The sequence below is a fragment of the Thamnophis sirtalis genome, unplaced genomic scaffold (genome assembly GCF_051295495.1).
Source record: "Thamnophis sirtalis isolate CommonGarterSnake01/CBP01778 unplaced genomic scaffold, rThaSir2_p1.2 scaffold_2, whole genome shotgun sequence".
Taxonomy (NCBI): Eukaryota; Metazoa; Chordata; class Lepidosauria; order Squamata; family Natricidae; genus Thamnophis; species Thamnophis sirtalis.
Genome location: NW_028261382.1, coordinates 29,339,316 through 29,409,521, shown reverse-complemented (window position 1 = coordinate 29,409,521; position 70,206 = coordinate 29,339,316). Strand labels below are relative to the sequence as shown.

Below are 70,206 nucleotides of genomic sequence, written 5' to 3'. Positions count from 1 at the left end.
ATGCCCAGCATTCAGAAGAAAAAGGAGGGCAGGGTTTTGCCAAGGCAAGCGAAAAGAGGCTGGGTGGCTTGGATGCCAGTCTGGGATGGGGAAGGGAGATGGTTCCCCATGATTGGGGTGCAGTGCTCCCTGTCTCCCCATTTTCCCCAGATTGTGAGAGAATTCTTTTGGCATTTTTTTTTTTTTGGATGGCCTCTAATGAGAGCTGCCTGGGCATTTCCTGGCAGGCTTAAGAGCCGGGCATTCTCCCCGCTTCAGAGAGCCAGCGGCTTGGCTTAAGATGGATGCAGCAAGAAAAGGGGGGATGGGGGATGTTGGGAAGCTTAGCCAAATGAAGTCTTTTTGGCTTCAAGTGGTTGATTGATCTTCCCCCAGAAAATGTGGGTCTTGTTCAGATCAACTGAGGAGGGAGAAGAGATTGTAATATTTCTATTTCTGTATCTCTATTTCTGTATCTCTATTTCTGTATCTCTATTTCTACTATTTCAATTTCTATTATTTCGATTTCTATTATTCCTATTTCTATTTATTTCCTTGTTTCCTTCCTTCCACCTACTCACCCACCTTCCTTCCTTTGACTCTCTCTCTTTCTTTTTCTTTCTTTTTCTTTCTTTCCTTCCTTCCTTTCTCTTTTTTTCTTTCTCTTTTTCTCTTTCTTTCTTGTCTTGAATAGTAGCATCTCCTGTTTGAGTATGAAGTTGGACTAGAAGACCTCCAACGTCCCTTTCAATTCTGTTATATGATTTCTGTTACTGTTATTTCCTTCCTTCCCTCCTCCCTCCCTCCCTCTTTCTTTCTTTCTTTCTTTCTTTCTTTCTTTCTTTCTTTCTTTCTTTCTTTCTTTCTTTCTTTCTTTCTTTTTCTTGTCCTGAATAGTAGGGTCTCCTGTTTGAGCATGAAGTTGGATTAGAAGACCTCCAAGGTCCCTTTCAACTCTGTTATATGATTTCTGTTACTGTTATTTCCTTCCTTCCCTCCTCCTCTCCCTCTTTCTTTTTCTTTTTTCTTTCTTTCTTTCTTTTTCTTGTCCTGAATAGTAGGGTCTCCTGTTTGAGCATGAAGTTGGATTAGAAGACCTCCAAGGTCCCATTCAACTCTATGATTTCTGTTACTGTTATTTCCTACCCTCCCTCCTCCTCTCCCTCCTCCTCTCCCTCTTTCTTTCTTTTTCTTTTTTTTCTTCTTTCTTTCTTTCTTTCTTTCTTTTTATTTTTTTCTTTCTTTCTTGTCCTGAATAGTAGCATCTCCTGTTTGAGAATGAAGTTGGACTAGAAGACCTCCCAAGTCCCTTTCAACTCTGTTATATGACTTCTTACTGTTATTTCCTTCCTCCCTTTCTCCCTTCCCTCCCTCCCTCCCTCCCTCCCTCCCTCCCACCCTCCCTCTTCCTTCCTTCCTTTCTTTCTTTTCCTTCCCTCCTTTCTTTCTTTTCCTTCCCTCTCTACCTCTTTCTTTCCTTCTTTTCCTCTTTTTTTCTTTCTTTCTTTCTTTTCTTCCTTCCTTCCTTCCTTCCTTCCTTCCTTCCTTCCTTCCTTCTTTCTTTCTTTCTTTCTTTCCTTTTGCTTGATCATAAACCCATCACTCTTTTTACGTTCATTCTGACATGCATCCTGGTTATTCCACAGCTCTGCTTGCCCATCCTCATTTTGGACCCCCCCAACCGTGATGTGAGGCTAAGAGAGAGAGAAAATCCAGACGCATGGAAGACCAATCCGGAAGTCAGAAATGGCGCCCCCAAGACGAAGGAAAAGACCCAGCCAGATGTGCTCCTGCTTTCACTCTAAGGAAACCTCCTGCCATGGTAAATGGGGGTGGGTGGGGTTATTTTGGTCCTTTTAAATATATAGAATATATTCCAAAGCTCTTGCAATGAATGCCCAGCTTGGCCTGTGCAGAAAAATGCGGAAATATCATTCACTTCTCCCCCTTTGGGATTTAAATCCAAAGAGAAAGATCGCTTCCTTGGTTTATTCATCCACAATACGCTTTTATTTCTTCCTTTTTTTCTCAGAATTTTTTTTTATTTTTTAGTCTCCTACATACCATTTTAAGTCTACATTCACATGATTGTTCTCCTTCTTTACATTTATTGTTCTTATACATTTATTATTTCATTTAATAGGTTATATAATATACAGTTTGGGTTGCTTTATTTGCCATCTCTTCCTCCTTTTGTAACACCACCTTATTTTCCCTTTCTTTCTCCTTCCCTCCCTTCTCTACTTTCTTCCTTCCTTCTCTCCTTCCCCTTCCTTCTTCCCTTCCCTTTCTCCTACTCCTACTTCTACTCTTCCTCTTCCTACCCTGTCTCCTTCTCTTCCTCTCCCTTACACCCTCTTCTCCTTACCTCTTTCTTCTTTCCCTGCTCTCCTTCCTTCTTCCTTCTTCCCTTACCTCTTCCCTACTGCTCTCTTTCTCTTTCCTCTCTTCTTCTCTTTATCTCCCTTCCACCCTCCTCTCCTTCCCCTTCCTTCTCCCCTTCCCTTCCCTTTCTCCTACTCTTCCTCTTCCTACCCTCTCCTTCTCTTTCTCTCCCTTCCACCCTCTTCTCCTTACCTCTTTCTTCTTTCCCTGCTCTCCTTCTCCTTCCTTCTTCCCTTACCTCTCCCCTACTGCTCTCTTTCTCTTTCCTCTCTCCTTCTCTTTCTCTCCCGTCCACCCTCCTCTCCTTACCTCTTTCTTCTTTCCCTCCTCTCCTTCCCCTTCCTTCTCCCCTTCCCTTTCTCCTACTCTTCCCCTTCCTACCCTCTCTCCTTCTCTCCCTTCCATCCTCCTCTCCTTACCTCTTTCTTCTTTCCCCCCGTCTTCCTCTCATTCTCTCCTCCTCTCTCCCTTTCCTTTTCTATTGTTGTAGGTGTCTCTTTCAGATCTCAGTTTATGTTTCCTTGGGATGGTATTTCCGCAAACCCAGATATTAGTTTAATATCATTTCTTATTCCTTTACCTTCGCTCATCTATCCTAACTATATCCTCCCCTTTATGTCTCGCTCTTGGATATATACTTGTATATTTAATATTTTCTTTTCTATTTCCCCCCTCCCCTTTTCCATTTAACAGTGCATTGTCTGGGTTCTTTTTGTTTTATAAACATTTTTTTTTATTTTTACTAAACAAACAACACACAAAACAAATAACACACATTACACATTTGTAGAAAGTGTGTCAATTGGTTACAATTAGCTTTTGTGCACCTCTTCCAGAATCATTACTTACATTCATATCAAATATCAAAGTTTTTAATGAGTCTTAACCTTCAAAGTTCTCATAATTCTCACTGAACTGAAATTGTTTTAATGTCCTTTTGCCTAGAATAATCCATAGTTAAAAAACACATCCACCTAATGGCATTTCATTAATTATTACAAAGTCATCCAATAGCCTCAAACCTTTATAACACATTCTAAACAAAAATTAGTTGACAAAATATCTAAACCAGTGTTTCTCAACCTTGGCGACTTTAAGTCGCGTGGACTTCAACTCCCAGAATCCCCCAGCCAGCACAGCTGGCTGGGGGATTCTGGGAGTTGAAGTCCACGCGACTTAAAGTCGCCAAGGTTGAGAAACACTGATCTAAACCCTTTTCTCCCCTCAAATCACTGCTTACAATTAGTTTCCACGTTCCTTTTGTTTTGATAGTAACATCGCCTGGGTTCTATATCTTCTCCCTTCTTTCTTTTCCTTTCTCTAGCCAATCATAAAATCTTCCCCGTCTCTTGAAGCACTCCAATAAAAGACGCTTTTATTTCTTGTTTGACAGAGGATGCACAGAGGAGGCACAAGAGTTTACCCAGGGAAATGAGACAACAACTTTAATCTAAGCCAGTGGTAGTCGACCTGCTCCCTACCGCCCACTAGTGGGCGTTCCAGCTTTCCTGGTGGGCGGTAGGGGGTTTGCTGTAACTCTGCTTTATAAGTTTTATAAAGCAAAGTTACTTCCCTACTTTATAAATCACCGTTTATAACCAGTGGGCGGTTAGAAAATTTTACTACTAACAGAGATACAAAAGGGGACGGTAGGCATAGAAAGGTTGACAACCCCTGAATGCTAAGCAGATACGATTATTCTCGTCCCTTGGACTTTCTCCTCCCTCCCTCCCTCCCTCCTTCTCTTCTTTTATGGAAAATTAGTCAATTTTTCCAGTCGCTGTCAAGGAGGAGTCCTCAAACGGAAGGTATTTGCCTCCATTTGGATCTTAGAAAACGAGAAGGTGGGGGGAGGCCAGTTTCTGGATGGAGGGGCCAATCTTTGGGGTACTTTTGAATAAAAGGATTGGAGTTTTTCCAGAGTTTTAAATCATAATGTGCTTCGAAGCGATGCTTCCGTAGACCCACTGAATTCTTTTCTTCTGCTGTTTTTCCCAGCGGAGACTCCCGTGGCCCAAGAAATAATATTTGCTGGAAAGGTGGATGAAGAGGGGGGGTGTTAATTTAGGACCAAGAGACAAATTTGAAGCCTTGCGGCTGCCTGATTTAAGAACTTCCAGGAGTTGTTTAGAAGATGGGACGGCTGTAGATAGATAGATAGATAGATAGATAGATAGATAGATAGATAGATAGATAGATAGATAGATAGATAGATAGATAGATGATGGAGATAGACAGACAGACATAGAGATGGATGGATGGATGGATGGATGGATGGATGATAGAGATACATAGAAGATAGACATAGCTGATAGGTGTATGTGTGTGTGTGTGAGAGAGAGAGAGAGAGAGAAAGAGAAAGTGAGAAAAGGAGAGAGGGAAAGAGAGAAGGGGAGGGAGGGGAAAAAAGGAGAGAGAGAGAGAGAGAGAGAGAGAGAGAGAGAGGGAAGGAGTGGGAGAGGGAGGGAGGGGGAGAGAGAGAGAGAGAGAGAGAGGTAGAATGGTCAGAGTGATAGAATGAATGAGGAATCTAAGATTTGGAGACAACTCTGGAGCTCCTGAGGTGACTTTCTCCCTTTGACTTCAACACAGGTGCCCAGGTTAGAGTGACTGAATTTCCAACCTAAACTTCGGAGACCACAATGAAAAACCACCAGGTATGAATTTTGGGGGAGAACGTGGTCAGATCCTCCCACCCTCTTCCTGGATGTGCGGTTTAAATGGGAACGATGGTGCAAACTAAGGGGGGGCAAATCCTTTCCCCCCCCCCCCTTCCATTGCCATTGTTTGCAAAATGCATCTCGTCCTTGACATGACTTGGAGTCCAGCTCCTTTGGGTGGGGGGGGGAGAGAGAAAGACAGAAAGGGGAGGGACAGAGAAGTGTGGTGGGGCAGGACGAGTGGAGAGCGAAATGCAGAAGGAGAGAAGTGAGCCATGAACTTGAATTGCATTGGTGGCCGGGCCAAAATGGGGCAAAGGACTCTCCCTCCCATCATCCTTTCTTGGAAGGTGAGATTTTTAGCAAGGGGGGGGTGGAGCTCCCCAGAAGAGAGGACCGGGGGGGGGGGTAGATTTCCATCTGCCCAGAGTAAAACAGGGTCCATTTTCCTGCAAAAATTTAACACCCCCGCGTGTAAATTTTTAAGCTTTAAACCTTTGCAAGATTTTGAGGCCTGATCCTAAAAACCAGGGCAGCGAAGGAAGTTCTGCCCTTTGTATGGGTTTTGTAGTCCAGGAAAATGGACAGGCTGCAGGGGGGGGAGGGTTAGAAAGCCCCTCCATGTAGTTGAGGGGCCTGGTCAATTTCATGCGGATTTCAGCCTCCTCTTTTTGTTTTGTTTAACCTGTTCTGGAAAGAAAATACAGGACGAGGATGAAAGTTTTGTTCTGTTGTTGTTGTTGTTTTTAAAAATGCAAACCTTCCATCGATTTGGCATCAAGGAATGGCTGTATCGCCACAGGGAAAATGTTTTATTTATACGCCAAGCAGCGTATTTGCAAAAGTCAGGCTAAGAGAAAGGAAAGCAAAGCAGAATTGCAAAATTCCAATTTAAAAAATGGCAAAGAGGAAGGGAATTCAAATAAAATTCAAATTTAAAAAATGGCAAAGAGGAAAGGGAGGGAATTTTTTTTGGCAAAATTCATATTAAAAAATGGCAAAGAGGAAGGAGAGGGAATTTTTTTTTTTTGCAAAATTCAAATTAAAAAATGGCAAAGAGGAAGGGAAGGGATTTTTTTTGCAAAATTCAAATTTAAAAAATGGCAAAGAGGAAGGGAAGGGATTTTTTTTGCAAAATTCAAATTAACAAATGGCAAAGAGGAAGGGAATTCAAATAAAATTTGAATTAAAAAATGGCAAAGAGGAAGGGAAGGGATTTTTTGGCAAAATTCAAATTAACAAATGGCAAAGAGGAAGGGAATTCAAATAAAATTAAAATTAAAAATGGCAAAGAGGAAGGGAATTCAAATAAAATTCAAATTAAAAAATGTCAAAGAGGAAGGGGAGGGATTTTTTTGGCAAAATTCAAATTAAAAAATGGCAAAGAGGAAGGGAAGGGAATTTTTTTGCAAAATTCAAATTAAAAAATGGCAAAGAGGAAGGGAAGGGATTTTTTTTGCAAAATTCAAATTAAAAAAAATGGCAAAGAGGAAGGGGAGGGAAATGCGACAGCTCTTCTCAGGGGCTCGGTGATTCCTGGCTGACCTCGTGATCCCCTGGTGGTCCCCTTTTCCGCTTCTTGTGTCTGTACCTGCAGAGCCCCCACACCGTCGTGCTGGTGATTCTCTTCGCCTTGTTCATGCTGCTGATCATTTACAATTCCAACAGCCACAACGAGGCCCTCCTCCGTTACACCGTGTCGCAGGCCAAGACGTCGTTGCCCTCCAGCCTCAAGAAGTGGGGGGTGAAGGGTGAATACCTGCCTGTGCCCGGAGGGAAGGTAAGGGGGAGGGAGGTGGTGGGTAGGTGGGGATAGGGGTCTCTGTGCCTGGTTGGCTTAGGATGGGGCTCCCAGGTTCTAGCAAAAGACCGCAGGGTTTCCTGGCCAAGGGGTCTCCAGTTGCGCAGCGCGATGAATTTGCCCAAGTTCTGAGTTTCTTTGCGCAAGGATGGTGGATTTTTCCCCCCTATTACGGGGAGTTTTCCGAAGGGGCTTCCAAAAATCTGGATTTTGAAAGTGTCAAAGGACCAAATTACCTCTCCACCCTCTCGTTCTCTTCCTCCTCCTCCTCCTCCTCCTCCTCCTCCTCCTCCTCCTCCTCCTCCTCCTTTCTCTCCATCTTCTCCTTCTTTCTCCTCCCTCTCTTCCTTATCCTTCTTTGCATTGTTTATATTGCACTAAATCAGGGGGTCCTCAAACTACGGCCCCTGGGACGGATACGTGCAATGGATATCCTTGTGTTGCTGCAGAGAGTCTCCCCCTTCGGGGTCTTTTTGTGTGGGTCGGAGGGGGGCAGAAATTCCGACTTGGGGTCTGCTTCAGCCTCCTGGAGGGGGGGCTTTGGGCAAAGGCTGGAGGGAAGAGCTGCTGGTGGGGAAGAGCCAGAGGGCCTCGTTCCAGTGGGACGGCATCATGGACTAGAACTGGCCAACCATCTCAGCCCACTGAGCCTCCAGGCGCCAGTACCTGGCCTTGCACTCCCGCAGGTCTTCCCTCTGCTTGGAAAGCCCATGCTCCTAGTCCTCAGTGAGGTGCATCTGCTGAGCCTCCTTCTCGGCCAGATCCCATTTGAACTGAGCTGTTTTGCCAACTCTTTCTCCTGAGGGCTGCTCAGCTCCAGCAACGGCTTCCTGTTGGGGCCCTAAGGAGCCCGGGTGGGCAGGCTGGGAGGGGCGGGGCAAGTAGAGGCTGTCGAGGCGCCCCTCAATGTGAGTGGCATCGAGTTGGCCACGCCCACCCAGTCACATGACCACCTAGCCACGCCCACCCTGCCGGTCATTAGGCAGATTGTATTAGTGGTCCGCGGGATTTAAAAGAATGATTTAGTGGTCTAAGCCCAGCTAGTTGCTCCAACTGAGTTGCTTTCTACCCCAGCCCTTGGTTCAGCACTGCAATGAATGTGCCCTCATCACCAGTTCCAGTCACCTCCTGGGCAGCAAACTGGGCCGAGCCATCGACGAGTCCGAATGCACCATCCGCATGAACGACGCGCCCACCACGGGCTTCTCGGACGACGTGGGGAACAAGACTACCTTCCGGGTTGTGGCTCACTCCAGCGCCTTCCGGGTGCTGAAGAGGCCGCAGGAATTCATCAACAAGACCCCCGAGAACATCTTGATTTTCTGGGGTCCCCCCCTCAAGATGCAGAAGAGCATCATCAAGCTCATCGAAAGGGTCAGCCTCAGTTTCCCCAACATGTCGGCCTTCGCGGTTTCTCCCAAGCGCATGCAACAGTTTGACGAATTGTTCCGAAAAGAGACCGGCAAGGACAGGTGAGTCTTCCCTGAGGAACGCAGGGGGGGTCAGGTGGGATGGTTTGCATCCTGAACCGAGAGCCTGTGGAACTCCTTGCCACAAGACAGCGAGAGAGAGGGGGGGGAGGGAGGGGGGAGAGAGAGAGAGAAGCTTTTTAGGGGTTCAAAACATATCAGCTGCAATCAGACAAAAACCTAATTCAAGAACGATGTTTGTTCTTTTGCAATCTTTCTGCTTTGGTGAAAAGAGCTCCCAGAAATATTAGCGAGCTAAAACTTAGTGAGCATCCTTTAAAATCAATTAGCCAAATTAGAACTATGTTTAATTTGTATATTTCTGAATGTTTGTAAGTTGGATTTAGAATAGAATAGAATAGAATAGAATAGAATAGAATATAGAGTGGAGTGGAGTGGAGTGGAGTGGAGTGGAGTGGAGTGGAATGGAATGGAAATGAAGGGAATATAGAAAGGGTAGGATAGAATAGAATATAGAGTAGAGTAGAATAGAATAGAATATGGAATAGAATATAAGTAGAATAGAATAGAATATAGAATAGAATAGTATATGGAATAGAATAGAGTAGAATAGAATAGAATAGAATAGAATAGAATAGAATATGGAATAGAATATAAATAGAATAGAATAGAATATGGAATAGAATATAAATAGAATAGAATAGAATATAGAGTAGAGTAGAGTAGAATAAAATAGAATAGAATATAGAGTAGAATAGAATAGAATATAGAGTAGAGTAGAGTAGAATAGAATGGAATATGGAATAAAATATAGAGTAGAATAAAATAGAATAGAATAGAATAACTATAGAGTAGAGTAGAATAGAATATGGAATAGAATATAGAGTAGAGTAGAGTAGAATAGAATAGAATATAGAGTAGAGTAGAGTAGAATAGAATAGAATATGGAATAAAATATAGAGTACAGTAGAATAAAATAGAATAGAATAGAATAACTATAGAGTAGAATAGAATAGAATAAAATAGAATAGAATAGAATAGAATAGCCTTATTGGCCAAGTGTGATTGGACACACAAGGAATTTGTCTTTGGTGCAGAAGCTCTCAGTATACATAAGGAGAATAAAAATGCATTCATCAAAAGTAAAAAGACGCAACACTTAGTCAAGGTTACTAATAAGCTTTCAAATTGTACTAGTAAACAAATACAACAATATAATTTGAAAGATACAAGCAACATGGTTAGAATCATAAGTGGGGAGAGATAAGATACTAGGAAGAGAAGAATAATAGTAAATCATTCTTAGTAAATTATTGACAGTCTTGTGGGAATTATTTGTTTAGCAGAGTGATAGCATTTGAGTAGAAAACATCCCTGTGTCTAGTTGTTCTGGGGTGAAGTTCCCTATAGCATATAAAGAGCTAATTTGCCCTAATATTATCCTTTGGGGGAGGGGGGAATTGTGTGCTGCTCTGGCGAAAGTTTGTGGACACATGGCCTAGGAAATTTTGAAATACACTTATGTCCACAATTGAGCCCAAAAATTATGTTGCTAAGTGAGATATTTGCTAAGTGAGTTTTGCCCCCATTTAATAACCTCTCTTTCTGCAGTTATTAAGTGAATCACTGCAGGAAGCTTCCCTATTTAAGTCAGAAGGTTGCAAAAGGGCTCGTCTGAACTTTATCCCATGGAGAGATACTGCGTCGTAAATGTGAAAAACGGCCATCCGTCTCCTTTTTCAGTGCGGTTGTAGGGAATGATGGGAGGTGTAGTTCACACATCCTTAAACTGCCAACTAGCCACATCGCGCCTTGGTGAAAGCCAACGAAATCCTCTGCATTTTATCCTTCCCCAAAAGGAAATCTCAAAAACATTTTCTTGCTTTTCCTGCTGGAAATTTCAGAAACATTTTTTTCTTTTTTTCAAAAAAAAAAAACTTTTTTAATGTTTAAATCTGAAAAGAAATGAATACAGTGCAATTGTCAAGTGGTATTCCACTTGAAACCATGAAACAAAGGTAAAAAAAATCTTAACATATATACTATTTTAAACAGTGCTAATGCTGTACGATTATTTCTGACCAACTTATTCTAGAGGATCAAATTTATCTTTCATTCTAATTTTGTTGTTAGTTGTAAAATGGGGGCAAAACTCACCGAACCAATGTCTCGCTTAATGACAGAAGATTTTGGACTCCACTGTGATCGTAAGAGGAGGACGAGCTATATATAACTTCCCCACCAAGTCTGACACATTTAAAAATACGGATACACAATTAAAGATTTTCTGGTGTGCCACAGAACTATTACTACATTCCATCTTGCCCTTTGAATCCAGGATGGTTGAGATCCATTGTACTATTTGGCGACTCAAATTTAGACTGGGTTTTTGTTGTTGTTAGTTGTGAAGTTGTGTCTGACCCATTGTGACTCCATGGACAACATTCCTCCAGGCCTTCCTGTCCTCTACCATCCTCTGGTGCCCACTTAAGCTCACGCCAACTACTTCGGTGACTTCATCCAACCACCTCCTTCTCTGCCGTCCCCTTCTTCTTCTTTTGCCCTCCATCGTTCCCAGCATGAGGCTCTTCTCCAGGGAGTCCTTCCTTCTCATCAGATGGCCAAAGTCTTTCAGTTTCCTCTTCAGGATCTGGCCTTCTAAAGAGCAGCCAGGGTTGATCTCCTCTAGGACTGACCGGTTGGATGGCCTTGCCGTCCAAGGGACTCAATGCAGGAGTCTTCTCCAGCACCAGAGTTCAAAGGCCTCCATTCTTTGGCGCTCAGCCTTCCTTATGGCCCAACCTTCCATTGCAACTGGGAAAACCATTCCAATACCTACATTTTAATACATACCTATATAGCATCCCTTTCCATTTCCACCTAACCTCATTCTATGGCATTCTTAACTTCCACCCCGTGATTCCAAATTGATAGAATCTATTCAACATATTATTCTCCATCCCCTTCATTTATTCATTTTGTCAAGCATGTATTAGTTAACATAAGTATAAACGTGATTATGAATACATGAAATGGGGACGAATAAATGGGGACGATAGGACAGGGATGGTGGGCACGCTGGTGCGCTTATGCACGCCCCCTTTACGGACCTCTTAGGAATGGGGTGAGGTTGACAGTAGACAGTTTAAGGTTAAAGTTTTGGGGGGTTTGAGGATGTAACAATGGAGTCAGGTAGAGCATTCCAGCCGTTGACCACTCTGTGGCTGAAGTCGTATTTTCCGCAATGGAGTTTGGAGCAGTTTATCTTGAGTTTCTATCGATTGTTTGCCTGTGTATTATTGAGGTTGAAGCTGAAGAAGTCGTTAACAGATAGGACCTTGTAGCAGATAATTTTATGTACTATGCTTAGGTCAGACTGAAGGTAGCATAGTTCTAAGTTGTCTAAGCCCAAAATTTTGAGCCTGGTGGCGTAAGGGATTCTGTTACGAGCAGAGGAGTGGAGGACTCTTCTTGTGAAATATCTCTGGACTCGCTCGATTGTATTAATGTCCGATGTGTAGTGCGGGTTCCAGACAGGTTTGCTGTATTCAAGGATTGGTCTAGCAAAGGTTTTGTGTGCTCTGGTTAGCAGTACAATATTACCAGAGAAGAAGCTACGCAAGATTAGGTTGTATGCAAAGTTTATCCTTTAATGTTACTCTGTCCATTTTCTCATGGACCAGGATCTTCCTTGTTATCTCCACTCTTCTATTACTACGCACACGCCATTCTTGCCGTGGTCAAGATGTGCAATATTAGGGATATTGTCCCTTTATCATAATCGTCTGATATAATTGAGCCGAGGTGGCGCAGTGGTTAAATGCAGCACTGCAGGCTACTTCAGCTGACTGCAGTTCTGCAGTTCGGCTGTTCAAATCTCACCGGCTCAGGGTTGACTCAGCCTTCCATCCTTCCGAGGTGGGTAAAATGAGGACCCGGATTGTTGTTGGGGGCGATATGCTGACACTGTAAACCGCTTAGAGAGGGCTGAAAGCCCTATGAAGCGGTATATAAGTCTAACTGCTATTGCTATTGCTATAATGCCTAATAAGAATAACTCTGGCTTAAACCCTATATATTGTCCAGTCCATTTTTTTTCTAACCACATACAGGCATTTGTATCCAAAATGTCCTTGCCTTTATACAGTTCCACCACATGTGATAATATGTGCCAGGTATTTGTTAATATTTCCAACATGTTTGGGGACATATTGTTAAACATTTTGGCCAATCTTGGTGGTGGTGGGGGGGAAGATGCCACCTATTGAACATTTTATGGAGATGTTCCTTATGTGATGTGGCCGTTTTCTTTCTCTTTTGGTTGGAAGCTTCCAAAACATTTCCTCTTTTTCTCTGTTGTTCTCTGTCCTACCCAGGCAGACTTCCCAGTCCTGGCTGAGCACCGGATGGTTTACCATGGTGATCGCGGTGGAATTGTGCGACAAACTCCACGTTTATGGCATGGTGCCCCCCAGTTACTGCAAGTAAGTAGCCGTCCGCCTGACTTTCAAGGCTTGAGGTGGGTGGGTGGGTAAATCCCCTTTCTCGACCTCACCTGTCTTTTCTCCTAACAGTAAGACCCCTCCCCACCGGCTGCCCTACCACTATTACGAACCCAAAGGGCCAGACGAATGCACCACTTACATCCACAACGAACGCAGCCACAAAGGAAATCATCACCGTTTCATCACCGAGAAACGAGTCTTCGGCCGATGGGCTAATCTCTACAACATCACTTTCTCGCACCCCGAATGGGAATAGTGGCAACAAGGAGACAACCCCCCCTCCTCCCACAAGTGCCAAAACTGGGATCCTGCAGACTTCCCCACCCCTGGACTGCTGAGTTCTAAATTTCCCATCTTGTCCTAGAGGAGTGCCTTGGGGCATTAGAATTAGAAGTCCGATGAGAATCACAGTTGGATGGAAGGCCAAGGTTGCTTTTAAGTTGAGCTTGTTGGTAAGCTCTCCAAGAGAATTTTCTCTCTCTCTTTCTCTGGTTCTTGTTATTTCTCATCATGCCCTAAAGGAGTTGGGGGCATTGTGGGAAATTAGAAGTCTGGTCAGCTCACAGTTGGATGGAAGTCCATCAAGGTTGCTTCTAGTTGGATGGTTGGTGGTTGGTAAGTTCTCCAAGAGAGATTTGTTTCCCCTTTCTCTGGTTCCTGGACTGCTGTGTTACGTTTCCCATCATGCCATAGAGAAGCATCTTGGGGGCCTTGTGGGAAATTAGTAGTCCGATGAGTTCACAGGTGGATGGAAGTCCATCAAGGTTGCTTCTAGTTGGATGGTTGGTGGTTGGTAAATTCTCCAAGAAAATTTTATTTTCCTTCTCTCTCTGGTTCCTGGAACTGCTGTGTTATTTCCCAACGTGCTCTAGAGGAGTGCCTTGGGGCATTGTGGGAAATTAGAAGTCCGATGAGAATCACAGTTGGGTGGAAGTCCATCTCAACCCCTTGCAAGGTTGCTCCTAGGTGGAGCTTGTTGGTAAGCTTTCCAAGAGAATCCCCCCCCCACTTCTCTGTTCTTGTTATTTCTCGTCATGCCATAGAGAAGCACCTTGGGGCATTGTGGGAAATCAAAAGTCCGATGAGCTCACAGTTGGATGGAAGTCCATCAAGGTTGCTTCTAGTTGGATGGTTGATGGTTGGTAAGTTCTCCAAGAGATATTTGCTTCCCCTTTCTCTGGTTCCTGGACTGCTGTGTTACGTTTCCCATCATGCCATAGAGGTGTGCCTTGAGACATTGTGGGAAATTAGAAGTCTAGTGAACTCACAGTTGGTTGGAAGCCCATCAAGCTTGCTTCTAGTTGGAAGTTTAATGGTTGATAAGTTCTCCAAGATAGATTCCCCCGCCCCCCAATCTCTTTCTGGTTTTTCTTCACTGCCTTGTTCAACTTTAGAGACTTGATCCTGGCAGGGGAGCCCTCCTGAACTACGGATTCCTACTCCCATTATTCCTAGCCAACTTGCTCATGATCAGAGAAAATGATAGTTTGGAAGGTGGACACCATCTGTTTAACCCCCCCTCTTCCCCCGTCTTGCTCCATCTCTTTAATCCTTTCAAAGGTTGGTGTTTTTTTAAGAGAGGTCAATTGGGCTAAACTTCTCTTGGTGCTTGCCCCTCCCCAGTTGTGGAGGATGGGAGTTGTAATCTTGGGCTATCAAGGGGAGACAAGATGAAGGTGCTATTTTGTTCCTGTCCTTATTACGAAAAGATTTTAAAAATTAAAATACTTTTTTAAAAAACAGAACAGGGAAGGGAGAAGGGAGAGCCCTCCAGTGGTCATCTAATCTGCCCCCAAAGTTTCTGAAGGCATTTCATACCTGCTGCTGGCCAAGTGATGAAACCCCTTATCTGTCCTATCCGGGAAAGGGGGTCCCCAAATCTATTGATCTTATTTTTTTTTCCTGTTCCGTGGTGGGTACCCAGGCCCGAGCACCGAGGTAGCTGGCCTCCGATTTGCCAACTCTGCAAATACCATCACCATTCCTACAACCTCAGTTGGCAAAATTCAAATAAGAGAATTGAGCTTTGCGACTCTTGAGTTCTCTCCTGCAAAACCCAGACCTCCATCCATCCATCTTTCTCAGTTCAGTTCATTTCCATCTGTTGGGTTGCAGTGCCCATTAACCCCAGCTGCGACAGCCAGGTTAAACGATGACTCCACCCCCCCCCTCCTCCTCCTCTTCCTCCTTCTTTCTGGAGCCCCTTCCTCAAAGATTTGGTACCAAAGCAATGGCGGTGAGGAAGTTGGGTCTTTTGGATTTTGCACTGTTGTCTTTTCAATGGTTCTCAGACTGGTTGAACCTTTAGCAGCTGGGGTGATATTCTTTACTGTTAAGGTTACAATTGGACGTGTTGGACGAATCTTAAAAGATGAAACTTTTATTAAAACGTTTGACTTAACTAAAAATGTCTTCCTTTTTCTTCTTCTTCTTAAATATGGATTATTTATTTATTTTTACTTCAGAAGTTTGATGACCGTCGTACAAACTAATCCAACCTAAATGTAGAGGAGGAGAAGAAGGGGGGGGTTTAAAAAGAGCAGAGGAAAAAGAAAAGAAAGCATGAAGAAAACATAAAGAAAGGGATGGGAGGGAGGGAGGGAGGGAAGGAAGGAAGGAAGGAAGGAAGGCACTTTATGTTGAAACAGAAAATATTATATAAGGAAGAAAATGGAAATAACTTAGGAAGGAAGGAAGGAAGGAAGGAAGGAAGGAAGGAAGGAAGGAAGGAAGGAAGGAAGGAAGGAAGGAAGGATTGCACTTAATATTGAAGGAAAAGAGAATGAAGGAAAAAGTATTGGAAAGATTGAAAGAAGGAAGGAGGAACAAAGAATTACACTTAATATTGAAATGGAAAAGAAAATATAATGAATGAAAGAAGAAGTATAGGAAGGAAGGGAAAGAAAGGGAAAGGGAAAGAAAGGGAAAGAAACAAAGACTGTTGAAACAGAAAAGAGGAAGAAAATGGAAAGACGTATAGGAAGGAAGGAAGAATTGTACTTAATATTGAAACAGACAAGGGAATGAAGGAAAAAATATTGGAAGGATTGAAAGAAGGAAGGAAGGATGGAAGGAACAAAGACAATGTTGAAATGGAAAAGAATATAAGGAAGAAAATGGAAAAATATTAGGAAGGAAGAATTACACTTAATATTGAAACAATTGAATATAATGAAGGAAAAGGAAACAGGAATAAGGGAGGGACAGAGGACTTCAGCTCCCAGAATTTCCCTGGCTGAAGAATTCTGGGAACTGAAGTCTACCCCTCGTAAAGTGACCAAGGCTGGGAAAAGAATCCGCACTAGGGACAATGCCAAGCTATGCTTCACCCCGTCAGTCCATCTTAGTGTGCAAGAAAGACATCAGACAACGCCATAGTTGCTATGGTAGCATTTGGCTATGCGCAGCGATGCTCTCCTGGTCTTTATGGGTGGGAGGGGTGGCAGTTGAGCTGTGATGCTAATCCCCTCGTGGGAACACAGAGGGTGGGAGAAGAGAACCAAAGAACTTCAAACTCCAAGGTTCTGGAGTGGAGAATAAGGGGATCAACTTTGTCTAAATGATATTGACATATAAAGAACGGTTGCAGGAACTGGGTATGTCCAGTTTGGTGAAAAGAAGGATTAGGGGAGACATGATAGCTCAGGGGCTGCCCCAAAGAAGGGGGAGTCAAGCTATTCTCCAAAGCACCTGAGGGCAAGATAAGAAGCAATGGGTGGAAACTAATCAAGGAAAGAAGCAACCTAGAACTAAGGAGAAATTTCCTGACAGGGAGAACAATTAATCAGTGGAACAACTTGCCTCCAGAAGTTGTAAATGCTCCAACACTGGAAGTTTGAAAGATGTTGGATAACCCTTTGTCTTAAGTGGTGTAGGGTTTCCTGCCTAAGCAGGGAGTTGGACTAGAAGACCTCCAAGGTCCCTTCCAATTCTATTTCTATTGTATTCTCTATATTCTATTCTTTCTCTATTCTATTCTAATCTCTTCTGTTATGTTCTAATCTCGTGAACAAAACAGACGCAAGACAAGGGAGAATTTGGATGCCAGGCGCTTTGGAGGGATTTCAATAATTCTTGGCTCAGAGTGGGAGAAATTATTAAGCTGGCACTTAGACATTGACATCTGATGCCATTATGATCATCCATGCTGTCTCCTTCCCCCAAAGCTGGCACAACCTCGAATGGTAGGGAGACGGTATGTGCTTTGGGGGCAACATCACTGGAATGTAGCATTACATCGCCCATTTTTTTTTGTAAACTCTAAGGAGGGCAAGAAAAGTCAGAGCTTCCCTAGCTGGCAAAAGATTCAGGCTTTTTTTTTTGTGGTGCTGGCAGCAGATTCGGACAGCGAGGAGGTTGGGGAGGAACCAGGCCAGTCCTGGAGTCTGGGGAAGGCTCGGATGTGGGCTCTGTGTCGGAGGCAGAGAGGGGGCCAGAGCCATCCGACAGTTATCAGCTGCCTTCAGAGTCAGACATCAGTGAGGCAGAAGAACAGCTGGAGCCTGTTCCCAGTTTGTGCATGCACAGAGTTTCCTGACGAAGCTAAAGAACGGGTCGACTTGGAAGTAAGGCCACAAGTGGAGGATGAATGGCCACTCCCAGAAGAAATAAAAGAGGAGCGAAAGGGGAGTGGAGTTTGCAGGAGGCAATTAGTTTACTTAATTGGTTGGTGACTCTCCGAGACTCCTTGCCAAGTTTTGCAGATATCGGCCTGGTAGACTACCGTTATTCCAGTTTAGTTTCCCGATATGGCGAGAATACCAGTTGCAGAGATGGGGCTGTGGGTTGCTGCTGGCATTACTGCTGGTTCGGTGTGCAAAACGTTTTGCGCGCTGCTCGCATTTGCATTTAAAAACTTCTCCACATGCACAAAACATTAGAAAAGGCACAAAACGTTAGAAAATACAAACTCGAAATCCTTCTGCTGGGAATAATCAAAGGGAAATATACAAAGAAAATTAAGTACATATTAACACATCTGCTAACTACAGCTAGAATAGCATTTGCCCCATGCTGGAAACAAAATAATACCCCCTCGGATGAATTAGTGATAAAAAAAAACTTTGGATTGTGCAGAGATGGACAAATTAACCCTGAAATTAAAAGATAAAGAAGAGTCGGAATATTATGAAATTTGGAACAATTGGTACAAATGGCTGCAAAACAGGAATAAAATTAATTAAGACAAAAAACAATATATATATAAATATATATATATATATAGAACTGTGTATAAAGGTGTGTGAATATAGAAGCGAAATATTATATACATGTACAGGTATGACATAACAATGTTGATGTAATGACTGTAAGGTGTTGTAGAAGGGAAAAAATAATTTTAAAAAATCTGCAAAGAAAAAAAAAGAAAAGGCAGAAAAAACGACATTTCTGCCGTGAAGGTTATCTGCCCAGGCGCAGAAATGAAAATCAAGATGCCGCGGATAGACCCGGTTCGGGGGCATGGGGCAGCCGCGTTACTACCTACTCAGCCGAACTGGTAGGAACCCACCTCTGGGAAGGAAAGAGAGGATTGCTCATTTTCACCCCTTTTTTCCGAAGTCTTCCGAAGTCTGTTATTTCCTCTGTGGATCACCTGATTTTTTCCGAACCGTTTTGGACCGAGGTCAAACTCGCACCCACGTCCGGAGGCTGTGTTGTGTTTTCCCATAAATGCCGTTGGAAACTACTCCGGCTGCCCTGGCATTGCACAACCCGGAGGCCGTTTCCAGCAACACGGCCTGGAAAAACATTCAAAGCGGGAGGAAGAGGAGGAAGGGAGGAGAGCAGGCAGGGCAGGAGTTGGGGGTCTCTTGGCTCCTTTTCCAGCAGCACAAGGACCCTCCATGCAGGAGGAAGCAGGGACCAAGGCTGGCGCAGGGCTCTTTCTATAACAAAAGAGAAAAGAAAAAAGAACATCGATGTGATTTTTTTCCTGCTGTTTTTGAAGGAAAAGGTGGATGTGGGAGGCTTTTTGCAGAATTTTGGGAGAGTGTAGCAGTTGGAAGAAAGAGCCTCAGGCTGGGGACGATGGGAGGTGTTATCAGAGGAGACTGAGGTGGTGAGTGGTGGCAGGCTGTAGCTCATACATGTGGGAAAGAGGGAGAGAGGAGGGAGGGAGAGACGCAGAGAGAGAAACTGGGAGAGAAAGATGAAAGGAAGAAAAAGAGAAAAAAGATACAGAGAGAGAGGGAGAGACGCAGAGAGAAACAGAGAGAGGAGAGAGAAATGGAAAGATGAAAGGAAGAAAAAGAAAAAAAATAGAGAGAAAGGCAAGGTGGGAGGGAAGGAAGGAAGGAAAAGGGAAAGAAGAGAGACGGAAGGAAGCAGATAGAGAAAGGGAGAAAGAAAAAGGGAAAGAGTTGGAGGCAGCTTTAAAGAGACAGAGAGAAGGAGGGAGAGAAGGAAGGAAAAGGGAAGGAGAAAGGGAAAGAAGAGGAAGGAGAGAGAGAGAAAGGGAGAAAGAAAGGAAAAGGAAAAGAGGGAGAGAGAGAAAGAAAGAAAAAAGGAAAGAGTTGGAAGCAGTTTTAAAGAGAGAGGGAAGGAGGGAGGGAGGGAAGGAAAAGGGAAAGAAGAGAGACAGAAGGAAGAAAGCAGATAGAGAAAGGGAGAAAGAAAGGAAAAGGGAAAGAGTTGGAGGCAGCTTTAAAGACAGAGAGACAGAGAGAAGGAGGGAGAGAAGGAAGGAAAAGGGAAGGAGAAAGGGAAAGAAAGAAGAGAGAAGGGAGGAAGGAGAGAGAGAGAAAGGGAGAAAAAGGAAAAGAGGGAGAGAGAAAGGAGAGAAAGAAAGAAAAAAGGAAAGAGTTGGAAGCAGTTTTAAAGACAGAGGGAAGGAGGGAGGGAGGGAAGGAAAAGGGAAAGAAGAAACGAAAGGAAGGAAGGAGAGAGAGAAAGGGAGAAAGAAAGAAAAAGGGAAAGGGGGGAGAGAGTTGGAAGCAATTTTAAAGACAGAGATACGGAGAGAGAGAGAGAAGAAAGGAAGGAAGGAGAAGGGAAAGAGAAAGAAGAAAGAGACAGAAGGGAGGAAGGAGAGAAAAGGAGAAAGAAAGGAAAAAGAAAAGAGAGAATTGGAGGCAGTTTTAAAGACAGAGATACAGAGAAAGAGAGAAGAAAGGAGGAAGGGAGGGAAGGAGAAGAGAAAGGGAAAGAGAGAAGAGAGAGAAGGAAAGAAAGAGAGAAAGGGAGAAAGAAAGGAAAAAGAAAAGGGGGAGAGAGAAAGGGAGGAGAGAGAAAGAAAGAAAAAAGGAAAGAGTTGGAAGCAGTTTTAAAGAGAGAGGGAAGGAGGTAGGGAGGGAAGGAAAAAGGAAAGAAGAGAGACGGAAGGAAGGAAGGAGAGAGAGAAAGGGAGAAAGAAAGAAAAAGGGAAAGGGGGAGAGAGTTGGAAGCAATTTTAAAGACAAAGAGAGATACAGAGAGAGGGGGGAAGGAAAGAAAGAAGGGAAAGAAAGAAGAGAGAGAGACAGAAGGGAGGAAGGAGAGAGAGAAGGAAAAAGGAAAAAGAAAAGAGGGAGAGAAAATTGGAGGTAGTTTTAAAGACAGACACAGAAAGAGAAAGAAGAAGGGAGGGAGGGAAGGAGAAGAGAAAGGGAAAGAGAAAGAAGAGAGAGAAGGAAGGAAGGAGAGAGAGAAAGGAAGGAGAGAAAGAAAAAAAAGGTTAAAGGGAGAGAGAGAGTTGGCGGCAATTTTAAAGAGCCTTCGGAACAACTCGGCCAGCTTTGCCTAGCCCTCTGCACAGGCTCAGAGACGCTCTTTCCACCCAGCCACACGTGGTGGGCAGTCTTCGGCTCGACCTCCCGCCCCCGTTCCCCGCCCCGAGCCGAAGAACGGCCGCCAGAACCGGGCTGGACAAGGAAGGGAAGGGAAGGGAAGGGAAGGGAAAGGCGAGCGTCCAAGAAGGGCGATGAGCGACTCAGCCGAGGCTGGAGAATACATCTCCCGTCGGGAGATCCCGCGGCTCTTCGAGGTAGGTCCTGCGGGCGGGGCGGGCGGGGGTCTCCTCCACCGGTGCAAGCGAGCCCCCTCCTCCCGGACGCCTGGGCTCGCCTCTGAGCATGCACAAAGCGCCCGGCGCGCGGTCTGCATCGCTCCGGGGCGCTTTGGGGAGTATCCAAAGTTTCCAAACTTTGCACAGGACGCCAGGAGGGACGCGGGGGGGGGGGGAGCCAGTCTGGCCAGAATACCCAGGATGGGAGGCAGAGGGTTTCTGAGCATAAGCAGAGCGCTCTCAGGGCTGGCAATTCGGGCAAAGGTGGTGGTGGGAGCTTTTTCGGGATGGGCAAGACTGCCCCTTAATTCGTCTGGAGCCCGGGTGCCAACGCTCCTTAATAAATGAAGTGGAGACGGGAACGCTGCTACAACGGGAGGGGAGATTGTGCACAATCACACACACACACACACACACACACACATTCACGTGGGACTACCTGGAAAGATGCCCAGACGGCTCCGGACACGTTGAGCTGCCAATCCAAGCAGAGCCAAGGACGTTTTTGCCCGGGCGCGGGGCTTCCTCTGGCGCGACCCCAAACCTGGCTGGCGAAAGACTGGACTTTCCTTTCCCCCCCCTCCTCCCCATTGCATTAATGCCACTCTGGGGTCCTATTTGGGCTGGTGCTGCCCTGCCCCCACCTGTTCTGCAAACCAGGCTGAGTGGCTGATGCCACGGATGAAATGAATGTCCTGGGTGAGTCAAACCATCAGCTGGCATGGAACAATTGGGACATAATTTTGCAACCAGAACTGAGGAGGTTTGAGTCCCTGTTCCTCATGCCTTCCACTTTGCTTTTCCCCTTCCCCTCCCCCGCCCCCTGTAGAACCTCCAGCTGCTGTGAGGTGCTATCTTAAGCTTTCCTTGGCCCTGATTTTTTTAACCTTGCTGAATACCACCCAAGAGTGAGGCTGGGGGGGTGGGGGTCTTAACAGCATTATGGACCCCCCAGGACAATGATTCGCAGGAATAAGAATGTAAATGGTCGATAAATAAAATTAAACATATATTTATCAGTGCTATCAGTGCTAAAGTCTATTAATGCATGTTAGTTATTAACTTTTAAAAATGCAGTGAAATGTAATAAATATGTTGTATTTATATGATAGGGACATGGTGGCTCAGTGGCTAAGGAGCTGAGCTTGTCGATCAGAAAGGTCGGCAGTTTGGTGGTTCGAATCCCTAGCGCCGCATAACGGAGTGAGCTCCCGTGACTCGTCCCAGCTTCTGCCAACCTAGCAGTTTGAAAGCATGTAAATAAATGCAAGTAGAAAAATAGGAGCCACCTTTGGTGGGAAGGTAACAGTTTTCCGTGCGCCTTCGGCATTGAATCATGCTGGCCACATGACCATGGAGACGTCTTCGGACAGCGCTGGCTCTTCGGCTTTGAAACAGAGATGAGCACTGCCCCCTAGAGTCGGGAATGACTGGCATGTATATGCAAGGGGAACCTTTCCCTTTCCCTTTTTAGTATTAATTTAAAATGCAGTAAAATGTAATAATTATGTTAGGGGCCTCGGGGACGATCTCTGCCCCCCCACCAACACCGACTGCGACCTGTCCGAGAGGTAGGAGGAGAACCACTGCAGAACAGTGCCGCCCACCCCCACCTCCCGCAGTCGTCGCAGAAGGATACCATGGTCGATGGTATCGAAAGCCGCTGAGAGGTCAAGGAGAACCAGGATGGACGCATGGCCTCCATCTCTGGCTCTCCAGAGATCATCGGTCAATGCGACCAAAGCGGTTTCTGTGCTGTAACCGGGCCTGAAGCCGGACTGGAAGGGGTCAAGGTAGTTAGCTTCCTCCAAGGTACGCTGAAGCTGGAAGGCCACCACCTTCTCAACAACCTTCCCCACGAAGGGGAGGTTGGAGACTGGACGGTAGTTATTAAGAACGGCTGGATCCAAGGATGGTTTCTTCAGGAGGGGTCTCACCACTGCCGCCTTGAGCGCGGCGGGGAAGTGCCCCTCCCGAAGAGAGGCGGTAACAACCGCCTGGATCCAGCCTCGTGTCACCTCGCTGCTGTTGGCAACCAGCCAGGAGGGACACGGGTCCAGTATACAGGTGGAGGCACTCACAGCTCGCATAGCCTTGTCCACATCCCCGGAGGCAACATCCTGAAACTCAACCCAGAGATGGTCTGCCAAGTCATTCCCTTGTGTCTCGGCTGGATCTGCGGGAGTGGAGTCCAGGTCCGACCGAAACCGAGCAACTTTGTCCGCCAAGAACTGAACATACTCCTCAGCCCTACCCTGTAAGGGGTCCCCCGTCTCCCTCCTATTTAGGAGGGAGCGGGTTATCCTAAACAGGGCGGCTGGGCGGGACTTGGCGGACGCTACCAAGGTGGCAATGTGTGTTCTTTTAGCTGTTCTTAATGCCCGGATGTATTCCTTGGTGCATGCTGTCAAAAGTGCCCAGTTCGGTTCAGACCTATCGGATCTCCACTGGTGCTCTAGGCGTCTCCTCCAGCGCTTTATCTCCCGGAGCTCCTCGGTGAACCAAGGAGGCCTCCGGGAGCCGCTGACCCGGAGGGGCCGTAGTGGCGTAATCCGGTCCAGAGACTCTGACGCTGCTGAGTGCCAGGCAGCAGCAAGAGTCTCCGCCAAACTGTGAGCGAGAGTATCAGGAATAACCCCAAGCTCCGTCTGGAACCTTACAGGGTCCATAAGTCGCCTGGGGCGGAACCACCTGGTCGGTTCCTCCTCCCTACGGTGGGGGTTTGGCCTCTGGAAGTCTAGCCTCAGTAGGCAGTGGTCTGACCACGACAGGGGTATGATCTCATTACCCCTCAGACCAAGATCATAACTCCACTGCTCCGAGAGGAATACGAGGTCGAGTGTGTGACCCGCTGAGTGGGTTGGGCCTCGAATTACCTGGGTCAAGCCCATGGCTGCCATGGAAGCTATGAACTCCTGCGCTCCGTCAGAGCGCTCACCGAGCGAAAGCAAGTTGAAGTCCCCCAGAACTATAAGCCTAGGGAACTCAACTGCTAGCTCGGCTACTGATTTGAGAAGCGAGGGGAGGGCTGCTGCAACGCAGTTGGGAGGCAGGTACGTTAGCAGCAGACCCACTTGACCCTTGAGGTCCAGCTTCAACAGCAGGGACTCACACCCGACAAGCTCCGGAGCAGGGATCCTACGAGGTGCTAAAGACTCCCGGACTACAATAGCCACACCGCCACCCCTTCCCTGGGCTCTCGGCTGATGAAGCACCTGAAATCCGTCTGGGCACAGCTCTACGAGGGGGACTCCTCCCTCCGTGCCCAGCCATGTCTCAGTAATACATGCCAGGTCTGCCCCCTCGTCTAAAATCAAGTCCCGGACGAGGGGAGCCTTATGAACAACAGACCTGGCATTTAGCGACAGCAGCCTGAGACCAGGGCCCTGATTACTCGCACCATCTGACCTTGGAGTGGGACTCCTAGGGCCGGAAGGAGGGATCTCTGTGATGTAGCGAACCCTCCTTGCCCGGTAATGGCCTGCCCTAAAGTCCCCGCCGTATCTGCCCCTCCCTGTTATGACCGCAATGCCCCGACCCTCTCCCGTGGATGTAGTTCCCCCAACCATATGTTGCTGTATTTACAAGGTGCATTGAAGGGTTAACATACACAGATTAGTATGGGGCCCCCTGTGCTCGTGGGCGCCCACAGGGCCCCTGAGTGAGGCAGGTAGCCGTGATTTTCAGTAAAAGGCATAACTGGTTCGCCATTCCCTGATTCCAAAATGTGAGATTAGATTGCCCGAAGTCGCTCTTGAGACATCCTATGGACAGATAGACTGCCTCTCCCTCAGGAGGCTCTACTTAAAAGGGACCAAGAAAAGAATAAGGCAGATGGTATCTCAGGCCAAAGTCGAATGTTTTGCTCAAGCTTCTTGATTTTGTTTCTTTATAGCTTTTATTGTCCCGCCTTTCAAGACCAGCTGAGTTTATAAACAATTCCAAGAACAAGAAAAACAAAACAAGGAGAAAAAGTTTACACAGCAGAGAAATGCCTTAAAATGGGCCCATCACAATTTATAATCTGGGTTGGAAGGCCACAGCCTTCTGCTCTGTTAAAATATATATTCCATTTACAGCTAATATTTGCTGATATAACATTCCTATAAAGGCGTGCTCTCTATTCAGCTATCCCAGCTTACAGCTTTTCATTTCTTTTCATGCTTGTCTTTGCTTTTATTATTTTTACAAATAATTCCAGGCGGCAAACATAATGAGGATTTTTTGCATCCTCGCAGGATTGTTGTTGAGTTAAAGTGGGGGGGGGGAAACTCCCAGGTAAATGTAAAGGCTCCCCTTGCACATATGTGCTAGTCGTTCCTGACTCTAGGGGGCGGTGCTGATCTCCGTTTCAAAGCCGAAGAGCCAGCGCTGTCCGAAGACGTCTCCGTGGTCATGTGGCCGGCATGACTCAACGCCGAAGGCGCACGGAACGCTGTTCCCTTCCCACCAAAGGTGGTTCCTATTTTTCTACTTGCATTTTTATGTGCTTTCGAACTGCTAGGTTGGCAGAAGCTGGGACAAGTAGAGGGAGCTCACTCCATTATGCGGCGCTAGGGATTCGAACCGCCAAACTTGCCGACTTTTCTGATCAACAAGCTCAGTGTCTTAGATGCACTGCATTAAACTCCCAGATAGGAAGAAACAATAGAATTAAATGCAAGAGATAACAGTGGCAACCAGCGAAGGGTGTATGAAGGCCAGAGACCTTCCCCACTGGATTTTCCCACAATGCTTCAGAGGGATGCTACACCCCGAGGCATTCTGGGGTATTAAAAAAAGTGCTGGCTAAATTCAGTTGCGCATTGTCTTATTTAGCTCAGCGAGTCCCTTTTCTCTTCGGACAATTCTGCAGAGCAGTCTAAACCAGTGTTTCTCAACCTTGGCAACTTGAAGATGTCCGGACTTCAACTCCCAGAATTCCCCAGCCAGCGAATGCTGGCTGGGGAATTCTGGGAGTTGAAGTCCGGACATCTTCAAGTTGCCAAGGTTGAGAAACACTGGTCTAAACAACAAGGGTGTGTTTGTACATAGCAGCATCACAGTGCAGCAAACGTCTCCATGGCTAATCCTGAAAGCTGGTTTTGCAATGTGTTTCTTCTGGGAACTTTTAACAAAAGGGCGTGAGAGTCGTGGTTTTCAATCCGGTGACTTTCAGAGCAGTGGACTTCAACTGCCTAGAATTCCCCTTTTGTCCACTGGTTTTAAAATAACTGAGACTGCAAAACACTAGGCTAAAATTTGCATTTTATACCTCCAATTAACACATCTCTCCTTACAGACATTAAGAGAAGAGATTGGACTGCCAAGAGATTGGGCAGGGGGTTGGACTAGATGGCCTACAAGGTCCCTTCCAACTCTGTTAATCTATATCTATATAGATACATAGATCTAAATCTAGATTTAGATCTATCTATCTATCTATCTATCTATCTATCTATCTATCTATCTATCTATATCTGTCTATCTTATCTCTGTCTCTGTCTCTCTCTCTCTCTCTATCTATATCTATCTCTATATCTATCTATGTATCTATCTATCTATCTATCTATCTATCTCTCTATATCTCTATATCTCTATATCTATCTATCTATCATCTGTCTATCTTATCTCTCTCTCTCTCTCTCTCTCTCTCTCTAATCTATCTATCTATCTATCTATCTATATCTATCTATCTATCTATCTATCTATCTATATCTATATCTATCTATCATCTATCTATCATCTGTCTATCTTATCTATCTATCTATCTATCGATATCTATCTATCTATCTATCTATCTATCTATCTATCTATCTATCTATCATCTGTCTATCATATCTCTCTCTCTCTCTCTATCTATATCTATCTATCTATCTATCTATCTATCTATCTATCTATCATCTGTCTATCTTATCTCTCTCTCTCTCTATCTAATCTATCTATCTATATCTATCTATCTATCTATCTATCTATCTATCTATCTATCTATCTATCTATCTATCTATATCTATATCTATCTATCATCTATCATCTGTCTATCTTATCTATCTATCTATCTATCTATCTATCTATCTATCTATCGATATCATCTATCTATCTATCTATCTATCTATCTATCTATCTATCTATCTATCTTATCTATCTATCTATCTTATCTATCTATCTCTGTCTGTCTGTCTGTCTGTCTGTCTGTCTGTCTATCTATCTATCTATCTATCTATCTATCTATCTATCTATCTATCTATCTGGCAATAATGTTACTCTAAGTCTAATAGTGTTAAATTGGTGGTCCTGTTTTATTCTGAAGTATATCCAGTGCAGTCAGAATGGTTTTCTTGTCCCCATTTGGGGAATATAGCCGATAACCCCTATAGTTATAGGGGGAAAATGTCCGGATCAAACATAATTTCTAATGTTGGATTTTCTCCCTTACCAGAGGGAGCCCCCTTGTGGAGTACTGTGAAGCCATTATCATGGCAACTCCACTGCCCTGTACAGTAGAATCCATTTTACGGCAGTACAGTAGAATCCATTTGAAGGCACAACCGGCTGTATCTTAACAGCCTCACAGGAAATGGAATGGAATAGAATAGAATAGAACAGAAAATATAATGGAATGGAATGGAATGGAATGAGCTGGAGAGGACCTTGGAGGTCTTCTAGTCCAGCACCCTGCTCAAGCAGGAGAACCTATAAAGTATTTCAGACAACCGACTGTCCAGTCTCTTCTTAAAAACCTCCAGTAATGAAGTGCCCACGATTTCTGGAGGCAGAAATCCTCCTCTTCATCCCCTCTCTTCCCCTTCCCCCTCCTTCTCTTTCTTCTTCCATTCTTCTTCCTCCTGTCTTCCTCCATTCTTCATTTTTTCCTCCATTCCTCCTCCTTCTCATCTCCCTTTCCTCCCCTCCTCTCCTCTCTCCTTCCCTTCCTCCTCCTCCTCTTTCTTTTTCCATTCTTCCTCCTCCTTTCTTCCTTCTTTTTTTCTCCATTCATTCTTCAATTGCCTCCTCCTCCAGAGCATGTTGACAGGCCTGATGTATTACCGGCCTGAAGATCCCATCAGCTACCTTGAAGGATGCTTGAAGAAAGTCCGGGCGATGGGGGGTCTGGAGAAGCTGCAGTGGGACACGTTCCTCAGACAAGAAGACCTTCAACCTACCGCTGGGGGCTTAAACAAGAATGCCATCTTCCAGTCAGGTGGATGCTCATTCTACAGGTGGTGGGTTTTGAGATTGACCTGACAAGGTGAAGTCCAAGACTATGTGTCCCCCAGGAGTCCTTCCCTCTGAGATCCATGGTGTCTCCAGCTCCTGGAGAGGGACAGAGGTCCTTTGGGATCTTGGGAGGAGAACTATGTCTCCCCCAGAAGTCCTTCCCTCTGAGATCCATGGGGTTCTCCAGCTCCAGGATGGGAGAAGAAGTCCTTTCGAGTCCTGGGTGCAGAACTATGTCTCCCCAAGGATCCTTCCCTCTGAGATCCATGGGGTTCTCCAGCTCCAGGAGAGGGACAAGGTCCTTTGGGATCTTGGGAGGAGAACTACGGTATGTCTCCCCAGGCACCCTTCCCTCTGAGATCCATGGTCTCCAGCTTCTGGAGAGGGACAGGCTCTTGGGAGGAGAACTATGTCTCCCCAGGCATCCTTCCCTCTGAGATCCATGGTGTCTCCAGCTCCTGGAGAGGGACAGAGGTCCTTTGGGATCTTGGGAGGAGAACTATGTCTCCCCAGGAGTCCTTCCCTCTGAGATCCATGGGGTTCTCCAGCTCCAGGATGGGAGAAGAAGTCCTTTCGAGTCCTGGGTGCAGAACTATGTCTCCCCAAGCATCCTTCCCTCTGAGATCCATGGGGTTCTCCAGCTCCAGGAGAGGGACAAGGTCCTTTGGGATCTTGGGAGGAGAACTATGTCTCCCCAGGGACCCTTCCCTCTGAGATCCATGGTCTCCAGCTTTTGGAGAGGGACAGGATCTTGGGAGGAGAACTATGTCTCCCCAGGCATCCTTTCCTCTGAGATCCATGGTGTCTCCAGCTCCTGGAGAGGGACAGAGGTCCTTTGGGATCTTGGGAGGAGAACTATGTCTCCCCAGGAGTCCTTCCCTCTGAGATCCATGGGGTTCTCCAGCTCCAGGAGAGGGACAAGGTCCTTTGGGATCTTGGGAGGAGAACTATGTCTCCCCAGGCACCCTTCCCTCTGAGATCCATGGTATCTCCAGCTCCTGGAGAGGGACAGAGGTCCTTTGGGACAAAGCACACTTAACAGATTTCTCACTTAGCCGCATAAATTCTGGGCTGAATTGCGGTTGTAAATCGACGACTATCTGTCATCATCATCATCATCTTGTAACGACCCCATAATCCCTCGCAGGGTGGAGTCTGGGCAACTGAATGGAGCTAGTAGAGTGTTTTACTGGCCGGATGCCCCTCCCTGTTGCCAATGTGGAGTTTTGTTCGGCAGTTACATTCTCATTGTGCCCAGAAAAAGAGAAATATCTGCCTCTATCTAGGATCGAACTCACAGCCTCTCGATGGTGAGGTGAGAGCTCCCCCTCTGGGCCACCACACCACTCCTTGTCCTTGATCAAAATTTGAGCATTTGGGGGTTGGATGGCTATTGATGATGGTTGCAGCGTCCCGGAGCCATTTCCAACCTTCCCAGCGGAACCAAATCAGTGGGGAAAGCCAGGCTCACTTAACAACCTCAGTGATTCGCTTAATGACATCGCGATTCACTTAGCTGTAGAGAAAATAAAAAGGTTGTGAAACCGGCTCGCTGAACGGAAGCAATTCTGTTGAGCAACGGAAATCCTGCTCCCCACCCCACCCCCACCGTTGTGGTCATACCTTAAGGATTATATCTTGTTCCATTTTTTTTTTTAGTCCTGTCCATCTCACGTTGTCTGAGGAGTTTCCCAACTAGGCTATGAGTTCTTCCTTCTCTCTGGCAGGCTCCTCCTCGGCTCCGTTCAGTTTCCACCAGGACGGATCCTCCGTGCAGAGCCAGTTCTCCATCGAGAGCGATTCCGATATGACCGAATCCGCGGGACTCATCCAAGAATACGACGCGTTCGACCCCCAACGCCCCCGTCCCAAGATCGTGTTTGTGATAGGTGAGAGGTTTCAGTCAGAAGGAAAGAATTGGATGGGGGGGGGTGTCAGAGGAGCAGGTCCTTGGAGGGTTGGACTAGAAGACCTCCAAGGTCCCTTCCAGCCATTGGATTCAGTCAGGCTGACAGAGGACCAATTCCACACGAGAAGATCTGTGTTTCTTGCAGGACCACGAGAGCTTTGTTTGTGGACGGTGGGAGATGTGACACGTCACCCCAGAGGAGGACAGTAGAAGGTCATAAAATCATGGACTGGAAGGGAGATTGGAGGTCTTCTAGTCCAACCTCCTGTTCAAAGCAGGAGGCCTTATACCATCATGGTCAAAGGAGGAGGAGAGGAAAGAAATGGAGGAGCTGGAGGGGGAGGAGAAAGAAAGGAAGGAGGAGATGGAGGAGTAAATGGAGAGGGAGGAGGAAGCGGAGGAGGAGGAGATGGAGGAGGAGAAGGAAGAGGAGGAGAGGGAGGGGAGAAAAAGGAGAAGATGGAGGAGGAGGAGGAGAAGATGGAGGAGGAAGAGGAGAAGAAGGAGTAGATGGAGGAGGAGAAGGAAGAGAAGGAGACGATGAAGGAAAAGGAAGAGAAGGAGAAGATGGAGGAGGAGAAGGAAGGAAAGGAGAAGGAGGGGGAGGAAGAGAAGGAGAAGATGGAGGAGAAAATGAGAAATGGAGGAGGAGAAGATGAAGGAGGAGAAGAGAAGATGAAGGAGAAAAAGAAGAAATGGAGGAGGAGGAGATGAAGGAGGAGAAGGAAGAGAAGGAGGAGGAGGAGGAGAAATGGAGGAGGAGGAGGAGGAGGAGAAGGAGGAAGAGATGGAGGAGGAGATGGAGGAGGAGAAGGAAGAGAAGGAGAAGATGAAAGAGAAGGAAGAGAAGATAGAAAGAGGAAGAGAAAAAGGAAGGGGAGGAGGAAGGAGAAGATAAACCATAGAGTCATAGGGCTGGAAGCGATCTTAGAGGTCTTCTAGTCGAACTCCATGCCCAAAGGTGTTGTAGCAATTTTGTCATTTTTTGGGGGTGTGTGTGTCGCAATTTAATAGATCATTTTGGAGGAAAAAGGAAGCAAGGAAGAACAGATGGCCAAAAGCATAATGATCAATTAGAAGACTATCTGGAGAAGCATAGTTTACTTGTCCTCTCTCTATGGAGCCCTAGAAAGAATCTCCATTCTCAACCTACCAAATTTTTTAGCGGGATGAGAAATTCCCACTGGTTTAAAAAAAAAAGAAAAGAATTCCCGTGGATTTTTTAATCCCAGTCTTTTTGCAGATTGAAGTTAAGAAGTTGCAGGATTATAAAAGGAAATGTTTAAACAAATATACGCCAACAGAAGAAAACATGATTTAAAAAAATATTGGAATGCGCTGAAATGAACAGATTCACAAAAGAGCTAAAAGACAAAGAGGAATCCAAGTAACTACTTAGAATGGGGCTTATGGTACAATTGGCTAGAGGAAAAAGGGAAAAAATAGGAACACAATAAAGGGAAGAAAAAAGATCAAGAGACCAGAAAATAAATACAAAACTACAGAATTAATAAGATGGGAAAATATGATAGATTGTATATAAAAATAGTACAAAATAAAAATATAAGAGAATCAAATGTATATAAAAGAAGTATTGTATGGAATTAATAGAAGTAAAAGATATGTAAAAATATGTAGATGATAGATAGATAGATAGATAGATAGATAGATGATAGATAGATAGATAGATAGATAGATAGATAGATAGATAGATAGATAGATGATACCATATATAGATAGATAGATAGATAGATAGATAGATAGATGATACCATAGATAGATAGATAGATAGATAGATAGATAGATAGATAGATAGATAGATAGATAGATAGATAGATAGATAGATAGATAGATAGATGGATGATACCATAGATAGATAGATAGATGGATAGATGGATGGATGGATGGATGGATGGATAGACGGACGGATAGATGGATAGATAGATAGATAGATGATACGATATATATATATATATATATATAGATAGATGATAGATAGATAGATAGATAGATAGATAGATGATACCATAGATAGATAGATAGATAGATAGATAGATAGATTATAGGTAGGTAGATAGATGGATGGATGGATGGATGGATAGATAGATAGATAGATAGATAGATAGATAGATAGATAGATAGATAGATAGATAGATGATACCATAGATGGATGGATGGATGGAGAGATAGATACATAGATATAGATGTATAAGGTATATACGTATAGATAGAAACATAATGGATATTTAAAAGATGTAGAAGTGGTGCAAAGACAATATATATTTATATATATTTTAAAAAAAGAGTTAAGAAGTTGCAGGATTAAAAGAGGGAATGTAGAATTCCTTCAGGGCATCTTAATGTAGACCAAACCCCTTTGAGTAATTCTCGTCCCAACGCTCAGATTGCCCCTTCGATCCTACTTCCTCTCGAAATGACCCCCACTCTTCTCCCTCACAGGGGGTCCCGGCAGCGGGAAGGGGACGCAAAGCCGGAGATTGGCCTCCCACTTTGGCTTCGTCTGTGTCTCCGTCGGAGAAATTCTGCGCGCTCGGATGCTCTGCCGGGCCACCAACGAGAAGAAATGGGAGCTGATTGCCAAGATCATTGCCGACGGCGAGTTAGCCCCGTCGGTAAGCGAAGCACGCCTTTAAGCTGCCCTTCTGACTCACCCAGGGTAAGTCCTCCCCTTATGACCACAGCTGAGCCCAAAATTCCCCTCACTAAACGAGGCAGCGATTGAATTTTGCCCACCAAACATTATGCTTTCTTGCCACCGTTCTTAAGTGAATCGCTGCTGTTGCTAAGTTAGTCGCATGGTTGTTAACTAAATCTGGCTTCCGTCATTGCCTTGTCACATGACCCAGGGACCTTACGACCGTCAGAAAGATAAGTCAGTTGCCCAGCATCCAAATTTTAGACCATCTGGCTGAGAAGATGCTGCAACTGTCAGAAGTTGTGAAAAATGACAATAATTCACTTTTTTCACTGCTGTTGAAACTTTGGTTATTAAATGAAATGGCTGTAAGTCTAAGACAACCTATGGGATTTGGGCTCATTCTTAGATGTTAATGTAGTGTTGTTGGGGGGAAAAAAAGATTAAACACGAAGAAAAAGAATATTCCGAAGATTATATGAACAACCAGGCTTGGAACTAAAGATAATTTTATTAGAATTTAATGGTTTTACACCCATGGGTGGTGTTGTGACCCACCAGCAGAACTGGCGGCAGATTCGGACAGTGAGGAGGGTTGGGGAGAAACCTGGGCCAGTCCTGGAGTCTGGGGAAGGCTCGGATGGGGGCTCTGTGTCGGAGGCAGAGAGGGGGCCAGAGCCGTCTGACAGTTATCAGTTGCCTTCGGAGTCGGACATCAGTGAGGCAGAAGAACAGCTGCAGCCTGTTCCCAGTGTGTGTATGCACAGAGTTGCCAGACGAAGGGAACAGCTAAAGAACAGGGGTCGACTTGGGAGTAAGGCCACAGGTGGACGGTGAAGGCCCCTCCCAGAGGAAATAAAAGGGGAGCGAAAGGGGAGTGGAGTTTGCAGGAGACCATTAGTTTGCTTCATTGGCTTGTGACTCTCCTTGCCAAGTTCTGCAGAGGTCAGCCTGGCAGCTCTCCAAGCCAGATAAGGTCTGTGACTGTAAATCCTCCCTCGAAAGACTTTGCTGGGTGTGAATGAGCAGAATTCACAGCAAATTAATAAAAGGGGTTTTTATCGAGACAAGGAGTTTGCTTCAGGCTCTTGGGAAGCCTCAGTCACAACAGGTGGGCTTGTTCCTAGTGTGCCACAAGATTTTTGTCTTCTTAAATCCCAAACAATAAGAAATACAGGTAGTTCTCGACTTACAACAGTTCACTTAGTGGCCATTCAAAGTTACAACAGCACTGAAAAAAGCTGACTTACGACTGTTGATCAGTTACGAACTTTGTCGCATTCCCATAATAGGCAAATCAAAATTCAGGCGCTTGGCAATATGATTCATATTTATGACGGGGTTGCAATGTTCCCGGTGTCACACAATCCCCTTTGGTGACTTTCCGACACGCAAAGTCCACGGGAAAGCCCGATTCACTTAACAACCGGGTTACTCACGTATCAACAGCGGTGATTCACTTAACAACTGTAACAGGAAAGGTCGTAAAATGGGGGCAAAACTCACTGAACCAATGTCTCGCTTAATGACAGAAGATTTTGGGCTCCACTGTGATCGTAAGAGGAGGACGAGCTATATATAACTTCCCCATCAAGTCTGACACATTTAAAAATACGGATGATTTTCTGGTATGCCACAGAACTATTACTACATTCCATCTTGCCCTTTGAATCCAGGATGGTTGAGATCCATTGTACGATTTGGAGACTCAAATTTAGACTGGGTTTTTGTTATTGTTAGTTGTGAAGTTGTGTCTGACCCATTGTGACCCCATGGACAACGTTCCTCCAGGCCTTCCTGTCCTCTACTATCCTTTGGAGTCTAGTTAATCTCACGCCAATTGCTTCGGTGACTCCATCCAGCCACCTCCTTCCCTGCCGTCCCCTTCTTCTTTTGCCATCCGTCGTTTCCAGCATGAGGCTCTTCTCCAGGGAGTCTTTCTTCCTTCTCATCAGGTGGCCAAAGTCTTTGAGTTTCCTCTTCAGGATCTGGTCTTCTAAAGAGCAGTCAGGGTTGATCTCCTCTAGGACTGACCGGTTGGATGGCCTTGCAGTCCAAGGGACTCACAGGTGTCTTCTCCAGCACTAGAGTCCAGAGGCCTCCATTCTTTGGCGCTCAGCCTTCCTTATGGTCCAACCTTCACAGCCATCCATTGCAACTGGGAAAACCACAGCCTTGACTAGACACACTTTTGATTGGCAGGGTGATGTCTCTGCTTTTTAGTCGGCTTGTCTAGATTTGCCATCGCTTTCCTCCCCAGGAACAAACCTCTTTTAATTCCTTGGCTGCCGTCCCCATCTGCGGTGATCTCGGAGCCCAGGAAAATAAAATCTGTCCTTACCTCCATTTCTTCCCCATCTATTTTCCAGGAATTGAGTGGGGCGGATGCCATGATCTTCGTTTTCTTAATGTTGAGTTTCAAGCCAACTTTTGCACTCTCCTCCTTCACCTGCATCCAGAGGCTCTTTAGTTCCTCTTCACTCTCTGCCATTAGAGTGGTATCATCTGCATATCTGAAGTTGTTGATATTTCTCCTGGCAATCTTAATTCCAATTTTTGGTTCCACCACAAAACCGCGTTCGACTAAAGCGCGCTCAACGAAACCGCGTAGCTGACGTCATCACAGGGCGACGACAGCGCGGAGACAGAAGCACGCTGTAAACGCTAAACCTAAAATTAACCCCTAAACCTAAACCTAACCCCCCCTAAACCTAATCCTAAACCTAACCCTAACCCTAACCCTAACCCTAACCTAACCCTAAACCTAACCCTTAACCTAACCCTAAACCTAATCCTAACCCTTAACCTAACCCTAAACCTAATCCTAACGCTTAACCTAACCCTAAACCTATCCCTAACCCTAAACCTAAACCTAACCCTAAACCTAACCCTTACCTTAACTTGAATCGGCTTGCTTTCAAAGCGCTATTTAAAGCGCCCTTCTTTCTCCGCGCTGGCTGTTGTCGCCCTGTTGATGACGTCAGTGACGCGGTTTAATCGGGCACGCTTTAGTCGAGCGCGGTTTTGGCGTGCCACGCCAATTTTTGATTCCTCTAGTCCTGCCTTTCTCATGATGTGCTCTGAATATACATTTGATTCAGGGTTATTTTTCTCCTTTTAGACAAGGAAAATGAATTATTAGAGGCAAAAGAATGGAGAAATCAGGTTGTGCATTCTTTTCCAGTTCAGATTCAAATCTGAGTTAATCAATCTGGAATTATTCCAGAATTACCCACCCGTGAGATATGGCTATTTCGTTATTTCACAATGAGGAATTTTACTAAATTGGCATTTCCCCCCTCTTTCTTTAAAGAAGTTTTCCATCCTTCTTTTAATGGCCTTCTACCTTAGTGAGTGAGCCACAAAGTGGGATTAAGATAGAATAGAACTGGAAGGGACCTTGGAGGTCTTCTAGTCCAGCCTCCTGCTCAAGCAGGAGACCCTATACCATTTCAGATAAGTGACTGTCTAGACTCTTCTTTAAAACCTCCAGTGATGGAGCACCCATTATTTCTGGAGGCAAGCTGTTCCACTGGTTAATTGTTCCCACTGTTAGGAAGTTTCTTCTTAATTCCAGATTGCGTCCTCTTTGATTAGTTTTCATCCATTGTTTCTTGTCTTCCGGTGCTTTGGAACATAAGTTGACCCCCTTATTCTTTGTGGCCTCTCAAATATCAGAATACTGTTATCATGTCACCCCTAAATCTTCTTTTCTTTAAACTAGCCAAACCCAAGTCCTGCAGTCATTTGTCATATGTTTTAGTCTCCAGGTGTTGTGACGGAGGCTTCCCGAGAGCTTGAAGCAAACTCTTTGTCCCAACAAAAAACCCTTTTATTCATTGACTGTGAATTCTGCTCATTGACCTCCAGCAAAGTCTTTCAAGGGAGGATTTACTGTCACAGACCTTATCTGGCTTGGAGAGCTGCCAGGCCGATCTCTGCAGAATTTGGCAAGGAGTCTCGGAGAGTCACAAACCAATGAAGCAAACTAATTGCCTCCTGCAAACTCCACTCCCCTTTCGCTCCTCTTTTATTCCCTCTGGGAGGGGCCATTCATCGTCCACTTGTGACCTTACTCCCAAGTTGACCCCTGTTCTTTAGCTCTTCCCTTCATCTGGCAGTTCTGCGCATGCGCACACTGGGAACAGGCTCCAGCTGTTCTTCTGCCTCACTTATGTCTGACTCTGAAGGCAGTTGATAACTGTCAGATGGCCCTGGCCGCCTCTCTGCCTCCGACACAGAGCCTTCCCCAGTCTCCACCACTGGTCCATCTTCCTCCCCAACCTCCTCACTGGCCGACTCTGCTTCCAGGTCCGATTACCGCTAGTGGGCCACAACGCAGGCCTTTGATCATCTTAGTTGCACTTCTCTGAACTTTTTAATTGGGGGAGAACTTATCCTGCTATGTTTGGGTCCCCAAAACCACCTCACTGCCATTCCTCCTGAGATATCTCTCTGCTTTTCAGGAGACGACCATTGAAGAGTTGAAGCAGCAGTTTATCAAACATCCAGATGCCCAAGGTTTCGTGGTAGATGGATTCCCACGAGACATCAGCCAGGCCTTCCTGTTTGAGGAGCAGGTGAGATGAAGCTGCCAACACTCATCGTGGAGAGATGGCAGGTTGGTGCCTTCCTTGGAGACCTCTGTTCTTCTCTCTACCTGTCCTTCCAGAACCTTTTCCCTACGTCTTTCAAGTGATGGTAGTGTCAACTTGTAAAGCATTTCCATGCTTATTATCAAGTTGACTTGGAAAAGGGAGGGAGAACTCCATGCATACCTTCTACCAGGGTCGGATCAGATTTCTAAAGCAGGCCGTGTGCGGCACCAAAGTTTACAGCCTGTTGCAGCACCTCGTTGGTGGATGTGATTTATGACACAGACTGAGGGGAGGCGAAGACACAGGGGTAAAGTTCAGACACCATTAAGCGGAAATGAAGTTTGGCTCTGCAGAAGAACACGCCAAAATGTTGCTTCTAATAAATGACTGGATTTCTTTGGAACTTTGTCTCGAGGCTCGTAAATTAATTAGGTCATCTTTGGGAAACTTCACAGATAGTAGGGAGACCAACAGGTGAGTTTGGATTTTGAAGAAGGGAACCGAAGAGGGAAAAGATGGAGAGGGAAAAAAGAAAGGGGTCCTTGGATTGAAAGCAGGCTAAGGTAGGATGAGACCAACGATAAGATCATGATCTTATCGTCTGTCCTTTGCCTTTGTTAGGTTGGTTCTCCGGACGTTGTGGTGTTCCTGGCTTGCTCAAGTCAACAGCTGCGGCAACGGCTAAAAGAGCGGGCTCGGGAACACGGCCTCTTGGATGACAACCCCCATGGAATTGAGCACAGGCTGGAGACCTTCAAGCAGAATGCTCAGCTGATTGGGAAGTACTACCATGAGAAGGGAGCCTTGGTCCGGGTGAGGACAACAAGGACGGGAATCCCAGAAGATGTCTGGGTTGGCTTTTCAATGCCTCGCTTAGTGACGCGTCTCCTGAGAACCTCAATTGCTTAGGGCATAGACCATTAGGGGTTAGCAGCCCACGGCTCTTGAGCCGCATGTGGCTCTGCTGCGGCTCCCTGTTGCCGGTCGGCTCCATAATTGATAGGACTTTCAGTTAGGACAGGTAGAGGAAAAAGGATGCAGCTCTAGGAGGAGACTCTATGGTGGGGGGGCAAACTGGACTTCTGGTCAGCAGGGGGGAAAGGCCGCCATGCTAGGAGGAGACTCTATGGTGGGGGGAAACTGGACTTCTGGTCAGCAGGGGGAAAAGGACGCCATGCTAGGAGGAGACTCTATGGTGGGGGAAGCAGACGTCCGATGGCTCCAGAATTGAGTGGGGGGCTTCTGGTTAGGACATTTGTGGGTCTTTGAGTGTTTAAGGTTGCCGACCCCTGCATGAACAGTGCTGGCTCTTCGGCTTTGAAACGGAGATGAGCACCGCCCCCTAGAGTCAGGAACGACTAGCACATATGTGCGAGGGGAACCTTTCCCTTTTACCTTATAATAGTTTAATAACAATAATCCATAACATCATCATCTTTAAATTTTCTCCACATTAGCATTTCCTCTTTTTAAGTCTCCTCCTTCCCAACTTCTGTTCCTATTGTCTAGCCATTGATGAAGTACATCCCACGTCAAAAAATATTCCGTTTAATTCTTCATCCTTAATAGTAAACGTGTTGGAGTTTTTTTTTCCCCATATTATTGAAGAACTTGATTCAGACTGTGGAATCTCTTACTGGCACAGAAAAAGTTCTCCAGAACTTCCTCATCAAAAGGTGAAGCTCAAGTGCCTTCAGAGGTTGTGGGAGCTTCATCACTGGAGATCTTTAAGAAGAGACTGGGCAGTCACTTGTCTGAAATGGTTTAGCTCTCCTGCTTGAGCAGGGGGCTGGACTAGAAGACCTCCAAGGCCCCTTCCAGCTCTGCTATACTATATTCTGTATTCTGAGTTCCATACTCGCTATAGGGAGGAGAAACTTCCTAAAAGTGAGGACAATCAACCAGTGGAATGGCTTGCCTTCAGAAGTTGTGGGAGCTTCATCACTGGAGGTTTTTAAGAAGAGACTGGACTGCCATCTGTCAAAAATGGTGTAGGGTCTCCTGCTTGGGCAGAAGGGGGTTAGCCTAGATGATCTCCAAGGTCCCTTCTGACTCTGTTATACTATACTATGTTGGAATTTTGTAACGATATTTCTTTCTGATTAGAATCACACGGATGCCTCAGAGCAATACAGAGAGAGGTATGAAAAGGGCCTCTTGCTCTCTTATCCATCTCTTTCTCTGAAGGGATTTTTTTTAAGATTCAGATTAACAGAGTTGGAAGGGGCCTTGGAGGTCATCTAGGCCACCACCCCCCGCTCAAGCATTTCACCATTTCTGACCGATGGCAGTCCAGTCTCTTCTTGAAAGCCTCCAGTGATGAAGCTCCCACAACTTCTGAAGGCAACTTCTCGTCCTTTGAATATAGAATGACAGAGTTGGAAGGGGCCTTGGAGGTCATCTAGTCCAACCCCACCCACCCACCCACCCAAGCAGGAGACCCTACACCATTTCTGACAGAGGGCAGTCCAGTCTCTTCTTGAAAGCCTCCAGTGATGAAGCTCCCACAACTTCTGAAGGCAACTTCTCGTCCTTTGAATATAGAATGATAGAGTTGGAAGGGGCCTTGGAGGTCATCTAGTCCAACCCCACCCACCCACCCAAGCAGGAGACCCTACACCATTTCTGACAGAGGGCAGTCCAGTCTCTTCTTGAAAGCTTCCAGTGATGAAGCTCCCACAACTTCTGAAGGCAACTTCTCATCCTTTGAATATAGAATGACAGAGTTGGAAGGGGCCTTGGAGGTCATCTAGTCCAACCCCACCCACCCACCCAAGCAGGAGACCCTACACCATTTCTGACAGAGGGCAGTCCAGTCTCTTCTTGAAAGCCTCCAGTGATGAAAACTCCCACAACTTCCGAAGGCAACTTCTGTTCCATGGGTTGATTGCTCTGTCAGAAAATTCCTCCTTATTTCCAGGTTGAATTTATCTCCCTGGTCAGTTTCCATCCATTGTTCCTTGTCTGGCCTTTGGAAAATAGCTTGACCCAACTTAGTTTAAGTTGTTTCTCTCCTTGATTAGTTTCCACCCGTTGCTTCTTGTCCTGCCCTCAGGTGCCTTGGAGAATAGCTTGACTCCCTCTTCTTTGTGGCAGCCCCCGAGATATTGGAAGGCTGCTATCCTGTCTCCCCTAGTCCTTCTTTTCATTCAACTAAACATAACCCAATTCTTGCAACTGTTTTTCATATGTTTTATCCCCCAGTCCCCTCATCATCCTGGTTGCTCTTCTCTGCACTCTTTCTAGAGTTCTCAACATCTTTTTAATAGTGTGGTGACCAAAACTGGATGCAGTACTCTAGGGCAGTGTTTCTCAACCTTGGCAATTCGAAGATGTCCAGACTTCAACTCCCAGAATTCCCCAGCCAGCGAATGCTGGCTGGGGAATTCTGGGAGTTGAAGTCCGGACATCTTCAAGTTGCCAAGGTTGAGAAACACTGCTCTAGGGAGTCTTGAAATCCAGAATTAAAGAAGTTTGCACACATAGTAGGGAGAAGAACAGAGCAGAGGACTGTCCCTAGCTGAAAAGATTGATTCCGTATTGTGTTTTCTTTTTGTACTTTCCAGTTTGATGCGGACAGAGAAGAGGACGAAATATTTGCTGCCATCCAATCCTGCATTCAGCAACGGCTGAAACCAGAAAGAAAAAAAATTATGGGTGAGAAAGTATCTGTTTATGTATCAAGGGACCAGTGGTGAAATCCAAACGTTTTTCCCTACCGGTTCTGTGGGCGTGGCTTGGTGGGTGTGTGACTGGGTGGGCGTGGCTTGGTGGGGCATGTGACTGGGTGGGCGTGGCTGCACAACTGACTGACACACAATGCAACAAGCAGGAACCTCACAGAGTCGCAGAGAGCTCAAAAAAAACCCCACAACTATCACACTTTGCACAAGAACAACACAAAAGTTGCGCAACGGACTCACACGCAATGCAAAAGCGGTTGGACTTCCACACAAAACGGCCCCTGCAACAAACAGGAAACTCCCAGGCAATCAGGCACAACCGATTGTCGCGCAGCTGATTATGGGAACTTTTAAAAAAACTTTTTTTTAACTACCAGTTTGGACGAAAGTGTCCCCAACCTGGTTCACTACTGGTTGCAGGCTATTTGCACACATATTTTGAGCTCCAGTTTCTGGTGGGTTCTTCCTTTTCTAGATATCCCACACAATCGAATCCCCTTCCTTTGGATTGTTCTTGCAATCCTGACTGTGATTTTCTTTTCCACCAGTTGTGTTGTTTTCTCACAACTCTTCCAGGCATCTAATTGCTCTGTTTTCTGTCTAGATTTGACACTGCACAGTTTCTTCAGCCCGTGCCAAGAGTCTCCGAAGGAAGAGGAGAGAAGGGACCAGGTAAGGTCACCACCCCCACTGATAACAGTCCAGACCTGGGTCTTGGTGTGGCCTCCTCCCCGAGTTGTTGTTTCCCTGAACCTGGGTTGAATCGGAAGCCCGCTTCCCGTTTCATCAACCAGAAGCCGAGAGCGACTGGGTGGGTCGTTCCTGGTGGGGGAAGGTTGGGGACGGCGGCCAAGGGGTCAATGACTGACATTGACGGACTGCAGGCAATTAACCTGCCCGTTAAGCAAACAAGAATGGAAAGAAAATACAGGACGGAGCCAAGAGGCAGAAGAAATGAGCTCCCAGTGTCAGAGATCTGGGTGGGTTCAGCCAAGGCTCAAAGTGGAGAGAATATCTCCTTGGTCAGCCTGTCCTCCCTCCCTCTCTTTCTCCCTCCTCTCTCCCCCCTCCCTCCCTCCCTTTCTCCTTCCTCTCTCTCCCCCTCCCTCCCTCCCTTTCTCTCTCCCTTTCTCCTCTTTCTCCTTCCTTCTGTTTTTCTCTCTCCCTCCCTTTCTCCCTCCCTCTGTTTTTCCCTCCTCTCTCTCTCTCTCCCTCCCTTTCTCCTCTTTCTCCCTCCTTCTGTTTTTCTCTCTCTCCCTTTCTCCCTCCCTCTCTCCCTCATTCTTTCTCTCTCCCTCTCTCCCTCCCTTTCTCCTTCCCTCTGTTTTTCCCTCTCCCTCTTTTCTCTCTCCCCTTCCTTTCTCCCTCTCCCTTTCTGTCTTTCTCTCTCTCCTCTCCCTCCCTCTCATTCTCCATCCTCTCTCCCTCCCTCTCTCTCCCTTTCTCCCCCCTGCTTCTCCCTCCCTCTCTCCCTCCTTCTGTCTTTCTCTCCTCTCTCCCTCTCTCCCCCCCTTTCTCCCTCCCTGTTTTTCCCTCTCCCTTTTCTCCCTCCCTCCCCTCACTTTCCCCCTCTCCCTCCCTCTTTCTCCCTCTCTCTCCCTTTCTCCCTCCTTCTGTCTTTCTCTCTCCCTCCCTCTCCCTCCCTCTGCTTTTCCCTCTCCCTCTTTTCTCTCTCCCTCCCTCTCTCCCTTTCTTCCTCTCCCTCCCTCCCTTTCTCCTTCTGTCTTTCTCTCTCCCCCCTCTCTCCCTCTCCCTCCCTCCCTCTGCTTTTCCCTCTCCCTCATTTCTCTCTACCTTTCTTCCTCTCCCTCCCTCCCTTTCTCCCTCCTGCTTCTCTCCCTCCCTCCTTCCTCCCTTCCTCTCTTTCTCCATCCTCTCTCCCTCCCTCTTTTTCTCCCTCCCCCTGCTTTGTTTATTTGTTTTGGGGTTCTTTTGTTTTTGTTTTTTGCCATGGCTCTGTGGTTGCCATGTTGTGCCAGGGCTGGCTAAAATTGTGGGACCTCTCCGTATTTTCCACCCCAGCATTCCAAGACAACAGATCCGTCTGTGATCAGGACTCCTGTCTTGGCAAGGGGATTGATGACCTCCAAGGCCTTCTCCAACTCTATGAATATAGAATAGAATAGGAATGGGAATAGCAATAGAATAGAATAAGGAATGGAATGGGAATGGGAATAGAGTAGAATAGGAGTAGAGTAGAGTAGAATAGAAGTAGTGTAGAGGAATAGAATAGAATATAATGTAGAGTAGAATAGAGTAGAATAGGAGTAGAGTAGAGGAGTAGAGTAGAATAGAATGTGGAGTAAAGTAGAGTAGAGTAGAATAGGAGTAGAGTAGAGGAGTAGAATAGAATAGAATGTGGAGTAAAGTAGAGTAGAGTAGAATAGGAATAGAGTAGAGGAGTAGAGTAGAATAGAATAGAATGTGGAGTAAAGTAGAGTAGAGTAGAATAGGAGTAGAGTAGAGGAGTAGAATAGAATAGAATGGAATAGAATGTGGAGTAGAGTAGAGGAGTAGAATAGAATAGAATGTGGAGTAGAGTAGAATAGAATAGAATAGAATAGGATGTGGAGTAGAGTAGAATAGAATAGGAGTAGAGTAGAGGAGTAGAATAGAATGGAATAGAATAGAATAGAATAGAATAGAATAGAATGTGGAGTAGAGTAGAATAGAATAGAATAGAATAGAATAGGATGTGGAGTAGAGTAGAATAGAATAGAATAGGATGTGGAGTAGAGTAGAATAGAATAGGAGTAGAGTAGAGGAGTAGAATAGAATGGAATAGAATAGAATAGAATGTGGAGTAGAGTAGAATAGAATAGAATAGGATGTGGAGTAGAATAGAATAGGATGTGGAGTAGAGTAGAATAGAATAGGAGTAGAGTAGAGGAGTAGAATAGAATGGAATAGAATAGAATAGAATGTGGAGTAGAGTAGAATAGAATAGGATGTGGAGTAGAGTAGAATAGAATAGGAGTAGAGTAGAGGAGTAGAATAGAATGGAATAGAATAGAATAGAATGTGGAGTAGAGTAGAGTGGAATAGCATGCAGAATAGAATAGGTGCCTTGGTTTTTTGCTCCTTCATCTTATTCAGCGCAGAAGATTAAAATATTTCTCTGACAGAGAAGCAGGAGCAGCGCTGGGTAGGGATTTGCAACAGTGTTTTTAATTTTTTTTTAAGGGAGCTGCAGCCAAATATACCCAAGGCCAAAGATTGTGGATAGTTGCAGCAAAATCGACAAGTTGTGCTTTTATAGAATAGAATACATAATGTAGAATATAGAATGCAGAGTATAGAATAGAATATAGAATAGAATAGAATAGAATAGAATAGAATAGAATAGAATAGAATAGAATTCTTCGTTGGCCAAGTGTGATTGACACACAAGGAAATTGTCTTTGGTGCAGATGCTCTCAGTGTACTTAAGGAGAATAAAATACATTCATCAAGAATAAAAAGATTCAACACTCAGTGATAGTTATTGGTTAATAATAAGCTGTCAAACCGTTCTAGGAAACAAATAAAAACAATATAAATTGAAAGATACAAGTAATGTGGTTATAGTCATGTGGGGGGAGAGAGATACTAGGAAAGATGAGAAGAAGAATAGTAATGCAGACTTAGTGAATAGTTTGACAGTGTTATGGGGATTCGTTGTTAAGCAGAGTGATGGCATTTGGGGAGAAACTGTCCTTGTGTCTAGTTGTTCTGGTGTGCAGTGCCCTATAGTGTCGTTTTGAGGGTAGGAGTTGAAACCATTTATGTCCAGGGTGTGAGGGGTCTGTAGATATTTTCACAGCCCTCTTTTTGACTCGTGCAGTGCGCAGGTCCTCAATGGAAGGCAGGTTGGTAGCCATTGTTTTTTCTGCAGTTGTGATTCTCCTCTGAAGTCTGTGTCGGTCTTGTTGGGTTGCAGAGCCAAACCAGACAGTTATGCACAACTCAGTTGGACTAGAAGACCTCCAAGGTCCCTTCCATCTCTATTCTGGTCGACTGGCAACCTGTTTGGCCCTTTGCGGGGGAAAAATGCATGGCTTTTTACCTCTCGGCTCCTGAATTCACGGAGGAGCGAATGGTTTTCAGCCTCTGTGCGCCTTAAGCTCTCTTCCACCAGCCTTCTCCTGCCTTCCTTTCTCGACCTGCCTCTCCCCTCCCCTCCTCCTCCCCCCCCTACCATTGCTATTCTGCTCCCGTCTGTGGGCACTCGTGGCTGCCAATGCTCCCTCCTTCTCCCATCATGCCTCGAAGAGTCTCTCTCTATATAGGGAGGTAAAAATAACCATGCAGGGTGGCCGGTGGCAGAGAACTGCAGCCTTCTCTCTCTGTCTGCCTTTGTCCCTTCCTCTTCCAGGGCTGACAAGGTAAGGCTGAGCTGTTTTCCTAGGAGGTTTTTTTTTAAAAACAAAAACGATTTGGCTAAAGGCAGGGCATCCTTCGGGGAAGGAAAAACGGCGGGGAGAATGGTCAATGCGTTGAGTTTTTTTCCCCCTCCTTCGTCTCATTCAGCGCAGAAGATAAAAATATTTCTCTTGACGGCTAGAGAAGCAGGAAGCAGCCTGGGTAGGGATTTGCAACAGTGCTTTTAATCTTTTTTTTTTAAAGGGAGCTGCAGCCAAATGGACCGAGGGCCAAAGGTTGTGGATAATTGCAGCAAAATCGACAGGTTGTGCTTTTATAGAATATAGAATATAAAATATAGAAGAATATAGAAATTAGAAATTAATTAGAAATTAGAAATTAGAAATTAGAAATTAGAAATTAGAAATTAGAAATTAGAATATAGAATATAGAATATAGAATATAGAATATAGAATATAGAATATAGAATATAGAATATAGAATATAGAATATAGAATATAGAATATAGAATATAGAATATAGAATAGAATATGGAATAAATATTGAATAGAATAGAATATAGAATAGAAATAGAATAGAATATGGAAAGAATATAGAATAGAATAGAATAGAATAGAATATAGAATAGAATAGAATAGAATAGAATATAGAATAGAAATAGAATAGAATATGGAATGAATATAGAATAGAATAGAATATAGAATAGAAATAGAATAGAATATGGAATGGAGAATAGAATAGAATATAGAATAGAATATGGAATAAATATAGAATAGAAATAGAATAGAATAGAATATGGAATGAATATAGAATAGAATAGAATAGAATAGAAAAGAATAGAAAAGAATAGAAAAGAATAGAAAAGAATAGAAAAGAATAGAAAAGAATAGAAAAGAATAGAAAAGAATAGAATTCATTGTTGGTCAAGTGTGACTGGACACACAAGGAATTTGTCTTTGGTGTATATGGTCTCAGTGTACATAAGGAGAATAAAATACATTCATCAAGAATCACAAGATACAACACTTAGTGATAGTCAAGGTTACTAAATAAGCTATCAAATCGTACTAGGAAACAAATAAAAACAATATAAATTGAAAGATACAAGCAACGTGGTTATAGTCACAAGTGGAAAGAGATAAGATACTAGGAAGGAAGGGAAGAATAATAGTAATACAGTCTTAGTAAATTATTTGACAGTGTTGTGGGAATTAGTTGTTTAGCAGAGTGATGGCATTTGGGGAGAAACTGTCCTTGTGTCTAGTTGTCTTGGTGTGCAGTGCCCTATAGCGTCGCTTTGAGGGTAGGAGTTGAAACCATTTATGTCCAGGGTGTGAGGGGTCTGTAGATATTTTCACAGCCCTCTTTTTGACTCATACAGTGTGCAGGTCCTTAATGGAAGGCAGCTTGGTAGCCATTGTTTTTCCTGCAGTTCTGATTCTCCTCTGAAGTCCGTGTCGGTCTTGTTGGGTTGCAGAGCCAAACCAGACAGTTATGGAGGTGCAGATGACAGACTCAATCATTCCCCTGTGGAACAGAATCAGCAGCTCTTTGCTCCATAAATGACTTTCTCTGTGTGTGTGCGTGTCTGTCTGGTGGATCCTGCACCAACTTTGGGAAGGCGTCTGGTTGCAATAACCTTGACTGACCTCTTAGATTTGTGTCTCCGTTGATCCAAAGCTGCTGGAGGCGGGGGGGGGGGGAAGCTTTAAAATATTTTTTTCAATGAGGGGGGGTCTCCATTTCCCTCTTGCCCTCCACCCCAACATCCAATGTTTCCCTGGTTATAAACAGCTGGAATTTTGCACAAGTTTTACTCTTTGCTTTGCCCCGGAGGGAAACTGAGAGAGGCTGGTGCTTCCGGCCCCAATTTTAAAACCGTGCTAATATCTTAAATAGACCACTTGGTGTGTGTAAATTGTGAAATCCTCCTCCTCCCCAAGTCAGATTTGGAGGTCATAAAAAGGATCGCTGGTTGTGTAAAGATTGGGAGAACGTCAGGATCTGGAAGAAATCCAGATGCTGTTATAAGCAAAATGGAGAAAATCTTGTTTTGTTCTTCTTCCCCTTCATTCGTTCTTTCTTGCAAGCATATTCTCTTTTTCTGGGATCCAAAGACTTTTGAATTGTCCTGGTGGGCTGCCCCATTTAAAAGGCAAAGGAAGGAGGGAGGGGGGGAGAAAGAAAATTTGGATAGCTGCTTCCTTGTCCAGCCAGTTCCTCGCCTGTAGAAAGCTAGCATCTCAGGACAGCCTCCCCGTATGCTGATTTAACCCAACCTTCCCCAAAAGACCTAAACAGCAATTTTAGCATGTGCATAGCAGTCTTTCCTCCCCTCCCCTCCCCCACTATACAACCCCCCCTGTAAGGTAGGCTGGGATGACAGAGCCATCTATGAAGCATTAGTGGCTAAATTTGGAGGATGTACAGATGCTAAAATTCCGAGCATCTACAGTAGTGGCCAAAATTGTACAAACCTTTTGGGGTGGAAAGTGTATTTTTGAGATTTGAGGGCTAATAACACCACTTTTTTCGTGGAGTAGTACCATAGAATTATATATCAATGGAAAGATAATTTAATCAAGAATATAACGCAATAACCTTTATGAAGGATTTACTATTAGAATAGCAGTTACGAAGAAGGAAAGCGAAACAGGTAGGAAAACAAAGAACCAGATACACTTCAGCCTAGAAAAAAAATGACATGTACAGAAATTATCACCATGTCAGTTAATACTTAGTTGGGTAACCTTTAGCATGAATTACTACTTTTAAAACGTCTTCCCATGGAGTCTTTTAGTTCTGCAGCTGTTATAATGTGAAACCGAGATTGAATGATTGCTTTCTACTAACTGGGTTTTAGTGCTGGGTCGCTTCTGACCTGTACATTTTCACAGAATACAGATAATAGAACAAACTTTGTTGCATTACATTCTTGATTGAACTGTCTTTGCAGTGATATATTATTTCATGGTACTACTCCAAAATAAAGGGGTGTTATTAGCCATCAAATCTGAAAAATACACTTCCCCACACAATTTGGGCCACTATTATACATTGGTTATCCTGGGTGTGTGTGTGTCTAACAGCACAATCTGGAGTCACAACGCACACATACACACACATCTAAACCCCGTGTTCTTTGCAGTGACTAAACCAACAGAGGTTCTAGATTTTCTGGAAGGGATTTTGTGTTGTTTTTCAACAGCCCACACACACACACACCTGTCATTAAACTCTGCATCACCTCATTGTGATGATGGGGTTACCTCATCATAATGGCCACGTCGTCGCTTGGATGTTAGGGAAGAAGGTGTCATTCCAGAACCAAAGTCATCATTCACCCTCATCCTCCACTCCTGTTTCCTGACATCTACTGGAGGATGACTCATATAATTCCCAACTGACTGGAAGGTAAACTAGTTGTTATTTTTTTTCTATGTCTACTTTGTCAACTTCCCTGGGGGGGCGTTTGGAGAGGCCTTTGAACTATCCTTAGTGGAGGGGAGTTGGCCCTTTGAAAAGGCAGGGGAAGAAGGAAGGAATCGAACCGACTGCTTCTTTTGCCCTGCCAGTTCCTTGCTTGCAGAAAGCTAGCATCTCAGCACAGCCACACTGATTTAAACCTGGGAGGTAGACAGCAACTTTGGGAAGATTTTTTTTCCTCCTGGTGGTTTCAAGAGTATCCTAGTGGCCAAAATGAAAGGTAGAAACCTTTTAAGAGGAGGGGGGAAGTATATTTTTGAGGTTTGATGGCTAATAACACCCCCCCCCCTTTTTTTAGAGTAGTAGCACCATAGAATTATATATATCCATGGAAAGTTAATTTAATCAAGAATGTAATGCAATAACTTTTAGGAAGGATTTGCTATTAGAATAGCAGTTATAAAGAAGAAAAGTGAAACACGTAGAAAAAAAGTGAGATATACAAAAATTATCACCGTAGAAAAAACGAGATGTACAAAAATTATTACCATTGAAAAAAACAAGATATATAAAAATTATCACCATCGAAAAAACAAGATATACAAAAATTATTGCCATTGAAAAAATGAGATGTACAAAAATTATCACCATTGAAAAAACAAGATATACAAATATTATCACCATAGAAAAAATGAGATATACAAAAATTATCACCATAGAAAAAATGAGATATACAAAAATTATCACCATTGAAAAAATGGTAATAATACAAAAATTATCACCATAGAAAAAACAAGATATACAAAAATTATCACCATAGAAAAAACAAGATATACAAAAATTATCACCATAGAAAAAACAAGATATACAAATATTATCACCATAGAAAAAATGAGATATACAAAAATTATCACCATTGAAAAAATGGTAATAATACAAAAATTATCACCATAGAAAAAACAAGATATACAAAAATTATCACCATAGAAAAAACAAGATATATAAAAATTATCACCATTGAAAAAATGAGATATACAAAAATTACCATTAAAAAAATGGTAATAATACAAAAATTATCACCATCGAAAAAACAAGATATACAAAAATTACCATGTCAGTTAATACTTAGTTGGGTAACCTTTAGCATGAATTACAACTTTTAAAACATCTTCCCATGGAGTCTTTTAGTTCTGCAGCTCTTATAATGTGAAACCAAGATTGAATGATTGCTTTCTACTAACTGGGTTTTATTGCTGCGTTGCTTCTGGCCTATAACTTTTCATAGAATACAGATGATTGAACAAATTTTGTTGCATTAGATTCTTGATTAAATTATCTTTCCAGTGATATATAATTTTCTGGTACTACTCCAAAATAAAGTGGTGTTATTAGCCATCAAAGCTCAAATATACACTCCCCCCCTCCAAAAAAAAGGTTTCCACAATTTTGAGCACTACGGTGTGTGTCTTTTGAGGCTGTATTTTTTTGCAGGGATAGGGGATTCAAACCCCTGACATGCTTCAAACCCCTCCAAAAATCGTCCTTAAACTTCAGGAAGGCCTTTAAAACTTTGCCCCAGCAGTCCAACTCATCTTTCTCCAGCAAAGGTGGGCTCTGTCCCTAGGCAGATTTACTGCTGCTTAGTTTGCAAAACCTTAAAGGAAGTTAACCTTATTAGGTGTAAAAAAAAAAAAAAAAAAAAAGGAGATGTGTAACCAGATCTAGTTGCTTTTCCCCATCAAACCGTGCCAGCATCTATTCTTGGAGACCCTCCTCTTTTGGCATCTTCCTGGAATTACATTAGCAGATTTGTTGGCGGGGGGTTGGAGGTTGGGGTGTGTTTGTGGAACAACCCAGTGTAAAGATGAGTCGCGGTTTGGCCATGAAATTCAACGCCACCCAAAAATGCTTCCCGAAATCTTAACTGCGATTTGATTCCCGCTTTGGAGAAGCCCATGAGGTGGCTAAAGGGGCTGACCTTTTGCAGTGGGGAAACCGAGGCCCTGGAGGATCAGGTAGCAAGCCAGGATTGCAAGCTGCGATGCCAAGGTTTCATTGTGGGCTCAGACAGGGCGCAACCATTCGGTTTGAATCAAGGCAAGGCATCTGTTTGGGTCAGCAAACTGATTCTTCCGTTTGTAAGAGTTGGAGAACAAACGGAGTAAGAGTATCCATTTGTTGGTGAGTTTGGAGGTTTTATTTTCTCTGCAAAAGTCAGGCTGCTTTTGCACAGAATTGAAATGAAATCACCCGAATAGTTGTAAAACGAATGGTTTTTGGGAAAACTTACTAGCCCTTTGTCTGGAAATGAGCCTTCAATCTGGATGGATGGAGTTGTTGTTGTGTCAGCGTTCCAAGTATCATGTAGAATTAAATCAGAGTCCAAGGCAAAACTATCCTTAAAGTTCCAATTTAATAAAGCAGACATCTTAGCACATCTGTGTTAATCCCAATACTGGAAATGACATCAGAATTCCACCCAGTTAAAAGTTCATGATCTTGTCCCCACACCCACAGTCCATCACATGGTCCAATCTTCTTCTTCCACGCTGGCATCCACACCCAGCTGCTTCCGGTCAAGTGTAAATGTGCGGAGACAAAAGATGACCTTGGCTTCTAGAAAAGAATGAAAACAATACATTCCACAATCCTACTCCTGTCTATTCCCCCCTCCCATCAACTATACTAATGAAACAGCATAATGAAATAAGAGAAAGTGTGGCAGGCCAAAATTCTAAAAGGAATATAATTGCAGGCCTGACACTTTGATTCTTAAGATAGTTGAAAAACAGCTTCTTTCCCAGGGCAGTAACTATATTGAATTCTATGTTATAGTGCAATATTAATGCAGTATTGGGTTTACAATTTCAATTATATTGCACGTGAAGGATGTGTGTTTGCACCTTCTGCCAATTACCTCCAACAGACCTATTAGATCCCACAGACGAGGCCTCCTCCGAATTCCATCTACCGGCCAATGCCAATCGGCTACCACCCGGAGGAGGACCTTCTCTGTGGCTGTTCCGGCCCTCTGGAACGAGCTCCCCGTGGAGATTCGGACCCTCACCACCCTTCAGGCCTTCTGCAAAGCCCTTAAAACCTGGCTGTTCCGACAGGCCTGGGGCTGACGAGTTCCCGTCCCCGCTCGAATTGTGTGGCTGTTGATTGTTTTTAAATTTGTCTGTAGTTGTTTGTCTGTTGTTTTCCTCTTGTTTGTATCCCCCCTTACTTTGGTTTGTGAGCCACCCTGAGTCCCTCAGGGAATAGGGCGGCATATAAATGCAATCAAATCAAATCAAATCAAATCTTTATTTTTATAGTTATAATGTACACTGAAGATGGCATTTAATTTCATTGTACGAGGGACAATGACAATAAACTAAGCTAAACTAAACAGTTCTCCCAAGCTTGGTCCTTTAGCAGTTCCAGGGTTCTATCCATCCATTTTGCAACGGTCAACTTCACACTTATAACTTCCCAAAAGCGGAAAAATAAAATAAGTAAGATTCCCCCCCCCGATTAAACAGTACGGAAGAAAAGCACAGGTTATGCTTTTCCTTTTGAGTTATTTTTTTTGTCAAGAGAGAAAGGTGAGGGGGAAATGCAAGGAATGCTCCAACCTTCCACAGATACTTAACAGCTGGGTCCACTCACCACACTGCCTGGGGATGATGGGCGCTTTAGTCCATCCTCTCCAGGCTGACCTAGGCCCCAGGCTGAAGTAGCAACTGACTGCTTGAACCTAGAAAGTAAATCCAAGGTGGCGCAGTGGTTAAATGCAGCACTGCAGGCTACTGCTAGATCAGCAGGTCAGCGGTTCAAATCTCACCGGCTCAGGGTTGACTCAGCCTTCCATCCTTCCGAGGTGGGTAAAATGAGGACCCAGATTGTTGGGGGCAATATGCTGACTCTCTGTAAACCGCTTAGAGAGGCCTGAAAGGCCTATGAAGCGGTATATAAGTCTACTGCTATTGCTATTGCTATTGCTAAAATCCAATGATATTTTTATGGAGGTCAGGGAGCAAAAGAGAGAACTGAAGCATTTGTGTGATTTATTTAGTTAGTTAGCTTGTCAAACCATGTACAAGATAACAGGTATTAAGTGTAAACATGGACATGAACAGAGGAAATGGGTACAAATAAAGGGGGACAGTAGGATAGGGACGGAAGGCACGCTGGTGCGCTTATGCACGCCCCCGTTACAGACCTCTTAGGAATGGGGTGAGATCCACGTGAGACAGTTTAAAGTTGAGGCTAAGTTGAGGATGAAACAACGGAGTCAGGTAGAGCATTCCAGGTGTGGCTGAAATCGTATTTTCTGCAATCGAGTTTGGAGCGGTTTACCCTGAGTTTGTATCAATTGTTTGCACGTGTATTATTGAGGTTGAAGCTGAAGAAGTCGTTGACAGGTAGGATGTTGTAGCAGACAATTTTGTCTACTATGCTTAGGTCAGACCATAGGTGGTATAGATGTCCAAGCCTAAAATTTCAAGCCTGGATGGCATAAGGGATTCCGTTGTGAGCAGAGGAGTGGAGGACTCTTCTCGTGAAATACCTCTGAACTTGCTCGATTGTATTAATATCCGATATACAGTGTGGATTCCAGGCAGACGAGCTGTATTCGAGGATTGGTCTGGCAAAGTTTTTTTTTTATTGAAGAGTTTTAATAGATTTTACAAATATTTCCCCTTCCCCTTCCCTCCGCCCCAACCCTGCCCCCCCTCCAACCCTCCTTCCCCCCAACCTCCCAGAGCAAAATACAGGATATAAACATTTAACAATCATACACTAACATAAGCTAACTAACTATAGCATCCTGTTTAACTGTTTATTAAATTTATAGGCCGCCCAATCCCAGTGGACTCAGGGCGGCTTACAGAAACAGAAATTAAACAGAAATTAAAAAAGATTAAAAACAGATAAAACACTTTAACTCCCCTTTTATTAAGCTAACTTTAGATAAATTGTAACATTCCTTGTTCATTCATAAGCTAATTGAGATTTCTTAGTCCGATATTTATTTTGAATGTAGTCAATCCATCTTCTCCATTCCAGCTTGTATTTCTCATCTGAATGGTCCTTCAAATATGCTGAGATTTTGGCCATCTCTGCTAAGTCTACTACTTTTAACGTCCATTCTTGAATAGTAGGCAATTCCTCCTTCTTCCAGTACAGCACCACCAACAATCTTGCTTGATCTGGCAAAGGTTTTGTATTCCCCTCCTTCACCCAAAATCTCGCTGTCAGGTAGCCGGCAGGTACCTGAAAGCTCCTGGGGGATTTCATTGCTTCAAATTTCCTCCCCACGATGGTCTTCCTTGCCTCCAACCCCACAGCGTTGAGCTTCTCTACCTGCCGGTACATTGGAGGCAGGAAGCAGTTGCCACGGAAACCTCTTCCCAGGTGATGCACCCTGGAGGTGGTTTTTCCTCCTGCCTCCTGTTCACGTAGCCTCTGAGTCAGAGGCTGCCTCCCGGTTACACATTGACAGCGATCCTTGGACTCTTGTTTCCTCTGTTGGAAGAGTTGCCAGGGTGAATCCTACCGGGTAGGGTTGGAGAAAAGAACTCGTCAAGATCTCCTCCTCTTCATTCGTGGTCCAACCTTCTCGGATCTGCCCGCTGAGAAAAAGAAGGAAATAAATCAGTTGCCTTGTGTCTTAACTCAAGATTTGTTTGCGTGTCCCAGAGTTGATTGAGGTAAAGGTGTTTGAGGTTATTGCTTTATTTTTAATGTGTGTCCCCAACCTCTGTAGGGATGGTTGAAGGTTTCATTTCAGGTGGCAGTTAGGGACATCTTTAAAAAACAAGGATGGGAAGGATTTAAACAAAACATTGGGAGAAGTCCTAAAGACTCGTTTTTGCCCGCAGCCTTGAATTATTATCCTGCCTGGTTTTGGAACGAGGCGATGGGAGCCATCAAGGCATGTCCTGAGCCGCTGTTGGGTTGATGCCCTTCAAGAGAAGAGGAGAGATCTTATCACTCTAATCACAACTTCTTCTTTTTCCTTTCAGACAGAGGAGGTCATCACCCCAGAAGACTTCAAAATGGCGGCAGGTCAGTGAATTTTCTCCCTTTCTCCATCTTGGTGGATCTTGAGTCGCCTCTCAGATTTATCAGGCCAACATTAGTAGTTATTCTCAGAGGAATAGAATAGAATAGAATTAGAACAGAATTAGAATTAGAATAGAATACGACAGTACAGGACAGGAATAGGTATAGGAATAGAATAGAATAGAATAGGAAAGGAATAGAATTAGAATTAGAATAGGATAGGATAGGATAGGATAGGATAGGATAGAATAGAATAGGGATAGGATAGAAATAGAATAGAATATAAAAATGGAATAGAATAGAATAGGAAAGGGATAGGAATAGAATAGAATAGGAAAGAGATAGGAATAGAATAGAAATAGAATAGAATAGGAAAGGAATAGAATTAGAATAGAATAGAGTAGGATAGGATAGAATAGAATTAGAATAGAATAGTTTGGAGTGGAATAAAATAGGATAGGGATAAGGATAGGCTAGAAATAGAATAGAATGGGATAGGGATAGAATAGAATAGGAATAGGAATAGAATAGAATAAGAAAGAAATAGAATTAGAATAGAGTGGTATAGGATAGGATAGAATAGAATAGAATTAGAATAGAATAGTTTGGAGTGGAAAGGAATAGAATAGGAATGGGATAGGGATAGGGATAGAATAGGATAGGATAGGAATAGGAATAGAATAAGAAAGAGAATTAGAATAGAATAGAGTGGTATAGAATAGGATAGAATAGAAAGAATAGTTTGGAGTGGAATAGAATAGGGATAGGGATAAGGATAGGATAGGATAGGGTAGGATAGAATAGGGATAGGATAGAAATAGAATAGAATAGGAATGGGATAGGGATAGAATAGGAATAGGAATAGTTCTAATTATTCATTGAAGTCTGGGTCTGTCAAATTTGATTGCAGAGCCAATTCATACAATTATGGAGGTGCAGATGACAGACTCAATCCTTCCTCTGTAGAAATGAATCAGCAGCTCTTTGGGCAGTTTGAGTTTTCTGAGTTGGCACAGAAAGAACATTCTTTGTTGTGCTTTTTGGATGACATTTTGATGTTAGGTGTCCATTTTATAAATTCCCTTACTGCTCATTTCCTCAGCTCTGCAAGGCTGTAATTCTAGAAAGCTGTAATCAAAGGAGAATTCTCATTACAGGTTGTCCGCGAAACCTGAAACGGGTGGTTTTTATTTATAACTCTCCCGTTTGGCGGTCTTTACACGTTCAGCCAGGTCTGGAAAAGTTTCCGGCCTCCTGAGAAGCATCATTCAAAGAAACAGTAGCAAAATGAATGCACCCCTTCTGTTTTGGGCTCCCAAAGTTGCAACCCACAGAAATCGGGAAATGAATCTTGGGTGGTGCTGATTGCTGCACCACCTAAGATGATATTAATATAGTCTTTATTGTCATTATACAAAATAAACACAACGAAATTGGTTAGTGAAATATCCTTGTAATGGAGTCTTGTATCCATTTACACAGATGGGGGTTCACATCTTTCGCAGCAATAGAGACAGACAGATGCTAGATAGATAGGTAGGTAGGTAGGTAGGTAGGTAGGTAGGTAGGTAGGTAGGTAGATGATAAATGTACAGAGAGAGATTAGACATACGATAGAGAAAGGTATGTATGTATGTAGGTAGGTAGGTAGATAGATAGATAGATGATAGATAGATAGATAGATAGATAGATAGATAGATAGATAGATAGATAGATAGATAGATAGATAGATAGAGGTAGGTAGGTAGGTAGGTAGGTAGGTAGGTAGGTAGGTAGGTAGGTAGGTAGATGACAACTGAACAGATAGTTGTACAGAGAGAGATTAGATAGAAGAGATAGAGAAAGGTAGTAGGTAGGTGGATGACAGATACAGATGAGAGAAGAGACAGATAGAGTTGAAAGAGATATAGAGAGATAGATATGGATGGATGGATGGATGAATTGATGGATGGATAACAGAGAGAAAGATCATAGATCAGTGATGGCGAACCTGTGGCACATGATATGATATAGATGATTGATTAGATTAGAAATAGAGATAGATACAGAGAATAAATAATAGACAACAGATAGAGAGAGAAAGAGACATGTTAGAAGATAGAAGACAGGTGATTGGAGATAGATACAGTAATAGATATAGACGACAGACAGACAGACAGACAGATGGAGATAGAGATAGATAGATGATAGATAGATAGATAGATAGATAGATAGATAGATAGATAGATAGATAGATGATAGATAGAAACTGATTTTAGAAGATAGAAGACAGATGAGATATATGTTATAAATGATTGGCTATAGGTAATAGATATGAGAGAGAGAGAGAGAGAGAGAGAGAGAGAGAGAGAGAGAGAGAGAGAGAGAGAGAGAGAGAGAGAGACTGATGTTAGAAGATAGAAGAGATGTGATATATGTTATAGAAGATTGGATATAGATAATAGATATAGATGATAGACAGACAGACAGAGGGTGGATGAGGGGGGAATCCTTTTTAAAAACAAGTTCACAAACCAAGATTGGTCTCCTGTATGAGCAACCAAGAATTGACTTCTCCGCCAGATCCTAACAGGTTTTTCTCCCTTTTTTCCTCGTAGAAAAATTGAAAAATCACAAAATCATCTTCGTGGTGGGTAAGTCTTACGCCAGTTCTTAATTTTGGCTCCAAAAAGACTTATATAAAGACTTTTCTAACAGGATTCTAAGGTGCGATTGAATTTCTCCTGACAGATTTTGGGTTAGAGCCAAAATCAACAATCCCACAACTCAACCCAGAATAAAATACATATATTTGGTGAAGAGCAAAAGAAGGAAACACTCCAGATTTGGCTCTCCATGCAGCGGGGTCTTTTAAGAGTTTATTGCTTTCAGTTTTCCATGTCAGGAAAAAATAATAATTTCCAAGCAATTAAACCTGCTCTCTGTGTTGGCATTTATAAATGTTGGCTTTTATTTTATTTTTTTAAAGATTTTTTTATTATTAACAAACATGTAAAATACACACACACACACACAAAATTAGACGTACATCACATTTATACAATACGAACAGGAGCTTCCTGTTCTTTCTAATAGCAATTATCAATCGATACCACTCACCTTATATTATTTCCCCTTCTATTGTATTTCATTTGGATTTCACCATTCTTAACCCTCTTATTTTACTCATAACTATTATTTTTTGAGTTTTGTTATATTCCTTCATTGATTCCTGTTTCTTTCCTCCATCCACCTATACCATTTATCCCATATCTGGTAGAATTCTGATTCTTCTTTTCCCTGGATTTCTTTAGTTAGTTTGTCCATTTCAGCACAATCCATAACCTTTCTTATTATTTCATCTTCGCTTGGAATTAATTTGTTTTTCCATTTCTGGGCAAAGGCAATCCTTGCCGCCGTAATTATATGTAGTATTAAATAATGGATTTCTTTTTTGTATTTTGCAGACATAATTCCTAATAAAAAAAACTTCAGATTTCCATTCTATTTTAACCCATTATTGCCTCCAGCCAATTTTTAATCTTTTTCCAAAAATCTTTAGCCTCCTCACAGGTCCACCATAAATGGTAATATGTTCCGTGTATTGATTCGCATTTCCAACATTTTGGGGAGGTATTTGCCATCTGTAAAATATTTTGTACTGGTTTTCCTTGTATGCAACTGATAGTGTCATTTTTAAATTTATTCCCCAAAATTTTTCCCATTTGTCTAATTCAATATTATAGCCAGAGTTCTATGCCCATTTTATCATTTGTTCTTTCACAATTTCCTCTTCCATTTTATACTTCCGGAGGAATTTATATATTCTCCCTATCATCTGTTGGCTTTTAAAATGTCTCAACTCCCATCCAGTTGGCCAAAGGCAGCAGGCACGATGTCCATCTCTTACACCATCCAAGGTGGGTTGGGTGAGTTTTCCCCACTCCAAAAATAATCAGGTGCTGCTGCTATAAAGATGGATCTAAACTACGTTTCATGACCCAACTAGGTAACATCATCAGTGCTAGTGTTTGTTGTGGGGTTTGGGTGGAGGAGGACTGTGGGGTCCTTGGGGCTCTCTGAGCTGGCTTGTTTTCTTGCAGACGTTTCATTACCTAACTAGGTAACATCATCAGTGTAAGAAGGGGATTTGTGGCGGAGGAGGAGGAAGAGGAAGTTGGGTCCTTCAGTGCCCAACTAGGTAACCTCATCAGTGCTTATCTACTAGTCTACTGCAGTACTACCAGCAGCACTGATGATGTTTCCTAATTGGGTCACGAAACGTCTGCAAGAAAACAAGCAAGCTCAGAGTGCATCAAGGACCCCACAGTCCTCCTCCTCCTCCCCCATCCCCTCCCTTCTACCACTGATGACGTTATCAAGTTGGGTCATGAAACGTTTGCAAGAAAACCACCAAGCTCAGAGAGCACCAAGCACCACCACCACCATTTCAACTCCGAGGTTGAACTCCGAGGTGGCGCAGTGGTTAGGGTGCAGTACTGCAGCCACTTCAGCTGACTGCTAGTTCTGCAGCTCGGCAGTTCAAATCTCACCGGCTCAGGGTTGACTCAGCCTTCCATCCTTCCGAGGTGGGTAAAATGAGGACCCGGATTGTGGGATCAATATGCTGACTCTGTAAATCGCTTAGAAAGGGCTGAAAGCCCTATGAAGCGGTATATAAGTCTAACTGCTATTGCTATTGCTACAAATATTCTCCTTTATTGATTATTTTTTAGTCCCTAATCCTATGTCTGCTTGCTGTATATCCGTGATGGTGAACCACAGATACATGTGCCAGAGATGGCACACAAATCCCTCTTTGTGGGCATATGCACCGTCTTCTGGTTTCCAGCACGCATAGCTGGTCTTTGCAGGCGCCAGAGCACCGAAAATGGCCTGAAAACGGCCAAGAAAAGCCGAAAAAAACCCAGGCCATTTTTGGCCTGAAAAAAGGTCTGAAAATAGCTGGGAAATGGCCTGAATATGCCCCCCAAAAACAGTCTAAAAAACCACCCCCAAACAGCCCCCAAAATAGCCAAAGAAACAGGCATGGATGTGCCAACCAGCTAGTCTTCGGGTTTCCAGTGCATGCATGCACACTCCGGTTTTGCCACTCCGTGCTGAAAAGGTTCACCATCACTGTTCTATGTCCTTCACAGGAGGACCAGGCTCTGGAAAAGGAACGCAGTGTGAGAAGATCGTCCAAAAATACGGCTACACCCACTTGTCGACCGGTGATTTGCTACGAGCGGAAGTCAGCTCTGGCTCGGACCGGGGGAAGAAGCTTTCGGCCATCATGGAGAAAGGAGAGTTGGTCCCTCTGGTGAGTTAGAAGACCTCCTGGTGTTCCTCAGCCTTGGAGATCTTCTGTGCAGGCTGTCCATAATTGGAAGCTGTTGTGGCCCACCAGTGGTCAGCGGAGCTGGCAGCAGAGTCAGAGAGTGAGGAGGGTTGGGGAGGAACCTGGGCCAGTCCTGGAGTCTGGGAAAGGCTCGGATGAAGGCTCTGTGTCGGAGGCAGAGAGGGCCAGAGCCGTATGCCAGTTATCAGCTGCCTTCGGAGTCAGACATCAGTGAGGCAGAAGAACAGCTGGAGCCTGTTCCCAGTGTGCGCATGCACAGCGTTGCCAGATGAAGGGAACAGCTAAAGAACAGGGGTCGAATTGGGAGGAAGGCCACAAGTGGACGGTGAATGGCCCCTTCCAGAGGGAATAAAAGAGGAGCGAAAGGGGAGTGGAGTTTGCAGGAGACAATTAGTTCGCTTAATTGGTTAGTGACTCTCAGAGACTCCTTGCCAAGTTTTGCAGAGATCGGCCTGGCAGCTCTCCAAGCCAGATAAGGTCTGTGACTTTAAATCCTCCCTGGAAAGACTTTGCTGGATGCGAATGAGCAGAATTCACAGCAATAAAAGGAGTTTTTGTTGGGACCAGGAATTTGCTTCCTGCTCTTGGGAAGCCTCTGTCAGAACACAACTTCAGTAATTCATTTCACAATGGAGCCGAGAAAGGTCATAAAAACGGGGCAGAATTCACTTAACCAATGTCTCGTTTAATAACAGAAAACTTGGGGCTCCGTTGTGTTCGAGGACTACCTGTACTGGCTGTTGTGTAAATAAAATCAAGAAAGCCACCTCCAGAGTCAGCAAAGGCAGAATATCAATAAGTAGCGCAAAAGACGCCGGATGGTCTTGGGTTAGAAATATCCCATCAGCAGTGGGGGGGACCCAACGAAATCTAAGTTGCTCTCCCAGTTCTGTGAATCCAAAGCTCTGGAATTTCCCCCCCCCCAAACTTTGCAGAATTGCTCCTTACTTGCCAATCTCTTCGTCCCTCCAGGACACTGTCCTGGATATGCTGAGAGACGCCATGTTAGCCAAAGCAAACCAATCCAAGGGTTACTTGATTGACGGTTATCCCCGGGAGGTGAACCAAGGCGTGGAGTTTGAGAAGAAGGTAAGAACATGGTGGTGAATCTCATTCACCTCTCTATCTCCTCTCTCTCTTTCTCTTCTTTCTTTCTTTTTCTCTTTCTTTCTACCTACCTACCTCTATTAAATAAATCTATATCTATCTATCTACCTACTTACCTACCTACCAACCAACCAACCATATCATCTATCCATCACCTATTTATCACCTCCAAATCTCCCTCCCCCCCTCTCTCCTTCTCCCCCTCCCTCTCTCTCTCCTTCTCTCTCTCCCTCCCTCTCTCCTTCTCTCCCTCCCTCTCTCTTCCTCTCTCTCTCCCTCCCTCTCTCCTTCTCTCCCTCCCTCTCTCCCTCCTTCTCTCTCCCTCCGTCTCTCCTTCTCCCCCTCCCTCTCTCTCCTTCTCTCTCTCCCTCCCTCCTTTCTCCCTCCCTCTCTCTCTCCCTCCCTCTCTCCCTCCCTCTCTCCTTCTCTCCCACCCTCTCTCCCTCCCTCCCTCTCTCCTTCTCTCCCTCCCTCTCTCTCTCTCTCCCTCCCGCTCTCCCTCCCTCTCTCTCTCCTTCTCTCTCTCCCTCTCTCTCTCTCTCATTTTGTTCTGGGGGAAAAAATATTACCTGGCCAGGATGACAGAGAATCTCCAAAGACATTTAGCTCTGCCAGAGCTGAAGAAGCTTCTTGGATGAGAAGCAAAATGTCTTCAAAGAAAAAAATCAAGACAGTCCAGTTGCCTCCTGAAAAAGCCCCTTTGGGACTTCCAGAGGAAAACATTTTAGAGCTGGGAATCTTTCTCTCTTGTTTTGCATTTTTTCCCCCCCGGAGAGCTTTTGATTCTGGGCATGACAGGCGTGGTTATTGTTGAATTATTATTAATATGATTGGCGGGTTGCCTTCGACGCTGGCCCTGGTAAGAGCGGGATGAAGCCACAAGAGGGCAGTGCAACCCCTTCTCACAATCTTCTCCTTGGCCAAAAAAAATAGGATTTGGGCTTTTTTTTTTAGCGCTTATTAGGCCCTGCTGTTGTATGGCTCAATCTTGTTAAGTTTTGTTTAGTGGTTTTGCGATGCTTTGATTTTGCCATCCCGCCCTTCTTTTTTTAAAAAATATATATTTTTATTCTTTTTAAACAAAACAGCACATACAAAACAAAGCAAGAGAAGAAAAAAGAACAACTTTCCTCCATTTCATCAAGCATGTCGTTTGGTTACAAGTTTTTGTGCATCAATTCTTAAGATTAAGATTTGCATTAAACATAACTGGATATTTTGCTGTCATTGAGCCTTATGTGTTCAAATTACCATTAATATTCTTTCATTTGTAAGAATCCTTATTTCCTTGAATTCATAATTATCTATCAAATAACAATGAGACTTTAAAGTATTATAATATCACCTATCTCCAAGGAGAAAAAGCAGAGATTAGAACAAAGAATTCCCATTAATTTATAATATACATTCATATTTTCAATTGAAAATATGCCCTTCACAGAAAGCGGGAAGGTGAAATCTGCAACTTGTGAAGGTGTGTTTTAAGAGGACTTATGTGGAGGACCAAATAATTGCAAAGTTGAGCTTTTCCTTCTCTTTCTCCTTCTCATCGATCCTCTTCTCCGCCTTCTCGATCTTCTTTTCATCTATTTTCTTTCCTTCCTCTTCTCCTTCTTCCTCTCCTCCTCTTCTATCTTCTTTTCGTCTATTTTCTTTCCCTCTTCTGTTTTTCATCTTCTCATCCCCTTTTCATCCTTCTTCTTCCCCCTTCTCTTCTATCTTCTTTTCATCTATCTTCTCCTCCTTTTCTCTCTCCACTTTCTCATTCTTTCTGTCTTCTCTTTCTTCCTTTCTATCTACTTTTCATCTCTTTTCTTCCTCCTCTTCATCTATCTTTTCATCTATCTTCTCCTTAACCTTATCCTTCTCTTCTTTATCTCGTCTTCCTCTTTATCTTCTTCTCCTTTTCCATCTATCTCCTTCTCCTCCCCTTTTATCTATTTTCATCTCCTCTTCTCATCTGTCTTTTCATCTACCTTCTCTTTAACCTTATCCTTCTCTTCTTCTTTTTCTCATCCTCCCCTTCCTTCCCATCTGTCTTCTTCTCCTCTTTCTCCTTCTTTCTAATCTATGTCCTCCTCCTCCTCCTCTTTTATCTATCAACTTTTCATCTCTTCTTCTCCTCTCCTCCTCATCTATCTTCTTTTCATCTATCTACTCCTTAACCTTATCCTTCTTCTTTTTCTCCTCCTCTTCCTCATCTATCTTCTCCTCTTTCCTTTTTTCTTATCTATCTCCTCCTCCTCTCTTTTATCTATCTACTTTTCTCCTCCTCCTCTATCTTTTCATCTATCTTCTCCTTAACCTTATCCTTCTCTTCTTTTCTCTTCCTCATCTATCTCCTCCTCCTCTTTCTCCTTTCTCATCTATCTCCTCCTCTCCTGTTATCTGTCTTTTCTCCTCCTCTTTCATCTTAACCTTATCCTTCTCTTCTTCTTTTTCTCCTCTTCCTCATCTATCTTCTACCTTCCTCCTTTCTCCTTCTTTCTCATCTCCTCCTCCTCTCCTTTTATCTATCTACTTTCCTCCTCCTCCTCCTCTTTTCATCTATCTTCTCCTTAACCTTATCCTTTTCTCCTTCCCTTCCTCATCTATCTCCTCCTCCTCTTTCTCCTTTCTCATCTGTCTCCTCCTCCTCTCCTTTTATCTGTCTACCTTTCTCCTTCTTCTCTATTTTTTGATCTCCTTAATCTAATCCTTCTCTTCTTCTTTTTCTCCTCCTCCTCTTCATCTATCTTCTACCTTCTTCTCCTCTTTCTCCTTCTTTCTTATCTACCTCCTCCTCCTCTCTTTTTATCTATCTATTTTTCATCTCTTCTCCTCCTCCTCCTCTATCTTTTCATCTATCTTCTACTTAACCTTCTCCTTCCCTTCCTCCTCTTCCTCTCCTCCTCACCTTGGTTGCTTGAGCAGATCGCTGCCCCCACCCTCCTGCTGTACGTGGACGCTGGGAAGGACACCATGGTGAAACGGCTGATGAAGCGAGGAGAGACCAGCGGGCGCGTGGACGACAACGAGGAGACCATCAAGAAGCGGTTGGACACCTACTACAATGCCACCGAGCCCGTCATCGCCTATTACGAGAAGAAGGGAATTGTCCGCAAGGTGAGTCAGGTGGATGGTTGAGAAATCTCTCACACGAAGGTAGCTTTTGCCTGAAATTGGCATTGCTGTTTTCAGGAGAATGTGTTTGGGATCCCAAGGGAGGTATTTCAGCCACATAAAAATTATTAGCTGAGCCATTTGCCCCTTCCTTTCTTCCTTCCTGATTCCCTCCCTCCCCTCCATTTCTTCCTTCCTTCCTCATTCCCCCCTTTCCTTCCTTTCTCATCCCCTCTCCCCCTCTCCTCCCTTCCTTGCTTCCTTCCCTCCCTCTTTCCTTCCTTCCTTCCTTATTCCCTTCCTCACCTCCATTTCTTGCTTCCTCCCCTCCCCTCCCTCTTTCCTTCCTTCCCTTCCTTCCTCATTTCCACCCTTCCTTCCCTCCCCTCCCTTCCTTGCTTCCTTCCCTCCCTTTCCTTCCTTCCTCATTCCCTCCCTCCCTTCCCTCCCTCATTCCTTGCTTCCTCATTCCCTCCCTCACCTCCATTTCTTCCTTCCTCCCCTCCCCTCCCTCTTTCCTTCCTTCCTCATCCCCTCTCCCCCTCACCTCCCTCCCTCCCTTCCTCCCCTCCCTCTTTACTTCCTTCCCTTCCTTCCTTCCTCATTTCCACCCTTCCTTCCTTCCCCTCTCTTCCTTGCTTCCTTCCCTCCCTTTCCTTCCTTCCTCATTCCCTCCCTTCCTTCCCTCCCTCATCTCCCTTTCTTGCTTCCTTTCCTCCCTTGCTTCCTCATTCCCTCTCACCTCCCTTTCTTGTTTCTTCCCCTCTCTCCCCTCCTCTCCCCACCTTCCTTTCCTTCCTTGCTTCCTTCCCTCTCCTTCCTCCCTCCCTCCTTCTTTTCTTCCCACCCCTCCCTTTCTTTCCTTCCTTCCCCTTTACACTTAAGCATCATGCCACACTCTCTGCAGGGAATGTTACTGAGAGTATTTTGAACTGACCTAGCTATTGCAGGCCAAGGAAGGGCGCTCCGTTCTCCTGGGTGGTGAGGATGGGCCAGAATCATTCATTATTCTCCGGGACTTCCCTCCGGGCCTTATCCTGCTCAGCATAGCAAGGCGCTGACTAACTGGCTGCTGGCGGAGGGAAGAGGTCCACGCCAACATTGGGAGGATTCCGAAGAGATGCAGAAGGGAAATGGAACTTAGGCGGGGAGGAAGCGATTCCCAAGAATTGAAGGATTGACCTTGTGGTAGGACCAAGGTTTGAAGATGGGTCCTCCTCTGCGAAGCAGAATTGGGGGTGGGGTCTAGCCTAGATGGGGTGTATTTGGGCTTTACCCACCATCCTAAACCCATGAGATGTTTTAACTTCATTTATGGAATGAAGAAGCGTTGAGTGTGCTCAACAGCGAAAGCTCAAAGCATGGTTTGAAGGCATCAAGCTTTCATTCCTCTTGGAATCCACCTGATGGCTTAGGGAGCTGTATGAACCTGGGCAGCAGGAGGGTCAGGGAGAAGATAGGATCCTCCAAACTAGGTCTTGTGGTCCTCCCATTCTCTCTTTCAAAGCCCTCTAAGCTGGTGGACCTCTCCAACACTCAACCTGGCTAGAAATCCTTCCAGAAGGCCAATCCCTGGTCTCCCTGGTGGGGGGAGAAGGAGGATGGACCGGGACGTATGGATGTGATCTCAGAAGAAGACAACTTCAGGATTCTTCTCCTGAGCTCTGTGGCTTTCTCCCCTGCTTTCAGGTCAACGCGGAAGGCACGGTCGATGACGTCTTCAAGCAAGTCTGCACTCATCTGGATGTCCTCAAGTAAACCCCCCAACGCACACACCTTGGAGGAGCTTCATTCCCCCCCCACCCCGCCAAGACTCAGATCTGTGTAGATGCGTCCCTCCCCTCCCCGCCGCTCCGCACTCCTTTTTCATCTCCAACGACCGACCGCTGGGGGAGGAAGTGGCTTCATCCTGTTTTCGTGGACAGAAGCCCGCGGAGGAAATTTGAAGGACAATGCGCCCGGCTTCCTTAAACCTCCTCTCGCAAAAGTAAATTTGGCTTTCGTGAGATGAGATGTTTTCATCCTTTGCTTGGCTTTTTTTTTTTTTTAAAGGAATTTTTTCTCGCCCTCCAATGTGGGGTGGTGGAGGGGAGGAACACATTCTCCTTCGTCTTCCCTCCACAAGTGGAGAAGTTCTCCTGAAAATTCCAAGAATGGGTTGAGGCCAACCTCTAAGTGCTCCTCATCTATCTTTTCATCTACCTTCTCTTTAACCTTATCCTTCTCTTCTTCTTTTCCTCATCCTCCCCTTCCTCCCCATCTGTCTTCTTCTCCTCTTTCTCTTTCTTTCTAATCTATGTCCTCCTCCTCCTTTTTTATCTATCACTTTTCCATCTCTTCTTCTCCTCTCCTCCTCTATCTTTTCATCTATCTTCTCCTTAACCTTATCCTTCTTCTTTTTCTCCTCCTCTTCCTCATCTATCTTCTTCTCCTCTTTCTCTTTCTTTCTCATCTATATCCTCTCCTCTCCTTTTATCTATCTACTTTTCTCCTTCTCCTCTATCTTTTCATCTATCTACTCCTTAACCTTATCCTTCTCTTCTTTTTTCTTCCTCTTCTATCTCCTCCTCCTCTCTCTCCTTTCTCATCTATCTCCTCCTCCTCTCCTTTTATCTATCTACTTTCCTCCTCCTTTTCCTCCTCCTCTTCCTCCTCATCTTTTCATCTATCTTCTCCTTAACCTTATCCTTCTCTTCTTTTCTTCTGGATGGACTACAGATCCCATCCTCCTCATTCAGGGCTTCCCCAAATCTTAAGGGCTCTTGAACCCAAGGCCAAGATCTGCGGGGAGGGGGAAGGCTGGCTGGAGAGCGATGGATGCTGTAGTCCAAAATCCCTGGAGCACTTTTTTCACCTTGGAATAATTCAAAATGAGCTTTTGAAAATTCTTGAAATTAAAATTCTTGAAATGGGCCAAGAAAAGTCTTTCCTTTAGAAAGAAGAGAATTAACCTGCCAAGAGATAAGATCAGCTACCTTTCTATGGGCCTGGCAGGTTCTGCTTGGCCAACTTTACAAGTGGCAAATCCGTTAGTCCTTCCTGCATTTCTTTGCTACGGTCTCAGAAGTGGCAAAAAGATGCAGAAAAACAGCTTTCTTCCCTCTCTCTCTATTAAAGAGAGAAAAGGGGACTTGTACCTCTTCCCATTCCCTCCATTCTTTGAACGAGACACTCCCCAAATCTTGACAGAGTAGAGGCGATCTGGAGGCGATCTACTCGGAAGGAAAAAGAAAAGGCGAGATTTCATCCAGCCTCCAAGCTCCCCTCTGCCTTGCAAACCGATCTCAACCATCCCAGGAGGAAAATTCAAGTTTGCAACTTTAAAATGAAGACAGCCAGCCTAGCGTGCAGACTTTCTCCCTGAGAGAGAACAAGGGAAAGGGTTTGTGTGTGTGTGTGTCTGTGTGTGTGTGTGTCTGTGTGTGTGTGTGTGTCTGTGTTTGTGCAAGGCTGTTTACACCCCCCCCCCCCGGTCTTACACACAGAGAGACCCACAGACACAAACACACACCAAGTCCTGGCTTTGTATATCCTTGTGTGCCGAATTTCCTTAGCAACTAAACATTGCTAATCACCAGTTGCCTTTTCCTTTGAGTGCTCTGCAAATTTCTCCTTTCTTCTTCTGACGTTCCTTCTCTAAAGTGAAGGGTCTGTTTTAGGGGTGGGCGAGAAAAGGGGAGAGGAAGGAACCAAAGAGGATTTTTTTTCTGGTGTGTTTGTGGGTGTGTTGCTTCCTTATCTGTAATAACACTGTGCCTCATTTTCCACCCATCAAAAGCTGCGTTTCCCCCGATTTTTGTTAGGGTCTCCGTACCTCACAAAAGCTTTCTAAAGATTTCTCTGCTGGTCCTCTGTTCCTTTCTCTCTCTCTCTCTCTCTTTTTAATTTGGTCCAAATATTTACAAGAGGTGGTAAGGGGAGGAGGCAACGACCCCCTCCCGCTCAAGTCTTAAAAGACCTTGCCTAGGGTCTGAATGTATTGATCAGATTGTTATTAAAAGAGCATTTAAACAAAAGTCCCGTGTTGATAAGAGTATCTTATTTCAAAATTTGGGGTGGGGGGGAAATTTAAAAATAAAAATTGGAGGGTTAGCTTCGACAGGGGGTTAGGGACTGTTTGAAGGAAGGTCGGTTGTTGTTTGTAAAGGTTGCAAAAGACCTAACTTCAAACAACGGCTGAATGAATGGTCATACGTTGAGGGATACCTATATCATAACCTTGGGTAGTGACAGAGATATCCTGATGGGTAACGATAATGATAGATAAATGATAGATAGATGGATGGATGGATGGACGGACGGACGGACAGACAGACAGACACATAGATAGATAAAGAGAAACAGACAGATAGAGATAAAGATAGATCAATGAGAATAGAAGAGATAGACAAAGAGATAAAGAGAGATGGATGGATAGATAATGAGAGAGATCATAGATGGATAAATAGATTAGATAGACAGACAGACAGACAGATAGATGATAGATAGACAGACAGACAGACATAGATATAGACAGACAGATAGAAATAAAGATAGATCAGTAAGAAGAGACAGATGAAGAGAGATGAAAGAGATGGATGGATGGATAATGAGAGATCAGAGATGGATAACTGGATTAGATAGATGATCAGATCAATAAATGTGTAGATAAGAGATTAGATAGATAGATAGATGATAGATAGATAGATAGATAGATAGATAGATAGATAGATAGATAGATAGATAGATAGATAGATAGATGGATGATTGGTAGGTAGGTAAGTAGGTAGATAGGTAGATGATAGAGATAGAAGAGATATAGAGTTGAAAGATAGAGCAATATAGATGGATGGATGGATAGATAACAGAGAGATCATAGGTAGGTAGATGAGAGAGATGAGAAAAGAGTTGAAAGGCATAGAGATATGGATGGATGGATGGATGGATGGATAGAGAGACACATAACAGAGAGAGATCATGGGTAGATAGGTAGATGAGAGAAGACAGTTGAAAGACATATAGAGATACAGATATGGATGGATGGATGGATAGAGAGACAAATAACACAGAGAGAGAGATCATAGGTAGGTAGGTAGATGAGAAATGAGAGAAGAGAGTTGAAAGACATATAGAGATATAGATATGGATGGATGGATGGATGGATAGAGAGATAACACACACAGAGAGATCGTAGGTAGGTAGGTAGATGAGAAAAGAGAGTTGAAAGACGTATAGATATGGATGGATGGATGGATGGATGGATGGATGGATGGATGGATGGATGGATAGAGAGACAGAAAACAGAGATCCTAGGTAGGTAGGTAGATGAGATATGAGAGAAGAGAGTTGAAAGACATATAGAGATATAGATATGGATGGATGGATGAATGGATAGAGATAGATAACAGAGAGATCATAAATGGATAGACAGACAGAGAATAGAGATGAGAGAGAGAGAAACACCCTCAGAACATCGCTGGCACGACCCAAGGCTGTGACACATTTAGTCCTCGACCTGCAACCCAGGTGGTTAGCTGGCTCAAACTCTAGCACAGTGGTTCTCAACCTTCCCAATGCCGCAACCCTTTAATACAGTTTCTCATGCTATGGTGACCCCCCCCCAACCCTAAAATTGGTGTCTCGGTTCCTTAGACCATCGAAAATACGTGTTTTCTGATGGTCTTAGGCGACCCCTGTGAAAGGGCCGTTCGACCCCCAAAGGGGTCCCGGCCCACAGGTTGAGAACCTCTGCTCTAGGGCATGGCAAGGTCCCTGTATGTTTGGTGCAAGGGGAGGGCTGCCCACATCCCAGGGAGCCAGGCAATCTGGTCTGCCCTTCCCTACTGAAGCCCCATCTCCCCTCGAAGAGGTCAGCCACGAGCCGGTCCCCAGGGAGACGACGGGGGAAGGAAACCGACTGGATAAACAGGCTCCGATGTCCCGAGTCATCAAATCATTCCAAGGAGCCGCAGCGGCGTAAACAGGAACGCCGGAGGCTGACTGTGAGCAAGAGATTCCTCCCCGCCGACATCTGGGAAGCCGCCGTGGGAC

At 44.4% G+C, this 70,206-nt stretch overlaps 2 protein-coding genes across 6 annotated transcripts in view; both read left to right on the top strand.

The window, feature by feature from the left end:
- Positions 1-15,168, top strand: part of ST6GALNAC6 (ST6 N-acetylgalactosaminide alpha-2,6-sialyltransferase 6) — a 15,976-nt gene extending 808 nt beyond the window's left edge. For 2 of the 4 annotated variants that reach the window (XM_087704633.1, XM_087704632.1), the window contains exons 2-7: positions 1,626-1,801; positions 4,957-5,021; positions 6,622-6,804; positions 7,900-8,297; positions 12,632-12,739; positions 12,830-15,168. In XM_087704633.1, the coding sequence (XP_087560759.1) occupies positions 5,007-5,021; positions 6,622-6,804; positions 7,900-8,297; positions 12,632-12,739; positions 12,830-13,016 (891 nt within the window). In that variant the 5' untranslated portion in view covers positions 1,626-1,801; positions 4,957-5,006 and the 3' untranslated portion in view covers positions 13,017-15,168. Of the gene's footprint in view, positions 1-1,625; positions 1,802-4,085; positions 4,173-4,956; positions 5,022-6,621; positions 6,805-7,899; positions 8,298-12,631; positions 12,740-12,829 lie in introns of those variants that run through there. The other 2 variants (XR_015695484.1, XM_087704635.1) reach the window with 2 other exon arrangements.
- Positions 15,169-20,622: 5,454 nt separating this feature from the next.
- On the top strand, positions 20,623-68,195 carry AK1 (adenylate kinase 1). Of its 2 annotated transcripts, XM_087704631.1 has the most exons (14): positions 20,623-20,720; positions 27,741-27,921; positions 29,666-29,827; positions 32,308-32,480; positions 36,970-37,083; positions 37,723-37,914; positions 40,668-40,758; positions 41,389-41,456; positions 54,587-54,629; positions 57,224-57,259; positions 59,765-59,928; positions 60,940-61,056; positions 63,988-64,179; positions 65,866-68,195. In XM_087704631.1, the coding sequence occupies exons 1-14, from the start codon at positions 20,658-20,660 to the stop codon at positions 65,932-65,934; spliced, it is 1,665 nt and encodes a 554-aa protein (XP_087560757.1). In that variant the 5' UTR covers positions 20,623-20,657; the 3' UTR covers positions 65,935-68,195. The 2 variants fall into 2 exon arrangements, with proteins under 2 accessions (XP_087560757.1, XP_087560756.1); XM_087704630.1 differs by lacking the exons at positions 20,623-20,720; positions 27,741-27,921; positions 29,666-29,827; ... (3 more) ...; positions 40,668-40,758; positions 41,389-41,456 and adding an exon at positions 45,017-45,148.
- The last annotated feature ends 2,011 nt before the right edge of the window (positions 68,196-70,206 follow it).

Bases quoted from the DNA above. Each gene is read 5' to 3' on its own strand.
- AK1 (XM_087704631.1), top strand. From the start codon at position 20,658: ATGAGCGACTCAGCCGAGGCTGGAGAATACATCTCCCGTCGGGAGATC. The intron at 37,915-40,667 runs GTGAGGACAACA...TGTACTTTCCAG, and splicing joins AGAAGGGAGCCTTGGTCCGG to TTTGATGCGGACAGAGAAGA. The intron at 41,457-54,586 runs GTAAGGTCACCA...TTTTCCTTTCAG, and splicing joins AAGAGGAGAGAAGGGACCAG to ACAGAGGAGGTCATCACCCC.